Raw genomic sequence first — 68802 nt, 5'->3', positions numbered from 1 at the left:
GACGAGCAGAAGTGCTATTCTTGCGGAGAGTTCGGGCACATTCAGAAAGACTGCACCAAAGTGAAGTGCTATAGGTGAGTTGCTGGCGCGCTGCTGGCGCAGAGCTCGTTGCAGGGGCTCCTGGAGAGTGAGCTGGCTATAAATGGGAGGGCCTTGGGGATAGTACATTCCCTGAGGTGGCTGCGACCGTAGGAGAGGTTTCCGGCTTGCGTAGCCCAACTGTCTCTACCTTGGGCAGTGTCCTGCCGTGATGCCTGGTGGGTTATGGCAGCTGGGCAGCACGCAGCACAACTTTGAAATTTTTAATGTTCTAAAAATAAGAATGTTGGGACTTCCCTGACGGTCCAGTGGTCAAGACTCTGTGCGTGCTTCCACTTCAGGGGGCATGGGTCTGATCCCTGGTCAGGGAACTAAGATCCCGCCTAACTGTGGAGGGTGCCCCCCCCCCCCGCCAAAAATAATGTTTTGTTATAATAATTTGGGGTTTTCAGAGACTTTGTAGAAAACCGTGTAATTCACACACACAAATCTTTTGTCATGAAACCAGAAGTCTCTGCCTGTCTGTGAATGTGACATATAATAATATGTACACGTTAAAGTGTAAAATTTTATAAGTTTTGATATGTATATGCCTGTGAAATCTTAGGGGTTAATTTGTGTGAAACTATAACATTGGCCAGTGTTTTGGTTGTGGTGTTGGTTGGACTCTTACGGCAAAAGTTTTGGTCTTATGCCTTAGGCTGCACAATTGGGTAGCTTCGCTATCAAATTCCTCCTTTTTGCTCTTAGTTTAGGGGATAATAAGACTTACTGTCCTGAAAACAAAGCTGTACTGGTTTATTGTTGCTTTTTGTTCTGCAGTAACTCTTGCTTTAGTCCAGTTTGGCATTTTCTGAGCGCTATTATGAAGTTGTTCTACTTTCCTTTCTTTAGGTGTGGCGAGACTGGTCATGTAGCCATCAACTGCAGCAAGACGAGTGAAGTCAACTGTTACCGCTGTGGCGAGTCAGGGCACCTTGCACGGGAGTGCACGATCGAGGCCACGGCTTAATTACTGTCCTCTGTCGCCCCTCCTTTTCTGATTGAATCCTCTTCACTGGCCAAAGGTTGGCAGATAGAGGCTACTCCCAGGCCAGTGAGCTTTACTTGCCGTGTAAAAGGAGGAAAGGGGTGGAAAAAAACCGACTTCCTGCATTTAACTACAAAAAAAAGTTTATGTTTAGTTTGGTAGAGGTGTTATGTATAATGCTTTGTTAAAGAACCCCCTTTCCGCGCCACTGGTGAATAGGGATTGATGAATGGGAAGAGTTGAGTCAGACCAGTAAGCCCGTTCTGGGTTTCTCGAATATGTTCCCATGTAGGAGGTAAAAACCAATCCTGGAAGTGTCCATGAGCTTCCATAAGTAACTTTAATTTTAGCATAATGACTGCCTTGGATTGTCTGACCTCAGTAGCTGTTAAATAACATCAAGTAACATCTGTATCAGGCCCTACATAGGACATACAGTTGACTGGGAGTAAACAAAATAAAAACCAAACATGCGTGTTAACGGCTATGCGAGAAAACTTGGGATAAAAGCCTGAACAGGAACAACTTCCCCGCAGCGCTGATGCTGGGTAAACAGATGGCGATGGCAAAGGTGTAGAACACATTTTTTCAAAGACTAAATCTAAAACCCAGAGTAAACATCTATGCTCAGAGCTAGCATAATTTGGAGCTATTCAGGAATTGCAGAGAAATGCATTTTCACAGAAATCAAGATGTTATTTTTGTATACTATATCACTTAGACAACTGTGTTTCATTTGCTGTAATCAGTTTTTAAAAGTCAGATGGAAAAAGCAACTGAAGTCCTAGAAAATAGAAATGTAATTTTAAACTATCCAATAAAGCTGGAGGAGGAAGGGGAGTTTGACTAAAGTTCTTTCTGTTTGTTTCAGATTTTCATTAATGTATATAGTGCAAAATGCCATATTAAACAGGGGAATGTGGAGGACTGAAAGCTCAGTTTGGCCTTTTCTTTTTGTACTAAGTCATGTCTTCAGTAATGAAAAATAGCTGTTACAAGGAAGCACAGGCTTCAGATACTTTGGGGTCAATTGTTTTGCAATGATATAGAAAACTTAATTCTTTCTAATCCATTATAATGATGGCCTTTAGCTCCGTGTTCATTCTCAACAGTTCTAATACCATTGCTGTTTTAGCATTTCATATTTTTCCTGGGCTTCACGGGGATCTGAAATGTTGGATTCCTTCTTTTTTCCCTAGGGTCTGAGCTAGAGTTGAGATGGACCTTAGAAGTCATCTGGTTTAATGAACTCACTTTATAGGTGAGTTACTAGAAGCTTAACTTGCTTGAAGGGTGTACAGCTGCCTAGAGCCGGGAACTTGAAGTACGCTTCCTACCCTATGCCCTCTATACTTTTTTGTCATCCCCCCACCCCACCCCAAACTACATACAGTTAGTGGCACATGCTTCCCCAGGCTAGTTCATTTGTTCCGCCTTCACACCGCCATGTGATTTCACCTTGGATGTATCGTGCATTTTTCACCCTCCATGTAAAGTCTGGTCAGTTTGTGTTGGTGTATCACTGCAGTGTTAAGATTTGGTGTTTCAGCTGTGCTGTGCTAATTCCAGCTTGGTCAAATTAATAGTCCAGAGCAGGCAAGAAAATGAAAACACGACATGGGTTCATTTCGTTATGAGTACAAGCTTACTTTCTATTTGATTTTTTTTTAGTTTCTAGCACAAGCATGAGACAGTGCAAGGGAAGCCCTGTTTTCAAAGGCATCACTGTTACATGTAATTAAATTCAGGGTTGGGGGCCAATGCACATGAGGTTATTTTCCCCCAAGGTTTCCAACCTCAAGTGGGAAACATAAAACAGCAAACGAGATATTTAAAACTGCTTTGTTCCAACATAGCACCATCCTTTGTGCTACGTTTGTAGTACCTAGCAGTTGCCTTTTGTTTGAGACCCTTTGATGCACATAATTAAGGACCTATTTGAAACATACCACAAAGTGTGCTTTCATAAGGTAGCATTTGTTTGCATTGACCTTGATGACTGAACAAGTCCAGTGAGAAAATGTGTTTTACAGGGATATTGAGCTAATTGCTAGGAGCCAATGAGCAGTTTGTGTAGGATTAATGCTTTGCTGTCAAACTTGGTTGTAAGGCTACTTTGTCTTTTTTTAAATGCTTCTTTAGATATCTTTTTCTTTTTAATCCTATTTATTTTTTGGCTGCGTTGGGTCTTGGTTGCTGCGTGCGGGCTTTTCTCTAGTTGCGGCGAGAGTGGGGTCTACTCTTCGTTGCGGTGCGTGTGGTTCTCATTGCGGTGGCTTCTCGTTGTGGAGCACGGGCTCTAGGTGTGTGGGCTTCAGTAGTTGCAGCAGACAGGTTCAGTAGTTGCGGTACACGGGCCCTAGAGTGCACGGGCTTCAGTAGTTGCGGCAAGCAGGCTTAGTTGCTCCGTGGCGTGGGATCTTCCCAGACCAGGGCTCAAACCCATGTGCCCTGCATTGGCAGGCGGATTCTTAACCACTGCGCCACCAGGGGAGTCCTTAAGGCTACTTTTTTTTTTTTTTTTTTTTTTTTATTTATTTATTTTTGGCTGTGTTGGGTCTTCGTTTCTGTGCGAGGGCTTTCTCTAGTTGCGGCACGCGGGGACCACTCTTCATCGCGGTGCACGGGCCTTTCACTGTCACGGCCTCTCTTGTTGCGGAGCACAGGCTCCAGACATGCAGGCTCGGTAGTTGTGGCTCACGGGCGTAGTCGCTCCGCAGCATGTGGGATCTTCCCAGACCAGGGCTCGAACCCGTGTTCCCTGCATTGGCAGGCAGATTCTCAACCACTGCGCCACCAGGGAAGCCCCTTAAGGCTACTTTTTAAAAACAGTTTTCAGATAGTAACATTGCCTTGATACATGAATGGTTTTGTCAGAAGTGAGGCTTGTTTGGAGGTAGCATTTTTCACCTGTTAGGGTCTGCCTCCCTTTTGTGTACTTCTAGAATAGCTATTTCTCCTCAGCTTCTTGAAGCTTCTTCATCAGTGACTTCAGTGAGTGGATCAAGAGGAGCTTTTGCCTACAATCGTATTTTGAAGAATTTTGTAAGTGGTGTTTAGAATAATCAGTGCAATGAACACTTATGTATACCCACTCCTAGATTTAACAGCAAACAGTTGTTCAGAGGCGTTTGTGAGTAAGTTGAAGGTGTGACTATTTTGGCATGCATCTTGTGGGAACTAAGATGTCCTCTCTCAGGATCACGGTACCACTGTCACGCTTAAGAAGTCTGAGATTATTTCCCTAGTACCATCTGACCCCTAATACAACTGTTCAGATAGCCCCAGTTGTATCAAAAAAGCCTTATGTAGCCAGTTTTCCCAAACCAGGATCCAGTCAGGGTTTGTAAGTTGCATTTGGTTGGTACGTTTCCTTAGTCTCTCCTAACAGTTACCAACTTTTCCCGCCTCATAAGCTTGATTTTTTTTTTTTTTTTTTTTTTTTTGAGACTGGCACGATTTTCTTGAATGTCCTATATTTACTAATTGATTTTCTTTGTTGTCATTTCACTGGTTTATATCCCCTTTATTTCCTGGTCTACAGGCTTGATTATTAGGGTCAGCTTGAACTTGTGTTGGTGAGAATGTCTTCAAAGTGTGTAATGTTGCATTACATCAGTTTTACTCGATACAGAACTTGATCATTTGAGGCAGCCTCTTTTTTTTGTCGTTGTAGCGATGTGCATTTCCCTTGAATAGTTAGGAATATCTTGGTCTCCATTATCCATTCACTTGATGATTTTAGCATTCATTGTCCCCCATGCAGATATTGATTTGAGTTCATAAACTTGTTACGCAGTTGGGAGAAATGCAGAATGTCGCTCCCTGGTTCCGCAAAACCAGGTCATACTGAGTGATACAGTGCCCTTCATGGTTTTGAGGTTCCCGGTAAATACTGAATATTACCCATTAAGGAAAAGTTGATTTTCTTAATAGAAATAGTCAAATTTCTGTTGAAGTTGTAGGGAAAAGAGTGCCTTGAAGGATTTTGTCTGGGAAGATTGTAGCTGTTGAGCTTCAGCTATTTTGACTATTTTATATGTTAAATTATTCATGGAACAGGCTGTCCTTAGCATGTAGCAGTTCCAGGGACAGGAGGTCAGGTTCCTGGCTTCTAATCATGGCAGTGAGACATTGTCCCCGGGAGATCAAGTCCACCTAGCTGGAGGTGGGTAGCTCATTTAATTCTCTATTCCATCTAATTTAGATATACATAGCAAAGAAAGCCACACTGTTAATAGTTTTTAGCTGTGAGGAACCACAGAGCCTGCATCTTACGGTTTATCTAGCAAAACAAGTTTTAGAAATGCTAATTTGACTGGTCAGTGCATTCTTGCTTTGACACTTTAAAAGCAACTGAGAAGATTCCACCCTTTCCCTGCCTTAGATAAGTCAGGAATTCCAGTCCTCCACGGAGAACCTGTATGCTGTATTGCAGTGAAAGGCCACAGTGCTGGAATGAACTTAGTGACTTGGTAACATCCGAGGCCCCTGTGCACAGTGTTTTGTGTTTTCAGGAGTCCAGTGCAGAACAAAAAACTGCACGTTTACCTTTGATTAGTAGCACAGGGCTTTGGGGTGGTTGACTCTTCCAGAAAACATTCAGATTATGCTGTCTGTTACAAGTACATTTGTAACCTTGTTTACTCTAAGTGTCGGAAGCAAAATCTTGAGAATTTTGGGCTGTCAAAGAAGTTTTTAGCACCTATTTGTCCTTTACCGTCTGTCTCTTATTCCCTGTTTTGGGATGTGTTTGCCTTAATAAGTATTAGTACTGGTTGCGACAGTCTTAAGTTAAACTTCATAATTTTAAAAAAATTTTTATTTATCTTTCCATTTACTTATTTATTTATGGTTGCATTGGGTCTTCTTTGCTGCATGTGGGCTTTCTCTAGCTGTGGTGAGCGAGGGATACTCTTCGTTGCAGTGTGCGGGCTTCTCATTGCAGTGGCTTCTCTTGTTGCGGAGCACAGGCTCTAGAGCACAGGCTCAGTAGTTGTAGCTCACAGGCTTAGTTGCTCCCCGGCATGTGGGATCTTCGCAGACCAAGGCTCGAACCCGTGTCCCCTTCATTGGCAGGCGAATTCTTAACCACTGCGCCACCAGGGAAGTCCCTTAACTCCATAATTTTAAAACTGGAAGAAAGTGTAAGTTCTCCAAAAGATTCTGTGACTACATTGTTTTTGTATTGGACTCTGATATGTAATAATAAGCATTAGGCATTCCATTTGCTGTATGTGACCTGAAGTATCAAGGGCTACATCTCTGACCTTTAAGTGCGTGCTATGCAGAGCATGTAACTGCCAAAGCCGTTTAAAAGCGTCATTCCTAACAACAGTTTTATGGAGTAGGTGTTAAGGAACTTCTTTACTAGAATTATGAGATGTTGGCATTTGGCTTGAACTTCTCAGAGTGGGTCCTGAGCAGTATTTTATAAGCTTCCCGGTGATTCTAGGGTGCCACTGGATTGAAAACTACCGGGATAAGGAAGCAAGGTCATAGCCCCAGTGGCATGGTTGGAAATTGAGAACAGCTCAGTCCAGAGCTTATGCTGTAAATTACAGTGGTTTATGTACATGTAATTATCCTTTCTGCTTGCCATAGAACTGAAAGAGCATTCATTAAACATAACTGCTTCCCATCTATCCATTTCCACCTCCACTACAAACCTTGGCAAGGAGTTTAACTACTTGTAATCTCTTAGTAAAGGTTTTGGTAGCAAGTTGTGGTGTCAAACCTGTCTCCTGAGCTAGCGGATACGTATGTGATGGCAAGGATGGTCATAGTAGTGTCTTCAAAATCATAAACGTATTTTTCACACTTCCATTTCTACTCTTTCGCTTGAAAAGATTCCTAAGTGGGCCTGAGGCGACCAAGGCAGCTGCACTGAGTAGTGTACGTGCACTTCTGTCCGTCCGGGCTCCCCGTTTTCATCATTGCATTTTCCATGGAAGATACTTTGCAACATGAAATGTGAACCATGGCCTGGAACCTGACTACTCTTGTCCTCCCCAGAGGACGTTACTACGTTACCAAGCTTGGGCAAAGGTAATTTGGTGGCAGAGGTAATGAATTCAGTGACTTCTCAGTAGGACTTCCCCCGGTTCACTGAGGTGGACTTCTTTCATAAGCACGGCTACGTGCGCTTGTAATCATCCTCCCTCGTGCCTTTTCCTTCCCACGGTAACCGTCCACTTCCACCAGGTTCAGTGTAGATGTTCCTAGTGGCAGTTAGCTTGCCCTCTTGTGCCCCCTGTCATGATAGTCACTGGAGCGACGTTATCGCAGTCGGGGCCTCCACTTAGGGTGGATGCGTGTGGGGAGGAATGGGGAGCAGTTCCCCAAAAGGAGAATGGGGAACTCGTGTCATTCGACCTACATTTATACTTCCTGGTCAGGCCACAGAGATTCATGCATTAGGCACATTTTCTCAGTACTTGATGCTTAGGTGATGTTCCTACCATTTATGAGGCAGCCTTATTTGATCATTGGAGCTTTGGGGAGCCTTCGAACCAAGAACTGATTAGACCTGGATGAATGTTTCAAGGTCAGGAGAAGATTTCTGTCTGATGTAGAGGGATGGGCATTTCTTTCATTGCCTCCAGGTGGTATTTTTAATTTGGGAGAGTGAAACTGTGCAAATGATATGGTCTGTTTACCACAGATGAGGTGACACTCGTCTCCAAGCTGAGACCATTTGCTTATCCACTGATATTTTGGGTGAAATATTCTACAACATGAACCTGAGCAGATAAGACAGAGGTCAGAGTTTTCAGTCACAGACCCCAGGAGTTACGTGTGACTTCTAAAAACCGGGCTAAGTAATCTCTCACCTCTCCCAAGGGTTATTGGTACCTCTGTACCCAGGCCTCCAAAACCCTTCTGGTTTTAGCAGCAGGGCCTTGCTCGTGTTTGAAGCTATGTAGCATCGTGCAGGCAGCATGGGCTGTGGTTTCGGAACACATTGAAATCTTGGCTCTAGGTCAGTTGTTGGCTCATATTTGAAACTGAGCCAGTAGCTCTAAGCTCATCTGTAAAGTGGGAAAAAAACCTATATTGAAGAATCACTATGATGGATGACGTGAGACGTTGTTGGTAAAGGGCCTAGCACTTGGTAGAATAATCAATGGTACCTCTTGTTTGTTTTCAAACTCTTCCTGCTGTGCCAGCAGATTGCAGGCCACTTGAGAGGATTACCTCTCAGTGTTGGGCAAGTCTGAAATGGGACTGCATGAGCCATCTCTGGAACACTTAGTGTCCAGCCACTGACTCCGGAGGCTGGAAGGCAAAAGCTGATGTGGGTGAAGCTGGTGAGCTGGGAAGTGGAGGAGGTGGTGCTGCAGGGAACTGGAGAAGAGCCCTGTCCCTCCAGGGACGACAGCAGCTCCCTGGCTCTGCTCTGCTGTGGAGAGATTCTCCAGGGCTGGTGTGCGTGGGGGGAGCCGTCTACTGTTTTACAGTGTGTTTAATGCATTCTTGGCTAAACCTGAGCCACATTTTGAAAATCAGTTTTTCTTGGGCATTTAGGTCTTGATTCCCAGTTAGTTCACAATTTAAACTTTGGTTAGAAACGCAATTTGGCTTTGACAATTTGAAACAAACACTACAAATATAATGGATTAAAGTTTTGTTAATAACTAAAATTTTTCTTATAACTTCGGGATGCTCCAGTCATACCCCTTCCTAAGGATTTTACCATACTCCATTTTTATTCTTTTCTTGGGTGTTAATACTCCTAAGAGACCCAAAAGAATGCCATCTTATCATGAGCATGGGAGTTTCTGGTATTTTTGGCTGGTTAACCCTAGGTTGGGGCACAGAAGCCCAAAGTCGATTAAAACCTGAGAGTCTAGAAGTGAGGTTGAATCCTCTTTCAGAACAGTTCCTCTTAATACATTAATACATGGTGAGTCTCTTTTAATTGCTATCTTTCAGACATTTTAAATGTTGGAACCCTTTTTTCAAGAAACGAAGAGTTCTTAGAATATTTTTTTATAGTAGGCCTCAGGTGTTGAGCATGCCTTTTCGTTCTTTGTATAGTTTATAAATTTTCTGGATTGTTTGATATGTTTCTGTTCACTTCTTCACAGGCAAAATAGGTACACACCTGTATAATCAGAAGTATCCATAACTTTTTTGGTAAATGTTTGACTTTTCTTAGGAAAATTACAAACCCATGCCTTCTATGAATTACTTTTTATTATTTTTTTCTCATATTGTCACATCCTTATTTTCCCCTAAGAACAGAATGCTCCAACATCTATTCTGATTACAAGGAATCAACCACTGTATTACTTTCCCATCTACAAAGGTCTTTTGCAATATAAGGTAACGTTCACAGGGTTTGGGGATCAGGACACGTACATAAAAGGGGGAGGGTATGCTACTACCTCAGGCTGCACTGTGTTCCCTCAAGATTCACAGCCATCTCACATGCAAAATGCATTCACCTCATCCCAACATCACTGAGAGTGTCAGCCCACCACAGTCTTTAAGTCTCATCTAAATGTCATCAGCTCCACAGTCCCCAATCTCATTGTCTTAAGTCAGGTATGGGTGAGATCTGGGTATGATCCATCCCAGGGCAAAACTCCTGTCTGCGGTTTTATAACTTGTTTTAAAGTTATCTGCTCCCCAAAATCAATGGGAGGCATAGGACACCAGCAATCGGACAGAGGACACCACCTTTGACAATGGGAGACAGTGGAAGGAAAAGGCATCACTGGTCTCAACCAGTTACAGAATCCAGCAGGGCAAACAGTATTAGGTTTTAAGGCCTGAGCATTTCCTCTGCTTGAGCTGCCTCCCCCGGAGCCATCCATTCTTTCCCATGAAGGGTGGCACCTGTTCACAGTTGCGTACTTTCATCAGTCTGTTTGCTGCCCCTACAATTTCAGGAGTTGAACAGCCTTTCGTTTTTGTCCCCTCTCTGTCCCTCGAAGTCCAAGCTGGCAGTGGTTCTGCTGGTGTAAAATGTTCAGCCTAGGGGGTCTCCTGTGTATGTCATGGGAATTCACTCTGTTACACAAGAGGTTTCTCCACGGATCATTTCTGGATAATCCCATCTCTCTTCCTGGCTTCTGCTGAAATGGTTGAGGGGACCCATGAGTCACACACCTAATCTCTTCCAAAAGCCATCTGTCCTTTTAATCCTTCTGAGACACTAGAAAAGGGCTGCCCACCCACACCCTTGGCTTTTCCTCCAGAGCACATGTCCCTTGATAGTGAATCTCCTAATTTTAGCATCTTTTACAGTTTTACTGTGGATATATAGATAAAATATATAGACGTATAGATGGTTGATACTAGGATATGAGTACAGAGATGCTTACTACAAAAACGCTGTTACAGCACACAGGGTCACTAGGAAGCAGCATCAGCTGGGGCTGTTGGCCCGAACAGAAGGCAGCACAGCCTTGTTGTACGTGCCCTTTATTCGGCCATAAAATCTTCCATGTCAGACCTATGCCTGAGGTGGGTGTGGAGGTGGACATAGAAAACGAGAGAGGATTACAGTAAGGGCAGGCCTGTCGATCTTAAACCTAGTGATTTAAAGGCTAAGAGCTTTTACAAAGCCTTGCAAGCCCCTGAGCCTGGCCAGCTGACGGTACATGGGAGTTAGGTGAGGCCACACACTAGATCTGACTGCAGTGCATGGGGTTTTTGTTTTTGAAATAGTTGAGAACTTTACATAGATCTCTTTTGAGCAGTTTTTGTGTGTAGTGTCTCCTTTAAAACCACAGCTCCTTAAGGCAAATGTCCCAATTCCGTGGATGAGGTAAAATGAGAACAGGAAGGTAAATACTCTTAGGCCAATTTCACAGCAGAGTAAAAATTAAACAGAGAGGTTGAGTATGACATCTGAGGCCACAGAGCTAAGAAGCGTTGGAATCGAGTTATGAATCCAGGCTGTCTGAACTGCCTTAAATGCTAAGCAGGCATGAACAGGGGATTAGGTGGCTGGATGGAGGAGAAGGGTTCTGCAGGCAACAGGGACAGTTGACGTGGACAAGGACAGGATCAGTGTGAGCCTAGAGAGGAAGGACACTTAGCCGACTGTGGCAAGATAAGTGGATCAGGATGCTCTGAGTTTCAAGTACCAGAAAGTCTGACTATTGGCTGCAACACTGAAGGGAATTTATTGGTTCACACAACTGAAGATTGAGTAGTGGGCTCCAGGCAAAGACTCTTTCAGCAACTCAGTGATGTCACCAAATACTAAGGATTATCTGCCTTTGGAGTCTGAAAGTGGCTGTCAGCCTGGAAGGGAACCCCCAATTCTCAAAATACTTCATTTCTTCCTTCAAGGTGGCTGCTCCCATAGTCACCAGTCAGCAGAGAGGGGAAAAGGGCAAGGCACGTCCATACTTTTAAGGGCACCACATAAGTGGCATACATTCCTTTCATTCAATTCCCATTGGCCATTATTTACTGGCAAACCCACACCTAGCCGTCAGGGAGGTGGGAAGATGGAGTCTAGCAGAACGGCCTAAACTTTTAAGGAGAAAACTTGTCATGGTTCAGGCACGAGCTCCTGGTGTCTATCCCAAGTACATCTCTGTCCTGACTGATCCTGAACCACACACGTCAGCTGCTTCTCCCGCTGGCCTGTGCTTCCCGCCTGCAGCCCGAGTTCCCGGCATCGGTTAGGCCCCGTGGCGGAGCAAGTCGCCACGGCGAAGCACCATGCTTGCAAAGGGGGAGCCGCTGGAAATGGCTGAAGTAGCCACCGGCCCCCGCCTGAATGTCACACCACAGCTGGCTCCATCACTGACACCCTGAGGAGGGGCCACCAGGACCATCCCTACCGGTGGCCTCTCCCCTGCCTCCCTGGTCCTGGTCTGTGGCCCTTCTGATCCCCGCAACGTGCCCAGCAGACACCGACTGACCGTCCCTCTCTCACCACTCTCCTTACATAAGTGGACTTTTCTCCCCCGGACCTTACATTTCTTATTTTAAAAGGGTGACCTCAAGCCCTGGTCCAGCTCCGACAGACCACTCGATTCCAGGAGGAGAAAATCTCAGAAAAAGCACAGGCCCCAAGTAAACGCCTGGGAGGCGAGTGGGGGTTGGCGAGGCCGGGCCAGCTCCTGCCCCTGGAGAGCACGCAGGCGGCGGGAGGGCCCAGTCCGGCGGCCCCGTCCACTCAGAGGGATGAGGACGAGTAACTTCCACAGGGCGTGTCTGATCTCGCAGAACCAGACAGGGCAGGAGGGATGCGCACCTACAGTTGCACACACATCTCAGGTAGCCTCACACACAACCGCAGGACCGCGCGTGCAGGACCAACAGCTACCGCGGGACGTCTCGCCGTTGTTATCGCGAGAGCAAAACCAGCGCCCCGCGCCCAGTTAGAGGCACGTCGGTACCACTGCGCAAGCGCGGTTCTGCCAGCGCCCCTATTTTCCGTACGGGCGTGTCGGTGCGAGGTCCAGACGCCGAGGGAGGGCCGCCTACGGGAGCTCGTCTGCGTTTTCTTCCCTTCCCCGGGTCAATTATCAATTTCGCTTCCGGTCCCTCACTTCTGGTCCTTCCCAGTTATCCTTCCGACTCAGAAGCCGGTGGTGCGGTCAGCGAGAACCTTCAGTTCCCGTCCGGGTCGGCCGCGCCTGGGGCGGCGAAGCTCCCTGGGCTGGGGCCGCGCGGCCTGAGGGCGGCGCCCTCCCTCGCACCATGGTGAGCGGGGCGGGGAGTGAGGGAGGCGAGCGGCGGGCCGCGTCCGGGGCGCCCAGGGGACCCCTGCGGGCTACAGGATCCGCGGCCGGGACGCGGGGGTCTTCGCGCCGCGTGAGCCCAGAGGCTGGAGGAAGCTGAGCCTCGGCGCCGCCGCGCCGTCCGCGGCCGTGCTTAGTCCGGACGGCGCGCTGTAGTTCCCCACCGGGAAGCCGAGGCTCCGGGAGGCGCAGGGCCGGCGCCGCGTCCCGTGGGGGGCCCAGCAGCGGTTCCTGCGCTATTTGCCTTGTGTCTGCTCTCCGGCTCCCCGACGGGGAGCTTCCCGAGGGCAGGGTCTTCCCACCTCTGCTTCCTTAACGCCTGACGCGGTGTCTGGCGCGTTGTCGGGGTCCAGGGATGGACGAGTGGCCGGCGTCGTGTGACCGCAGGAGGGTGTGATCGCTGTGGGCGGGCGCGGGTGGTCGGCTGCTTCATTTGTTCTAGAAGCGCTCACGACGGAGCACGCAGAGTGCCGGCACAAGGAGGATACTCTTACATGTTGGTTACCATGATGGTCTCATTAAGCGAAGCACACGACGCCGTAATAAATGGTAGAAGGTGTAATGGATGCCACTGTAGATTGATGAGCCCAAGATCCGGAGGACGAGAGAAACCGGTGGACAAAAAGCAGCCCTTTCTATTCTCCAGCCCTCGGAGGATATGCCCCGTATTACTGCTGCATACTAGCCGGCTCAGCCTCTTGATTCTGCGTCTTGTTTCTGAACTCTGACAAACAGGGAATCGCTGGTCTCCGTTCCCTAGCAGGACAGAAGGATCCCTGGGCCTGGATGTTTCTGGCAAACTGTCACCAACACGCATTCATATTTGTGGGTTTCCATCACCCCTGGTACATGCCCTTATCACAAGATTCATGGGTTTTTTGGGGAAATTCCTATGAGTTCCCTCAAAAGGGAGAACCGTGACCAAATTCCTAGTACCCAGCGTGGTGTTTCAAGCATGGAGTAAGCATTGAGAAACATTAAATTAAATACTTAGAATCTGTAGGCTTTAATGAAATAGGTAGGACACAGCCTCAGCCTTCAAGATGATGGCTTCTCCTGGGAGAACCTCTGTTTTATTCCTTAGTAGATATTGTGTTCATTTATCTACAGACAAACTTGACAAGTTTGTTTCTGTGTCCATTGAAAGGGAGAGTCAAAAAGATTTAAATTGAGCTCGCTTTTGCTGAGCATCTGATGACTTCATGTATTTATCTCATTAAATCATCATGACATCTCTGTGAGATAAAAGGTATGATCCCTGCTGTAAAGGTGGGAGAACTGAGGCTTAGAGAGACAACTTCTCAGGGATGGTAAGTTGGAGAGCCGGGAGTGAAACTCAAGTCCTTGACTCAGCAAGTACTCTTTCTACTTGTACTACAACCCAGAATATGTGTTCCGTGCCTGACACTGTGTTTCAGGGATAATTGACTTGACATTAGTGCAACAGTATTTAGATAAAACTCACTTTGTAAAAGCCAGTCTTTCCTTCCTCAGATTTCACTGGCAGGGAACAGACAGTTGTGATGGTGGGTGGAAGTTGTGTGGTAGGTATAAACCCAGACAAAGGGGGGCAGCCTGGCTGGGATGAAGGGGCCACAGAAGAATTGTCTGGGACGGTGATAACACAGGTAAATTCTGAAGGATGAGTGGCCAGATCCAAGGGGTTTGGGGGGGTGGAGGAGTAAAGACTTTAGGTAGAGAGAGCAGCGTAAGTAAGGCCACAGGATGTGGGCATCTTGTGATTGTTGTTGCGATTGTTACTGTGTTCATGTACTACTTCAGGCATTCTGTTTGTGCCTCTGTCCTTGTGGAACTTTTCTCTACAAAGTAAATGAAACGTTTTTCTAGAAAGTAAAAGAAAAAGCTCTTTAAACGTGGACATTTTTTTCCCCTTCTCTCTCCTTTTAGGCCCGAAATGCGGAAAAGGCCATGTACGTATCAACTCGATTTCGTCTGCAAATTTCTGTTTGGTCTTTTGGTATAGCTTTCTTTCTCTACCTGTGTTGAAATAGTATTCATATAGTATTTGCCCATACATCTGTTTTCCCCATAGTGTTTTCTGACAGCTCCCAGAACTTACTCTGGATGAACATTCGCTCACCTGGGGTGGTTCAGGGGCTGTTAGAGTGACAGCCCATAATATTAGTCTTTTTAGCATCTGGATGTGTTGCTCACCACAGTGGCCTGACGAGTGGTTTCCCACAGTCCAGTCCTTACACGCCGTGTGGGTGAAAGGAACACAAATCCTTATAAGCCCTACTTTTTGGAACATGGAAACCCATAACTTCTCTGTGGTTTCTTGATTGCAATATGTATATATGTTTATGAGTGATGGATGACATTCAGTATGGTCATGAGCAGATTTACCCATCCAGGAACTTGGATGATAAGAGATCTTTGAGCAGGATCTAACGGTGTCTTCTCTGTTCCCGGTAGGACGGCCTTAGCAAGATTTCGCCAAGCTCAGCTGGAAGAGGGAAAAGTAAAGGTTGGTTTAAATCTTTCTCACGAATTTTTAAATTATTGAGAAGAAGTGCAGTAAAACGCCCTCCTGAACAGACTTCAGACTCCAGATCTTCCTCTTCCTCGTCCATGCTTTCCTGTGTCTTATGAGTCTGTACACTTGAATCCCAGGTAGCTGGGGCAGTGTGATGATCTGACTACTTGTGCTTCTGTCTGCTCTGTAATATGATGATTGGGTTTCCGTGTTATCCCAGCCCTGTCTAATACTGAATAGTACAAAGTGGGGTGTGCTGTGAGGAGCAGCTCTAACCTGAAACCAGTAATGACCTTAGCTCATGGAGACTCAGCCAGGTTAGGGGTAATATGTACTGTTCTTTGAATATTTTTGTTTTGTTTTTTAAAATTATACACACACCCGCACACACACCTGTATACACACAGACATGCATGTATGTGTATGTTTGTTCTAAACACTGAGAGCTGTCATTTCCTAAGGTAGTATAAATATGCCATGAAATGGGTATAACCGGGTGTACTTCGCCATCTCTCTGTAACAACTGACCCTGAACAACACGGGTTTGAACTGCATTGGTTCACTTATACACGGATGTTTTTCAACGGTAAATACTACAGAACTACACGGTTTGTGCTTGGTTGAATCTGTGGGTGCGGAGGAAACACGGATACTGAAGCCCGACTGTAAGTTATACTTGGGTTAACCCCCATGTTGCTCAGGGGTCAAGTGTACTGGACTTTTACGTTGTTTCCGGTGGCTGCCTGTACCAGGTACGATGCAGTGAATGTTTTTGCCTGTGTAGTTCTTTCCTGAGGAGAGGCTGCAGCGTGAGCCATAAGGCTTGATGAAGAGCACCTGGAACTGAAGCTGCAGATGTCTTTAGCCTGTTAGACATTTCAGGCTTCAGGCCTGAGTCAGTCATGAATGTTGCACAAAGCTTGTAATTTCATACAGTACAGCGGCAGCATGTGTTTTGCTTTTCCTTAGGAGCGAAGACCCTTCCTTGCCTCGGAGTGTACTGAGCTGCCCAAAGCCGAGAAGTGGAGACGACAGGTATGTGCTGGGTGAATCTGATCTTACAGAAGAACAGGTCTCTGATGGCTTTTGTACCTACATGACTCTTCAACCAGAATTCTAAGAATTTTTAATTACTGATTTTGAATTATATATTTCTTATGCTTTCAGACTTACTCAAAAGTCATAAAAATATATTGCCTTTTATTTTTTTCACAGATCATTGGAGAGATCTCAAAAAAAGTGGCTCAAATTCAGAATGGTAAGCTAGCCTGTCTGTTTAAAGTGCTCGATTCTCAAATCCACAATTAGCCTTGGGGACGTCAGCCCCCTCTCTCAATAATCAATAGAACAAGTAGGTACAAAATGAGTAAGAACATAGAAGAACTGAACAATACTATCGATCAGTTTGACCTAGTTGACCTTTATGGAACACTCCACCTCACAAAAAAGAGTACAATTTCTTTTTTTAAGAGCAAATGGAATATTCACCAAAATAAAGCATATTTTAGGTTATAATATGAATGTTAGCAAACCTAATTAAAATTTTGCGAAGTATGTTCACTGATTATAACACAGTTAACATAGAAATCGGTAACAAAAAGATATCTGGAAAATTCCTAACTATTTAGAAATTAAACATACTTCTAAACAACCCATATATCTAAGAGGAAACCTCAAGGAGATTAGAAAATATTTTGAACTGAATGAGAATGAAAACATAATGTCAGAATTCAGGGGACAAAAAAATTTATGGCATGCAGGTAAAGCAGTGTTTAGGTGAAAATTTATAGCATTAAAATAAAAGAAAATAAGGAAGGTCTCAAGTCAGTGATCTAAGCTTCTACCCTAAGAAACTAAAAAGGAAGAGCAAATTAATTCCAAAGTAAGCAGAGGGAAGGAAATAATAAAGAGAAGAAATCAATGAAATTGAAAACAGAAGATGAATAGAGAAAATTGAACAAAAGCGGGTTCTGTAAAAAGATCAGGACTTACCTGGTGGCGCAGTGGTTAAGAATCCAACAGCCAATGCAGGGGCCCACGTGCCGCACACAGCAGCAACAGAGACCCAGCACAGCCAAAAATAAATAAATTTAAAAAATTAAAAACAAAAACCAAAAAAAAAAACCTCAGCTAACTGGGAATTGAAGGGAACTTTTTTTTTTTCCCTGATAAGGGACTTCTACCAAAAAACCTATAGCCAGCTATAGGTTGAATGCTTTCCTCCTAAGATCAGGAACAAGGTGGAGATATCCATTCTCACCACTTCTATTCAGTATTGTACTGAAATTCCTTTCCAGTACAATAAAGCAAGAAAAGGAAATAAAAGGCCCAAAGATTGGAAGGGAAGAAAAATGCTCTTTTCTGAGATGACATAACTTTCTGTGTAGAAAATCCCAAGGAATCTACAGAAAGATTTCTAAAATGAATAAATGAGTTTAGCAAGATCACAGAATAGAAAGTCAATACACAAAAATCAATTCTATTTCTATGTACTAGCAGTGAACATTTGGAACTAGAACTTTTATTAAAGTGTTATTTACAGAAGCATCAAAACACAAGAAATACTTAGGTATAAATCTAACAAAATATATGTATGATCTGTATGCTGAAAACTATAAAACAGTGATGAAAGAAGTCAAAGAACCAATCAAATGGAGACATAGACAGTGTTTGTGGATGGGAAGCCTCGATATAGGAAAGGTGTCGATTCTTTTTCTTTTCAAAATCTATCACAGTCAAAATCCCAGCAGTGGTTTTTGGTTTATGTTGACGAACTGTTTCTAAAATTTAAATGGAAAGGCAAAGGAACTAGAATAGCCAAAACAGTTTTGAAAAAGAAAAAAATTGGAGTATTCATAACACCTAATTTCATGATTTAATGTAAAGCTAAAGCTATTCAAGACAATTGGGTATTGGTGAAAGATAGACACACAGACCAATTGAACAGAATAAGAAGTCCAGAAATAGGGACACACGTATGTGGTCAGTTGACTTGACAAAGGTACAAAAGCAATTCAGTGGAGAAAGGGAGGGCTTCTCCCTTGGAATATCCCCAACTGCTGCCGGCTCCCAGCCGCCAACGACTACACCTCAGCAAACTCCCTGTCATCATCCCTTTAAATCCATCCCTTAGGGACTTCCCTGGCGGTCCAGTGGTTAAGAACTCGCGCTTCCACTGCAGGGGGCACGGGTTCGATCCCTGGTCGGGGAAGTAAGATACGGTATGCTGCGCGGTGCAGCCAAAAAATAAATAAGTAAAAAATAAAGACTATAAATCTGTCCCTTAGGCTCAGTTCTCAGGCCCTTGTCTTTGTCAAAGATGTTCCCACTGAACAAGGTGTTGCTTTCCTGAAAGGACTAGACTAACACAGACTGCTACCAGCCCTGATGCTGTCGCTGCCTCGCTGCATCTTGGCTGACACTGATTGGACGCTGTGTCCCCACCTCTAAGAGTTTACTGTTTCAGTGGCGGTATAAATGGAGCTGCAGGATTGCTTCAGTTTGTGTTTCTGTGGTTGCTAATGAGGATGAAGCTCTTTCCTCCCAGTGCTGCTGGAACTCTGTGCATGATCGTTGCCCTTCCGTGATTTCGGTGTGGATGGGTTTTCTTATAAATTGAAATAGTATCTTTGTGTTATGCACCTTTTTAGGTGTTGACATTCACTCTTAAGGCTATGACATCGAGTGGTATTTTCAAGAAATGATAGGACATTTTTGTTTTCTAGCTGGTCTAGGTGAATTCCGAATTCGTGACCTGAATGATGAAATTAACAAGCTGCTAAGAGAGAAGGGACACTGGGAGGCCCGGATCAAGGAGCTGGGTGGTCCTGACTATGGGGTAAGCAAGCCGCGGCCCTGGGGGCTGAGCACGGGCGCTGTCTGCCTGCAGGGTGGCTACTGCTGCTCCCGCAGCCCTGCCACAGAGTAGGCACTGGAGAGATGAAAGGAGGCTTGAAAGTGCCTGTTGCACGTGGACAGGAAACGTGAAAGCACGGGCCAGTGGTGCTTAAAGGTCCACAGCGCAGGCCTCAGCACGTGTACTGGCCAGGTGTTCCAGAGTGAGCCACGCGGGCTCCCTGGGCCTCTTGTTTGAAATGACCTTGGCCCCTCACAGTCTTCTCTGAACTCCTTGAGAATTGGGACAACCATTCCATTGTCGGCTTCTGTACTCAAGGGGGCCCTGGGGACATGGCTGTGTTTCCTTTCTCTGGATTCTTTAAATGCAGTATTCTGGAACAGTGACTTTCAAGCTTTTAGGCCCATGACCCACTCTAAAATAAACACACACACACACACACACACACACACTCACTCACTCACTATATCACAACGCAGTACTGAAAAAATACTTGGTATATGTTGCTGCACTTTGATATTTTCTATTCTGTTCTATCTTGATTTTTAAAAAATTGATGATTATGACCCATGTAATGGATTTCACGACACGCCAGTGGGTCTCAGCTTTGAAAAATGCTGCCCCAGGCCCTGCCCCATTTACCCAGGTCATTTGAACCAGTAGTATCTAGTCAGTAGACTGTAGTATGTTATGTAAGAAATATGTGCAGTTTTTCTATGTATTTAATGTAAAACCACAGTTCTCACGTTAGTACCTGGCCTAAAAATGAGGCATTTATTCTTGTTGCAGAAGGAAAGGCACTTCCACTCCTGGAGTACCTGTGCTAGGAACGTTCTCACTGCATCTTCAGTAGTTCTGTGACGGTGATTTTGCTCCCTGTCAGACTGCTTTAGTGCAGAGGTTTATTACCCTTCCTGGAAGGGTTACAGAATTAATATGTACGATATTCTTAAGTTCCACCACCCAGAGTCAACAGTAATGTTTTTATGTATTTCCTTCTAGAGTCTTTTTTTTTTAAATTTATTATTTTTATTTTTGGCTGCGCTGGGTCTTCGTTGCTGCGCGTGGGCTTTCTCTAGTTGCGGTGAGCGGGGGCTACTCTTCATTGCAGTGCACGGGCTTCTCATTGCGGTGGCTTCTCTTGTTGCGGAGCATGGGCTCTAGGCACATGGGCTTCCGTAGTTGTGACTCGCAGGCTCTAGAACGCAGGCTCAGTAGTTGTGGCGCACGGGCTTAGTTGCTCCGTGGCATGTGGGATCTTCCCGGACCAGGCCTCGAACCCGTGGCCCCTGCATTGGCAGGCGGATTCTTAACCACTGCGCCACCAGGGAAGCCCTAGCGTCTTTTTTTTTTTTATTTTTTTTTATTTTTATTTATTTATTTTTGGCTGTGTTGGGTCTTCGTTGCTGCGCGCAGGCTTTCTCTGGTTGCGGCGAGCAGGGGCTACTCTTCATTGCGGTGCGTGGGCTTCTCACTGCGGTGGCTTCTCTTGTTGCGGAGCACGGGCTGTAGGCGCGTGGGCTTCAGTAGTTGCAGCATGCAGGCTCTAGAGCACAGGCTCAGTAGTTGTGGCGCACGGGCTTAGTTGCTCCGCAGCATGTGGGATCTTCCCGGACCAGGGCTCGAACCCGTGTCCCCTGCATTGGCAGGTGGATTCTTAACCACTGCGCCACCAGGGAAGTCCCGCCCTAGCGTCTTTTTAATGCTAAAGAATTTTATTTTCATTTTCTGTGTACAAAAGTAACATTTAGGGAATTCCCTGGTGGTCGAGTGGTTAGGACTCAGCACTTTAACTGCTGTGGCCCAGGTTCTGTCCCTCGTCGGGGAACTAAGATCCTGCAAGCCACGCAGCGCAGCTAAAAAAAAAAGTGACACATTTAGAGTTTGTTTTATAAGATGGTGGTGATGGTTGCATGACACTATGAATGTACTAATACCACTGACCTGGACACTTAAAAATGGTTAAGATGGTAAATTTTATGTTACGTGTATTTTAGTACAATAATAAGAGAAAAAGTAATATATTGTTATTAAGTTCAGAAAAGTATAGAGCAGAACACCATGCAGTCATGATGCTTTTAACTAGGAGCAGCTTCTGGAATGTTTCTGTCCATTGTTTTTCCATGAGTCCTGTAACTGAGGTCATACTCATTGTATGTGCAATTTTGGTTCTAGGTTTTATACTTCTTTTCAAAATGGTAACTTTCATTGTATATAGAGTACCTACTTTTATGTCAAAAAAAATACAAAACAAAAAATATAAAAATTCTAAAATATAAAAAAATTTTATATATTCTATGTGTGATATAGATTACATTATATATTTTCCTACCACCCAGAAATGATTGCTATTAACATTTTCTACTTATCTTTCTAGAATTTCTTCTATGCATATATATATTTATTTTTACAGATAATGGTTCATTATTCTAACTATATGCTTTGTTCACTTAACAGTTTATCAGACGCATATGTTCATGTCAGTAAATAATCATTTATATAATCGTTTATATATAATAAACGATTATATAAATGATTATATATCATTTATATAATCGTTTCAAAAAGCATTTCTGAGCTCACAGAAAGTTCCACAAATTGTATAGAGAAGTCCTATGTACCCTTTATGCAGATTTACCAGTTTTTAACATTTTGCTGTATTTGCTTTATCATTTTCTGTGTGTACCTTGAGATTTATTTTCTCTGAACCGTTTGAGGCTTAAATACATCATGTTCTTTTACCCCTTAATACTTAAGGGGTATTTCCTAAGAAATACTTCTGTGTGTATTTCCTAAGAATAAGAATGTTCTCTTATATAAGCATGGTAGAGTTTAAGACATTTAACTTTGATACAATCATTTGGCTGTTTTATTGAGTTTCATCCTTTAAGGCCTTTCCCCTTACGGTACAGAGCCTTGTCCAGGGTCACATACTGTATGCACTTGTCAGCATCATCATTTTTAGTGGAGAGAATTCCATCTTCTGAATATTTCATTTGTCTTCTACTGCTTGTCATTTAGGTTTTTTGCAATTTTTTAAAAGCTTTTTTCACTTAACATTATATTGTGTTTTTCTAAGTCAATATAAGAGTTTCATATGAACCATCATTTTTAAGCTATAGGATATATTCCATCCTGAATATGCTATAATTTACTTAAATCATCCTCTTACTGTTAGGTATTTAGGTTGATTTTTAAGGGATTAAAAAAAGTACCTAAATATATTTCTGTGTACATTAATATTTTCTACCTTTAGCATTATTATCTTAAATCTATTTGCAAACATGGAAATAGTGGGTTTAAGGATCAGATCCATTTTCTCTTTTTCCTTCCCAATAAGAAAGTTGGCCCTAAAATGCTGGATCATGAAGGGAAAGAAGTCCCAGGAAATCGAGGTTACAAGTACTTCGGAGCAGCGAAAGACTTGCCTGGCGTCAGAGAACTGTTTGAGAGAGAACGTGAGTAACCGGTGTTCGCCGAGGTGTTAGCCTGGAAATCTTGGTCCTGCTTGTAACAGTAGACATGCCGTCTGCAGGGCACTCTTCCTATGCCATTTCTTAGCCGCACAGCAGCCCCGTGTCCTCAGAGGATTATCGTTTTCAGGTGGGCACACAGTTGGGGTGAAAACGGGAACCCAGAACTGACAGGTGTCAGATTGCAGGCTCTGCCCACACCCGTCTGAGTGTGAACGAGGAGTCTCCCTGTTTGCAGTTCAGTCAGCTTCATTTTCAGTTACGTGTTCAGTTGAAAAAACTCTTAACTGAAGGACACATGACACCTTGGGCCGAACCCCGAAATGCACAAGTGGAGGAGAGTGAATCCAAGCCGGGCACCCTCTCCGCTCCTGCCTTTCCCTCCACAGCCCTGGGAGCCTCCAAAATGCAGTTGGAAACTGCTGGTCTGGAATTTCTGTGTATCTTAATTTTGACTTTTCAAAAAGCCGTCCAAGCATTTTATAGAAAGAAGTGTGGAAAGCAGAGAAGGATGAGACCAGGATTCCTCCCACTGCTGGCGTTCTGCTGTTTCCTTCCAGTCGGTTTTCCTGTTTGTTTAAAAATACAATTCTGCTTTCATGAAGCCGTGCTCATTCTTAAATTCATTATGCACACACTGGTTTTGCATGCGTGATTGGCATCACTTAAAATAATTCAGAGTTGAAATATCATGCCGTTTGTTATGAATGCAGTATAATTTTATTATAGACAAGTTGTAAAATACAGAAAATCAGAAGAAACACCCACGTTTTCACAACTTATAGATGATGGTTGTTGACATGTTGGGGTGTATCCCCTTCCAGTTTTTTAAGGCTACTAAACTGAGGGTGTGCTGTGTATGTTACTTTTTTTTTTTTTTTTTGCTTTTACATTGTTTCTAAATTTATTCTTATTTATTCCAGTCATAGAGTTTTTTTTTTTTTTTAACCAAGAAAGTGTGCAACTTAGTCTTAATGCGTATAATGGAAATAGTAGCACAGGGACTTCCCTCGCGGTCCAGTGGTTAAGACTCCGTGCTTCCACTACAGGGGGCACGGGTTTAAACCCTGGTCGGGAAACTAATATCCCGAATGCCGCAAGGCAAAAAAAAATAAAAATAGTAGCACAGTCCCCTTGATCCCCTTGACCCCCATCCCAGTGCCCTGCTAGAGGTGACCCGTCACTGTTATTATCTGTTTGGAATGTTCCCTTCCAGCCTTTTCCATGCACTCCCATGCTTATTTCATCAACTAAATTACATCAGCATAAGTGACAGGTGACTCAACCCCAATTACTTTAGGCAGAAAAGTCTATAAATTTATTGGCTCACATAACTGACAAGTTTGCCTTCAGGAATGGCCGGTTCCAGGTCACATTGCCCCGTGTTGCAGTTTTGGCTTCCATCCTGTGAGCTTTTTTCTCTGTCTCACTCTCCTCTTGTGGTGGCTGGTTGTCCGTTCATCGACTTAAATTTTGTTCTCTCTCAGCAACAGATTTTTTTCCCCCAAACAGTTCAAGCAGAATTCCCAGAATTGAGTCTGGTTGGCTTTGGTTGGATCACAGCTCCATCCTGTGGCCAGAATGCATGCAGTGCTCTGAGGCTGCTAGGTTTCAGCCCTGTCCTGGATGCAGCCCACGTGGTGGAGGGGTGGACAGGGTTGTGTGTGCAGTCCGTCCATGTCCCCTCATGGTTCTCCTTAGAACGCCAAGTGATGTGACGGATTAGAGAGTCTCAGGGATTAACCGTACTTGGTGTGACCATCCCTCCTTTGGTATTTAGTTATTTCTAGATGTTTATAATTATAACATTTTTGCTGATCTGGTGCTTGAAACAATGTATTATTTTTATTTTTTTGTTCCCCCCATTACTAATGAAATTGACAATTGAATTCAGTTACTAAATGAAATTTTCATACATAAGAGTTTTTTCTTCTTCAATTATCAGCTTTTATTCTTTGACTAACCTGTTGGGTTGTCATTTCCCTTTTGATTTTCAAGTATTACTAAATACTCTGAATAGGAATTCTTAGTCTGAAAGTATTTTCTTCAGGAATTTCTCATTTATCTTTTTTGTTTGTAGTTTCTTTTGTTTTATCTGTATTCTTAGTTTTTTCATTAAATATTATGGCATTTCCTGTGTTGTTAAAGCACCCTATGAAGCAGCATTACTGGGGCTTCAGGATCCCCTCCCCTCCGCCATGCTTGAATTGCAGATCATAATCCTTGGGTGTCCAAGTTTTCACTGTTGCATAAATAACGCTGTGACGCACACCTCTGCCCATAAAGCTTTGCCAGGTTTTGTTTCTGTTTTTTAAATTAGGATAGATTCCTTCTAAATGGACTAATTGGGTCAAAGATTTCAACACTGATTTAATTTTATTTATTTATTTTAAATTTATTTTATTTATTTATTTTTGCCTGCATTGGGTCTCCGTTGCTGCACGCAGGCTTTCTCTAGTTGCAGCGAACAGGGGCTACTCTTCATTGCGGTGCACAGGCTTCTCATCATGGTAGCTTCTCTTGTTGCGGAGCACAGGCTCTAGGCGTGCGGGCTTCAGTAGTTGTGGCTCGCGAGCTCAGTAGTTGTGGCTCAGTAGCTGTGGCGCACGGGCTTAGTTGCTATCCGCGGCATGTGGGATCTTCCGGGACCAGGGCTTGAACCCGTGTCCCCTGCATTGGCAGGCGGATTCTTAACCACTGCGCCACCAGGGAAGCCCTCAACACTGATTTTAAAAAGGGTGGTACCACGTATATAATCCCATTACTAGTGTAGAGAAGTGCCTATTTCATGATATTTTCATGAACACACCTACTATATGCCTGCGTAACATTGTATGAGGAGAAGGCTTGAGTGAGATTATGACGGGGAATTCAGCTAAGCTGGTGAATTCTTTCTTTTAGCTCTTCCTCCTCCAAGAAAGACACGCGCTGAGCTCATGAAGGCGATCGATTTTGAATACTACGGTTACCTAGATGAAGACGATGGTGTTATTGTGCCTTTGGAACAGGAATATGAAAAGAAACGTAGGTCTGCGGGCATTTCATTTCATTGCTGCTGGCATCTGGTTTCTTTTCTCTCCCTTGAAAATGGGGTTTTATTTTTAATTTTATAAGGAACGTTGTTTTTTTTAGGGCTGGGCTTTTTTAAAAATTGAAGTAGTTGATGTACAATATTATGTAAGTTACAGGTGTACAGTATAGAGATTCACAATTTTTAAAGGTATATTCCATTAGCAGTTATTATAAAATATTGGCTGTATTCCACATGTTGTATAATATATCCTTGTATAGCTTATTTTATCTTAATAGTTTGTACCTCTTAATCCCCTACCGCTAAATTGCCTCTCCCCCCTTCCCTCTCTCCACTGGTAACCACTAGTTTGTTCTCTATATCTGTGAGTCTGCTGCTTTTTTGTTATATTCACTAGTTTGTTGTATTTTTTAGATTCCACATGTAAGTGATATCATACAGTATTTGTCTTTCTCCATCTGACTTACTTCACTTAGTGTGATAATCTGTAGGTCCATCCATGTTGCTGCAAATGGCATTATTTCATTCTTTTTTATGGCTGAGTAGGATCCCATTGTGCATATGCATGTGTGTGTGTGTGTATACACCACATCTTATTTACCCATCCATCTGTTGATGGGCACTTAGTTTACTTCCATAGCTTGGCAACTGTAAATAATACTGCTATGAACATTGGGGTGTATGTATCTTTTCGAATTAGTGTTTTTGTTTTTTTGGATATATACCCAGGAATGGAATTGCTGGATCACATGGTAGTTCTAGTTTTAGTTTTTTGAGAGCCTCAGGGTGCTGAACTGGGGAAGATCTGGGTGTGTCCCCTAAAAGCTGCCCTCCCGTCTGATTCCTGTCTGATTCCTGCCCACCGGGGCAGGATGAAGGTGACCCTTTCCAGCAGGGAGGCCTTGGCCTCGCCCTGCGTGGTGTTTAACGCTTTCTTAGAGGCCAGAGTGAGTAACGCCTGCTCTCCCTTGTCTGCAGTCAGAGCCGAATTAGTGGACAAGTGGAAAGCAGAGAGAGAGGCCCGGCTGGCAAGAGGGGAGAAGGAGGAGGAGGAGGAAGAGGAGGAGGAGGAGGAGGAGGTCAACATCTATGCTGTCACTGACGAGGAGGTACTGGGCGGGCGGCAGGGGACCCCCTGGCACTCACCGCCTTCTCTGTGCCGTGGAGGATGGGGGGGCGGTAGCAGGAAGCACAGACGAGGGGTCAGGGTCAAGGCCCGGCTCTTGCCCCTGCCGCCATCTGAGGCTTCGGCCTTCTCTCCTAGACGGTGGGGATGAAGGTCACCTCCCGGGTTCACAGGGAGGGTTCCAGAGAGGAACGGCTGTGAGGGCACTTGTTAAACTGCTTTACATCAGGGATGACTTATTTGCATCTCAGAGATAGGCCCTCCTGAACATGCTGGAATTGGATTTATAAACACATTTGAAGCCAGTGTGTTTTAGCCCATGACCTCATTGTTTCTGCTTAAGTGGCAGTGCCAGTAACTCTTCTGTAGTCTTAACCAGCCCAGAGCAGAGAAGGGACTTCCTCAGGGGGTCCCGGTTGGGGATGGAGCTGTGACACCTCAGGCAGAGCCCCCTTGCTCCCAGCACCCCTGCAGGCCTTGCTCCCTGGGCAGGTCCAGGATGGAGCTGATTTGCTGGACTGAGCAAGGGGAGGGGAGGCACCCATGCCTGGACTATGGGTCAGGCCCTGTGTGACGTCACATGGCTTGCCATGATGTCAGTGGCAAGGAAGCAGGCTCAGAGAGGCTTAAGTCACCGTCACACAGGATCTAGCAGACCTGAGGTTCGTGCCCTCAGGCAGGCATTTGAAGCAGGATGGCAGCGTGCCCTAGGAAGATTTTCTCTAGATGCAAATAATCCATTTGCTCTTTCAAGGGATGTTTGTTTAATGGGTGGCTACTGTGAGGCCCACTCGAGGGGCAGGACAGCAAACACGCTTCGCTTGTGGCTTGAAGTCCGGGGGGACAGTCCGGTCAGCAGACACCGTGGGAAATGGCAACTGGGATAGGAGCTCTGGGTAGCGACATGGTGAAGGCAGGGCCAGTGAAGGCTTTGCTGGGGACGTGACCCTTCAGCTGAGATCCGGAAACAAGGGGGAATTAACCACGCGAAGAGGCAGCAGGGAACAGCGTGAGCGGATGACCCCATGGGAGCGCAGGGGACAGAGGACAGGCCGGTGGCTGGAGGGCAGAGTGGGGGCAGAGTGGAGGCTGGGGGAGGGGAGGTGGGCCGAGCAAGGGCCCCGGCTCCCCTGGGGAAGCGTTTTCCTTTACCGTGAGAGCGATGGAAAGCCATCAGAGGATTTAAAAATTGTTTATCCTGAAATGCTTAAGATTTACGGGAAGTTGCAGAGCTGCTGCCGAGGGTCCTGTGTGGTCCTTCACCCAGTGTCCCCAGTGGCTTGCACAGTGACAGTGCAGTGTCCACCGAGGGACCTGACGTGGTATGACGCGTGTGGGCAGTGCTGTGTCTTTCATCACGGGTGTGGATTCTTTGGGGCTACAACAGCCTTCCTTGTTGGAGTCTGCCCTGAGGAGTGGAACTTCCACCCGTGGGCTCGCCTGGGTGGATACAGCCCGACTTTCCCAGAGCCCTGGGACCGGTTTCTCCTACCAGCGGCATCTGAGAGCTTCCACCGCGGCTTTCCTGGCAGCTGGTGACGTGGGGCGGGGGCGGGGGCGGGGTCAGGATCCGGCCCAGAGACCTGCGGGCAGTGCACCTGCCTCTGCACAGGCCTCCTCTCTCCTCACGCCTCCAGGGCTACGTCATTCCTTAGGTTATGAGTAATCTCTGCTGACTCACAGGCAGCCTCTGAGTGATGCTTTCTTCTATATATGCTTTTCTTAAGTTTAATTAAAAAAATAGATAATGTATTCACAAGACTCAAAACGCAAAACCTTTACAGAGATCCCACACAGCTTCTCTTTCGCAGCCCTGTCCTCTGTCCACCGGCTCTCACTGAGATCACTGGCTTCTCTTTTCTTCCTCGTACAAGAGGTCGCGCAATACACAGTGTTCTGTTGCTTCTTGTACTTCACGCTGCGTCTTGGCTGTCTCTCTGAGAACAGAGCTTCCTCGTCGCTGTTTTTCCTTTTAAATGGCTGCAGGCTGGTGCACGTTATGGCGGTGCCGGCACTTGTTAACGGTCTCGTCCGCGCGGCCTCTGGTTGTACTCTTTTGCAGTCTGACGAGGAGGGCGGGCAGGAGAAAGGAGGGGAGGACGGGCAGCAGAAGTTCATCGCTCACGTCCCGGTGCCGTCGCAGCAAGAGGTAGGACGGGCTGGGGGCCGCCTGGCCTCCCAGGGGCCCCACGGGGCGCCGCGTGGTTCTCTTGGTCCTTCCTGCCCCTTGGGGCGGCTCTCGCTCCCGACGCAGGGCGTTGGTCCCTGGGCTCAGGTTAGGGCGGGGCGTCCAGACGAGGCAGCTTTCCGTCTGCCTGGGGGCAGCAGTCGCGCACCGTGTCGCTCACCTGCTCCCCGGCGGAGATCGGGGCCTCGGACGCAGGGTGCTGGGCTCCCGGCCGGGCCCAGGCGGCGTGTTGGCCTCGCGGGCCCCGCGGCCTGAGCCCTCCGCTCTCCCGCCCGCAGATCGAGGAGGCGCTCGTGCGGAGGAAGAAGATGGAGCTGCTGCAGAAGTACACCAGCGAGACGCTGCAGGCCCAGAGCGAGGAGGCCAGGCGGCTCCTGGGCCACTAGCCGAGCCGGGGCGCCGCCCAGCGCCGTGGGGGGCGGGCAGCCCGGGCCACCTGCCGCTTCTCCGCCCTCCTCCCTCCCCTGCTCTCGCCTGCGCGCTGACCGAGGGCCGTTTGCCTGCCGGATGCCCCGGTGTCCCCTCGTCCCGGTGTTTTGCTGACGTGTGAACCCGCTTACTTCTGTCTTGAGTGTGTAGGACGCGCCGCTCCCTGTCAGCCTTTGAGTGTCTTACGTAGCCTCCTCCTGTCGTTTGGTGGGGAGGGCGACCAGTTAGTGACACTCTTAAAAAACGCAGACGTGTTTGTAACTCCTCTTGAAGAATGAGAAGGTGTGTGGGCCCCGAGCCCACATCCCACACGTCGCAGCCGGCGGAGCTCCGCCTTCGGGGAAGCCCTGCCCTCAGTTCAGACCCCTCAGCTGGCCTTGCTCCTTCCTGCTCACGTGGCAGGAGTTTGAGTTTGCTACTGCTGTCCAGGACTGGTTCTGCAGAGAGCTATTTTTATTAAAGATTTTTGTGTGAAAGGCAACCTCCAGGTCTGGGCTGCCTGTCTTGAGGCCGTGCCTGCACTGGGACCTGAGTGAGGTTCACAGTCACCGCAGGGGACGGGGTCCCGAAACACGCAGCCCTGGTGTGGGAGGGCTGGGACCAGCGGCGGCCCGTCTGGGAGCTGAGGAGGTGGCGGGGCTGTCCTCCCGTGGCCCCCGCACCCACGGCTGCGGATCAGGGCTGAAGCGGCAGGGCCGTGGCGCCGGCCTGTGGGGAGCACACAGAGGATGCCCGGGAGTCGGTCCAAACCCGCCATCCCGGCCGAGTCTTTCCCTCCCGGTGGGGAGAACCCACAGCAGAGGCCGCAGCTCCGGGCAGAGTGGGGGGGCTCCCCACCCTCGGGAGGGGTCCTGGGCATGTCGGCAGAGCCGTGTAGCTGCCAAGGTCCCGGCGGGCCTCCCGAAGGAGACTGGGGGCAGCGGAGCAGTGCCAGCCTGAGCGAGGGGGTGACCGTCAGCGTGTAACCTGCCTTAGGATGTTCCCGAGCCAGGGTGGAGGGGGTCAGGCGGAGGCCGGGCAGGGTGGGGAGTGGCCCTGGGGAAGGTGACGTGGGGCTTCAGAGCTGTGAGGGGGAGGGGAGGGGAGGGCACAGGACTGGGCCGGGGGCTTCCCTTCCCTGGAGGCAGGGCTGGAGGGACCCCTCGGCCGAGCCCCTGGGCGAGTGTGTGCCGGGAGCAGAGAGGGTCAGGGCTGGAGCGCTGGGAGCCCGGGGGGCCGGGCAGGGTCAGACTCAGCCCTGGGATCCACACCCAGCCGGGGGCTGGCCCCAGGCAGGGGCTCAGGAGCAAACTCAGTGGGGACTTGGAGCAGGTCCCTCTGGACACCGGCCTTAGGTTCCCTGTCTTAAAGGCCAGGACTGGACCTGCTGCCCTCCGAGTTCTCCCCGGGTCTGGGCAGTCCCATGGGGTGGGCAGAGGCGAGGGGGGGCCTTGGGACAGACTGGCCCTGGGGAGCGTTTGGAAGGCCCAGCTCAGACGGCCCAGTTACAGGGTTTTCGTCCAAGGGTCACATGTGGGTGGGGCTCCTTGCATTCAGTGAGAGCAGGCGGTTCAAACGACAGGTGTTTCTTATCCCTGGAAAGATGGTGGGCAGGTGCATGGAGCTCGGCCCACCTGGACAGTCCCCCAGTCTCCTCCCCACGGCCCCCCAGGGTCTCACGGTGGCTTCCCCGGATGGGATGCGGGTAGCATAGGACTCAGTGTCTGGCGTCTGAGGAAACTGGGGCTCTGCTGATGATGCACAGGTGTCCCTGGCAGAGATGGGCCCAACCCCAGGCTGCTTCCTGTGCTGCAGGCCCCGGTTATCTGTCTGCCAGGGGCTGGAGAGGAGGTCTCTGCAGGGCTCCCCCCAGGCCTGGAACAGCAAGGGAGTGCGGCCACTGGGGGTGTGTGGTCTCCATGGCCCAGCTCCACGGAAACTTCGACAAAATCTGTTTCATGGTTTATACCAGCTTTGGCTCTGCCCACAGTTTCCCAAACAGAGATATACATGTCCATGGACTTCGCTCCCCTTCCCTCTCCCCTCTGCCCCACCGGCCCGGGTAGTGAGTCTGAAACACCAATCTCCTCCTGTCATGCCTTAGACTCCTACACCAGCCCCACCCGGGCCCCGCAGCGCCCTCCTCCCCTGCACCCCAGCCCTCTGCACTCTGCCCCGAGCCCACGTGCTCTGGCTCGGGCAATTTGTAAACCTGGACGAGATTAAAACCTTTTAGGGCGAGGGGTCCCATTTCGTTTCCTCCCAGACCGCCCCATGCCCACCCCATCCTCTGCCACCACCCACATCTCACTGCTTCCTCCCAAAGCCCCTGCTCATACTAACGGAAGCAGTGACAGCAGAATCCAGCCGGGGGGCATCAGGTCCACTAAAGAGCAGACAGGTCCACGGTGGGGGTGGTGGATTTTCACATCTGCTCCCCTCCTGCCTCACCCTCTCGCACTCCCCCACAGAAGAAGGCAGACTGTAGAGGAAGGGTCTCCTGTAGGGCTGCCCCTGGCGCTTTTCTGCGTCACCGAGCCTGCGTTTCGCCCCAGGGAGATGAGCTGGGCCCCAGGTCCCTCTGGTGGGGCCGGGTAGGACTGTGTGAAAACTAGCACGTGTGAGGGGCTGGGAACTAGGGGAGGAGCCTCAGGGCAGGGGGGCAGAGGGGAGCAGAGGCAGTGGGAGAGGTGAGAGGGGCTTCCCAAGGGGCCGGGGCTTGTCCCTGGCGTCTGTCTAGCAGGCGCACTTGGTGCGGGCAGGGGGGCTGGGGGCCAGCGGGAAGCTGCGAGGGGAGGAAGCCAGGGCACCCCTCCAGGGCGGGCACAGCGCCTGGGGTGGGAGGGCACCGCGGGGCTGGCGGAGGTTGGGGCGGAGGTGCTGAGCCCGGTGACCCTGTGTTTCCAGTCAGAGCCTCCTGTGTGCGACTGGTACCTTGGAATGAAGCAGGGCTCCTTTGGCCTCCGTTAGGAGGTTTGGGGGCACTGGGAGGGGAGAGCGGACGTCTGACGTTTCTCTGGCCACCAGGCGGCTGTCCCGAGGAGTCTTCCCAGCCCTCAGCCAGCACCTAAGTCTACAGCTGCTGTGGTGTATTTTTGCATTCTTGCTGCTTTCAGTTCTTTAACATTTTGCAGCAAGCACTCTTCTGTATTAAGAACACAGGGCGTCATGGCTGGTGTCTGGTCTTCGTGGTGTTTTCCACCTTTGTTTCTGACCAGGGGCACGTTTTCATCCCTAGCCTGGGCTCTTCCAAAGAAAGAAAACTCGGATGATATCGTTAGAGGCTATATATTTTAATAATGGTGACTGCAGAAGGAAAGGAAAAGATGAAACAAGGAGGAAGGAAGGGGGAGAAAGTCTCTCTCTCACCACTTGAAGGAGTTCTGATCCACGCATCGCTAGGGTCACAGCAGGTGCTTCCATATGTCAGCTAGGACGGTGCCACCGTGTGGCAATAGCACAAACAGTGAGAATTAGTTCAGCTCACCCCCGTTAGCCTTAAGAATGTTAAATTCTTGACACATTTAAAGGATTTGGGGATGTGCATTATTTAAAATTTTGGGCCTTGGACTTCCCTGGCAGTCCAGTGGTTAAGACTCCGCGCTTCCAGTGCAGGGGGTGCAGATTTGATCCCTGGTTGGTCGGGGAACTAGGATCCCACACGCCATGTGGTGCAACCAAAAAAAAAAAAAAAAATTGGGGGGCACTAAGTGAGACATCATAAACATTTTTTAATTACTCCATTTCAAAGGCGCATAATTCATTTTCAGATAAAATGCCACTGTGCTATCCAAGAATTTACCACCAAAGAGAGGAAATGCAGATATTTTTTAACAGCATTCCTGAGATATACCTGACATACCATAAAAACCTACTGCGAGTGTACAACTTAATGATTTTAATAAACCTCCTGGGTCATGCAGCCCTCACGACAGTCCAGTTTTAGAGCGATTCCATCACCCCACAAATGCAAATGGTGGCTGTGTTTTCTGGCAAAGTCCATACCCAGGCCAACACTTCCCACCCCAAACCAGTTCCAGGCAAGGCCAGTGGAGAGGCCAGTTCAGCTGGCCAGCCACTTGCCCAGTACACCCACAGCTGCCCAAGCCTCCTCCCTCTCCCCGTGCCTGTGGTTGGTGGGACTTTGGCCCCTCCTGGAGCCACCTTTCCCCTCCTCCTCTCCACCTGGTGCTGTGGGTAGCCACTGGGACAGACGTTATTTTCTGGGGTCCTGGGCTTTGGCATGTCCCTGCTTCCCAGAGCCAGCCCAGCATGGGGGAGAGCCTTCCATCCCATGTCCTTCAGCCTACTTCTGCTTTGGATGGAGGCTATGTCCTTGGCTCCAACGTGATGTAACAAAGCTGGGCTCCCACACCTGCTTTCCCTGGCACTTGGGGAGCTCCTGTCTGGTACTGTTGGGTGTTTCTCATGGGAGTGGAGATCAGTAACTCTTCCCCCATCTCCGTGGGTCTGCCTTTGCCTCCTGGTCCAGTCTCTTCCCCACTTGGCCAGTAAAGCTGGTCAGGGTCCTTGGGGGTCCTAGTCCTGGTGAACTTGCTTTCTGTGGTCTCCTTAAGCTACAGGAAGGCCGTCTTCCCTTTTCTACTGGGGAGGATATGGATTTTTCTCTGCTTTGTTCACTGATGGATTCCAAGGCCTTAGAACAGTACCTGACCCATAGCAGGCATTAATCGAATTTTAAAATTACATGGAATTGAAGTTCTGCGGCCCCTTTGTAAGGGTACTGTCTGAAGAGGGCAGGGGTGTTCTCAATTCCCTTCCATCTGGGTAACTGGGGAGACTTTGGGGAATAGGTCCTATGTGATCTATTTTAAGCTCCTGATAGACATTTGGGTCTCACTTCTCTGAGGAGCCCTGGTTCACCAGGCCATCTGGGGAGCGGGTCTGCCCTAACACAGAACTCCCCATGAAGCTTCCTTGTTCCTCAGCTCAGGTGGGTCAGTTCCCCCAACTGGACCCAAATCCCCAACTGAGCCAGCCCATCCTGAGACGGTTGGGCAGCTGCTTCCACCACTGCTAGGCTGCCTTTTGGGCTTTGGAATCCCCCAAACCTAGCCTCCCACCAAACGGGGCTCCCTAATTCCACTCTCCCAGAATCCTGGGGGGGTCACCTTGAGCACACAGCCCCGCAAGGATTCTGGCCTCCTCCCCAGTTCTGTAGCCAGCTTAGTTTTTGGCCTCATGGAAGCCTTCCCTTTTCCTCCTTGCAGTGTGCGCCAGGCCTTTCCCTTCTTCAGTACAGGAAAAATGCTACCGCCTCTCCCACCCTCTGTTAGAGGGATTCTGCAGCCCCTTTGGTGTGAGCACTGAGGTGACCCAGTGGTCTCCCTTCCCCAGAGATCCATTCTAAAGGAGGCCATTCTGGGCCCAAGGGCTGGGTTAACAGGCCACCCTTCCCTCGAGCCCACTCCTTTCTGTGGGTCTGGGAGAGACCAGGTAGGGGAACCCAGGTTGGTAGGAGAGCCCAGGGAGCTGGCTAGGCCTGGGTGAGCGGGAGGAGCGGGAGGTGCGGGGGCGGGGGGAAAGAGGCGGAGGCAGAGGATAAATGGGCGGTGGGGGGCGCGGCGGGTACGGGGCTCGGTGCTGTGGGCGGGCTTAAGGGCGGAGCCGAGGAGTGTTAACGGGCTGAGGGCAGCCCTGAGGGCGCAGTCGGGATGGGGGCGGGGTCGGGAGCCGTGCTGGGGGCGGAGTCTGGCCGGGGCGGGTCTGAAGGTGGATTCTGATTGGGTCAAGTTTGAGGGCGGAGTCTCATTGGAGGCGGGCCAGAGGCAGTGCCGAGGGCCCAGTAGGCCTGGGGGCGGGACTTAGAACAGCGCTGGAAGAGTACGGCCGGGGGCGGGCCCGGGGCGGTGCCCAGCGCGGCCCTGAGGGCCGGACTGGCCTGGCGCGGCGCGGAGGGCCGGGCCAGGCGAGTCCGGGGCGGGGCCGCGGCCGCGGGGTCTGGCCGGCCGGGCTGGCCGGGGCGGGCCGGGGCGGGGCGGCCGGCGGGCGGTGGCGCCCCTTCCCCAGGTGTTGCGGCGCTTCCACGTCGCCAGGCGGCCCGCGGCTTGCGCGAGCCCAGGCCGCCCCAGCGTCCGGAGCGCCGGCCCTTGGGCTCCCGCGGCCATGGCGGGGCCGGGCCCGGGGGACCCAGACGAGCAGTACGATTTCCTGTTCAAGCTGGTGCTGGTGGGCGACGCGAGCGTGGGCAAGACGTGCGTGGTGCAGCGCTTCAAGACAGGCGTCTTCTCCGAGCGCCAGGGCAGCACCATCGGCGTGGACTTCACCATGAAGACGCTGGAGATCCAGGGCCAGCGGGTCAAGGTGGGAGGCCCGGCCCGGGGTCGCCGCGCAGCCGGGCCCCACAGCGCTAGGGGTCGGCCAGGGCCCTGGAGGATCTCCCCGGAGGGGTCGGGGTCGGGGGCCGCGGCGAGCACCCGACTGGTCCGCGGGGGCTGGGGTCCCCTCTGGCCCCCTGTCCGAGCAGGCCTGGGCCTGGGCGTTGGGGCCGGCCTCTGGGCGCAGAGCGCGGGCCTCGGGACGCTAGGGTGCTCGTGCTGGGGGGAGTGCGGAGGAGAGGCCCTGCCCTCCGAGCTACACCCCGGGGGACTTTGCTCCAGAATAGCGTCTCCGGTGCCCGGTGGCTGAGCGCCTCGGGTGCGGGCACGGGGGGCGCCTGGCCGGCCTGCCCCTGCCCCACCGCGGTCGAAGGCCCTAGCTCGGCCCTCGGGTTGGGACCCCAGGCAGAAAGGGACACCCCCACGACTAGGAGGGACCAGGAAGTAGTTGCTTCTAGGACCGGAGGGCCAAAACTTTTTGTCAGAATTTCCGGCCTGGCCACGCCTCCCTGCAGTCTCTTTGTGGACCTGGTGGTGGAACTTTACTCGGCCGGGGCGGCCCAGGTCCCCTCCCCCAGCTGCAGCCCGATAGGAACTGAAAACTTCACGGGCCCCGGAAGGTGGGGGAGAGGACCGAGCTTTGGCAGTGGCTCCGCACTAAACCGGCAGGATGTGGCTGCCACAGAGTCCTGGCAGTGGTCTGATAACTAATATTTGTGATTAGTGAATCAGTTTCTTAACCTGGGTGTCAGCCCTCCCGAACGGAGTGAGAGACCATTGTTCTTGCTCGGGAACTTGACTGAACTGCGCCGGACGGAAATCCTTTCCCCTCTTTGGTGGTTTTGAGTTCCCACCGGCTCCGGGACGGCTCTTAAGAGCCCTGGGCGGGGCAGCACAGGGCCAGGGCATCTCCTGGTATCTCCGTGTTTTCAGGTGGAGCCGGGTGATTGAGTCCTGTGAGCCCCGGTAGTGTGGCGCCCAGCCTCCCTGGGCTGCTGTGGGCCTGCTACCGGTTGCCTTTTGCCAGGGTGCTTAGCTCTTTGTTTCTGCAAAATTGGGATAATTTCTCCCTCCTGCCCCAGCATGGAGAAAAAGTCAGCCAAAAGCCTTTCCATGCACACGGTGCCTCTGGAGTTGATGTGACAGGGGAAGCAGAAACTCCCTGCCAGAAGGGTTGCTTTTTTTTTTCTTTTTTTCTTTTTTTCACAGTCTTTTGGGTTTCTGTGTGTTTTGGGTCTCCTTAGGATAGGAAAAAAGAACAAGATGTGGCAGGAAGCTTTGAGTCATTATTCGGGACCACCCTTTGGAGCAGGTGGCGAGGGAAGGGCTGTGGGATGGGGTCCGCGGATGAGTCTGTGCCCTGAGACACTGCCAGCAGCCACGGGGAAGTGGCGAGTTGAAGGATAGGCGTAAACAAACAGGCGGCCCGCTCCGGCTCCCCCTCCCTCCCCCTCCCCTCCCCCTCCCCTCCCCCTCCCCTCCCCCTCCCTCCCCCTCCCCTCCCCCTCCCCCTCCCCTCCCCCTCCCCCTCCCTCCTCCCCTCCCCTCCCCCTCCCCCTCCCCCTCCCCTCCCCTCCCCCTCCCCTCCCCTCCCCCTCCCCTCCCCTCCCCCTCCCCTCCCCTCCCCCCCTCCCCTCCCCTCCCCTCCCCTCCCCTCCCCCTCCCCTCCCCCTCCCCCTCCCCTCCCCCTCCCCCTCCCCCTCCCCTCCCCCTCCCCCTCCCCTCCCCCTCCCCCTCCCCCTCTCCCTCCCCCTCCCCCTCTCCTCCCCCTCTCCTCTCCCCTCCCCCTCCCCTCCCCTCTCCTCTCCCCTCTCCCCTCCCCTCTCCCCTCTCCCCTCCCCTCCCCTTCCCCCTCCCCTCCCCTTTCCCCTCTCCCGGTACTGACGGTGGTCAAGGAGGGGCTGGGTGTTCCTGTTTACCTGGTGAGATAACCTGTGCAGAGCCCTGGGTGCACTGTGTACCGAGCACAGGTTATGCAATGCAGGGCAGGCACTTCTCGATTTCGTTTCCTGCTGGTCACCTTCAGATTGTTCTACTTGGGAGGCAGCCGGGTGCTTCTGGGATCAGGAGAGCAGTGTAGGCATGGTAACCCCCCTAGGAGTTAACAGCGGCTACCCCTCTCAAGAGTCTGATGTGTGCCAGCTGTTTTACAGATGTGTTCTTGTGATTAACCCCACCTCACACGGGGCAGGCTTCCCCAGGCACACAGCTGGGAAGTGACAGACGTGCAAGTTTTCTTCCAGCTTTTTGGACTCCAGGGCGTTGGGGTCTTTCCCTACACCAGACTGCTTCTTCTGATTGCATGGAGTGGGAAAGCCTGTGCAAGTATTTACTTCCTGATCTTGCAGCCAGAGAATCCTGAGGCCCAGGCACTGAAGAGACTGTGAATTGCAGTTGGGTGGGTGGGGTGAGAGGACAGCCTCCCCGGCCCCGGGTGCTGGGCTCTCGGGACTCAGCGGGGGCAGGTCATTCTTCCTCACCCATAAACTATCTCTGGGGTGTCTTCCAGCAATGTGATTTTTTAAAAAATCAAGTTTATTGAAGTTCAGCTTCCACACAGTAAATGTGCCTCATTTCAGGTGTCGAGTTCTGTGAATCCTGACAAACGTGTGCAGTCCTGTCACCACCACCACATTCAGAGTATAGATTCCTTCCATCAACCCGGAAAGTTCTCCTGTGTCCCTTTGTGTCAGCGTCCTCCCTTCGCCCCAGGCTCTGGCAACCACTGATCTGTTTTCTGTCCCTATAGTTTCAACATTGTGGTTTTTAACTGGAACCTTTGAGGAGCCAGAGTTTATCGTTGTTGTTTCTGGAGAAAGCATGTCCACATCAGGGATTTAGTTTAAAACCTTCCCAGGCCTGTCTAGGGTCCAGCAAGCATCCAGCAGGATCTCAAAGCCGCCTCTCCTGTGCTTGCTGGCTCTCGTTGGCTCTTGAGGAACCTCAGAGAGAGATCACCTAGCGCTTTTCCAGCTGCTCTGTGCTTGGGGAGCTGCGGACTGAAGGGGGGAGGCCGAGAGACCGCAGGGTCAGAAGGGCCTTAACTAGCTTACTTTTATCCGGTTTTATATTGAGGTTCCGCTTGTCTTTGACTGAAGAGTTCTGCTGCCAAAAAAATAAAAAGTTGGGAACATCACAGATTGAATTAAATCCCTTTATTTCTATAGTCACTTCCTCTTGCGACCAGAATGACATCCCAACACCTGACCTGGAGAGCTGGTCCCCTGTCTGCCTCGGCCACTTCATCTCCCTGCCTCTGCCCCACACTCAGTCCCCAGCCTCACTGGCCCTTTCTGTCCTTCCAACATGCCTGCCTCAGGCCCTTTGCATCTGCTGCCCTGCCTGCCACATTCCACCCCCAGATCCCCGTGTAACAGCTGCTTCATCATTCGGCTGCCACTGCACAGGCCACCTCTTCAGAGAGGCCTTCCCTGACCTCCCAGGCCCTCCGTCCCTTTACGGGGTAGGTTCATAGCATTTACCAGGACTTGACATTCCCTTGTTTGTGGGTCTGTCCCGTACAGTGTCCGCTCCTTGAAAGTGGACACCGCCTTGTGTACCTGTGAATCCCCGCACCTACAATAGTGTCAGACACACGGTGCTCACTACCTGTGTGTTCATTGATTTTTATTTATAGGGAGGAAGCTGAGGCCACAATAAAGGAAGTGACTGACACGCCCAAGGCCCCACACAAGTCAGTGGCAAAACCAGGCTTTGAACCCAGGGTCTCCCTGGCTCCTAATTCCAGCGCCTATTTTTACACTTGACTACCCTTCTGAGTCCCTCTCAGTTCGTAACGATGACCCTGAGATTCTGCACGTCAGTGACTCTAGTGAAAAGACAACTGTGGTCACCGCACTTGGAGAGAAGCATATGGACTTGGGCATTTTCTAGACTTTCAGGAATGAGGGTGGAAACCCCAAGGAGTGTCAGGGTGTTGTCAGCTAACAGAGCATCAGGCAGCCCTGGGCAGCTCCCGTAGCAGCCCTGCGGGTGGGACGGCTCTGGCCGTGGCGCGGGCCCCCGGGCGGCCCTGTGTGAGTTCGCTGGGCTCTAGCTGTGCGGGCTGAAGCTGGGGGCAGCTCTGGGAGCTGCTGGCCTCTCAGGGTGACGTCTCTGCAGGAGAACCCTGCACTAGGTGCCCAGAGGTCTGTGCAGCCTCACCCTAGCCCTGGCCTGTCCCTTGTCCCTTCCTGGAGCCCCGGGCTTCCTCCTTTGTGAAATGGAACGAATGATCTTTGCTCTGCCTACTTCTCAGGGTTGTTAGACGGCTATGGACACGCTCAAAATAGTTACAAATTCCCCTTGTATGTTTTTGGATAATTCATCCACATGGTTCAGAATTTCAAAATTTCAAAGACATAAGAGGGCGTACCGTAAAAAAAAAAAAAAAAAAAAAAAACCAACCCTCCTTTCCACTTCTGACGCCCTGTAAGAAAAGGCAGACAATGCTACCCATCTCTTGTCTATCTTGAAAGTGCTATTGTGAATAAAACCGAGGAATTACAAACATAAGGGATTATTTGATTGTTGCTGCTGTTAGCATTTTCCTCCCTAGGGATTATTATTAGGATTATTTCTTAACCTGCCCCTCCCCACCTCACCGTCCGCCAGGAAATCTCAGCCGGTTCTAAATCCTGAACACATCCTCCGAATGCTGCTCACCCACCCTTATCTGGGATGACACAAAGGCCTCTTATGTAAACCGGGCTGTGCACCTCACAGGGGACGCGCACACGGGTCGGCCCTGGACAGCTGCGCCCCTTTATTCGGCCTTCTGTCGGGGTCACTGTCCCCATGCTGGGAAGGCAGCCAGGGTCCTCCCGCACAGAGCTCAGTCTCTGCCCTGGGACCCGGGGCCCCACGTTGCGGGACCTTGCGCTCCATCGCTCTCCTGGTCCAAAAGCGCTTCTTTTTTTTTTTTTTTTTTAAGAAATTCACGTTCTTATTTATTGATTGATTTATTGATTGATTGATTGCTGTGTTGGGTCTTCGTTTCTGTGCGAGGGCTCTCTCCAGTTGCGGCAAGCGGGGACCACTCCTCATCGCGCTGCGCGGGCCTCTCACCATCGCGGCCTCCCCTGTTGCGGAGCACAGGCTCCAGACGCGCAGGCTCAGCAGCTGTGGCTCACGGGCCCAGCCGCTCCGCGGCATGTGGGACCTTCCCAGACCAGGGCTCGAACCCGTGTCCCCTGCATCGGCAGGCAGACTCTCAACCACTGCGCCACCAGGGAAGCCCAGCGCTTCTTTTTAAAGTTTGCATCCTTAGCCTTTCCAACTGGGGGTCTGGCCTTGCTCATGTGCTTTTCCTATTTGGATAAAATTGGTTTGACTCTTCCGGTTTTGATCAGAAATAGCAAAAGGATCGCTAGATAAGAGATAAGTTCTGGGTCACGCTGGTTGTCTGAAGAAATCTGTCCTTGATGCCGGTGACAACCATCCTCGTGGCAAAACGAACCTGCCTCTTGAGGTTTCTGCCAATCCCGAGGCAGCACGTGCTGTGGGAAGATGGTGGAAAGGGGGCCAGTGGTAGAGCCTCGGGCCCCAGGTCACAGTCTTGGCTCTGCCGCCTGGGGCACGTGGCATCACCGCTCCTGATCTGTTCACCTGTCAACCCCAAGCTTAAGGACCTGACGCACAGCCGAGCATCAGCAGGTGGGAGCTGACACGGGCGTGGGTCCCCTGAGAGAGATGGTGGCCTGGGGCTCGGGAGGCTCAGCTTCTCAGCCTGGCTGCCCAGCTGCCCTTGTGCACTGATCTGCTTCCCCAGCGATGAAATGAAGGCAGAATCCCCATGTCCGTGCCGTGGAGGGCCCGCTGTGTATGAAAAGGCGAGCCCGCTGGGGTCACAGGGGGGCGGGATCGCCCAGACCGGGCCTCCTCACAGCTCAGGGCCTCCACCTGCCTCCTTTCTTTGCTTCCATTCCTTTGGTATTTCGGCCCCTTTGTGTTTTCCTTCCTTCCGTCAGCCCCTGTGTGGCCCTTGCAGAGAGGCTTTGGGCGTGAGGGATCGTAAAGCTTAGTAGTAAGGGGGCAGCCCTCCCTCCCTGAGTCCCCCATCTCCCTAGTTCTCACCACTGTTCTCGTGCTCTGTTCTGCCTGGTCCTTGCAGCCGCCTGGTGAGACCCCATTTCACAGACGGGGAGATGAAGGCCATGTGCGGCAGGTCTGAACCAGAACCTTGCCTGCCAGCTCCTCGTGTGGCGCTTTTTCCTCACTGCTGTGCACGCCCTCTACCACTACCAGCCTCCACACGCACGTGTGCGAGCTCATGCGCGTGTGCACACACAGACACACGGGCATGAACACACGCACGGAAAGGTTTGGGACCAGTGTGAAATCTGGGCTGTCGTGTATCACTTGCATTTTACATTTTCTTACATTTTGATTAGCGGTGTCACATCAACATGCTAATGCCATCTGCTTTTTAAACAAATCCTTATTAATTCAGATTAACTGGCAGAAGGGGTGCTTATGGCCAGTGTGAACAAAAGAAAGCGCCTGCCTTCTAGAATGGCCTACATAATGCTGGGTTTTTTTTTTTTTTAATTAATTAATTTATTTCTGGCTGTGTTGGGTCTTTGTTGCTGCGTGCAGGCTTTCTCTAGTTGCGGCGAGCGGGGGCTACTCTTTGTTGCGGTGCGCGGGCTTCTCATTGCGGTGGCTTCTCTTGTTGCGGAGCAGGGGCTCTAGGCGCGCGGGCTTCAGTAGTTGTGGCTTGCGGGCTCTGGAGCACAGGCTCAGTAGCTGTGGCGCACTGGCTTAGTTGCTCTGCGGCATGTGGGATCTTCCTGGACCAGGGCTCGAACCCATGTCTCCTACATTGGCAGGTGGATTCTTAACCACTGCGCCACCAGGGAAGCCCCGTAATGCTGTTTTATTGAACGTGCAGCCAGTGCTGGTAGGTAGAGGCGTCTGCAACCTGCTCTGGGGATGTAGTGAGTCAGGACCGTTAGTCACTAGCAGCGCCCTTCTCCGTGGGTTACGTACGCGTCCCCTCCCTTCTTACCTGCCCTGCTTGGCCTTGCAGGCCTCCCTCTCCTACCCTAGGAAGAGGTCAGAGTAGCCCTAGACCAGGTATGTGACTTTCCACACAGGTTGTTTAAAAGGCAACAACCTGGAGCTTAGATGTGTCGCTAGGACCTGTCCCTCTCAAAGTGGTCTCCTCGGGAAATGGCGTAAGTATTTCCGGATGTTGGATCACAGGGTGGGTTTGATGACTCAGAAGGGTCAGAGGCCACCGGAGCAGAGCCTGCCACGCTGTCAGGAGGCCTTTGGTCCCAGATGAGGTCTGACTGTGAAAGCAGGGTCCAGGCTCACGTCAGGCCGGGCCTTGCCCGAGGGCAGTCGCCATGTGTGGGCGACAAGGTTCATCCTGATCCCAGAGGCCTGCAGAGGTGGCCTCCACCTCACAGCGGACAGTCGGCAGGTCATTTCCCTTCCGCGTGTCAGTTTCCTTGGGTGCCACGTGAGGAGGCTGAACCACGATTACTGAGGGATTCCATTTTCCTTGAGGAAAGTTCCGTGTAGTTTCAAGCCATGCAAAGAGCCCCACCTCTGCCTTTTTTATGTCTGAGAAGTGTAAAAATCAGATTTTTTTTTAATTAAAAATATTCTGTTTATATTTTTCAGTGAAACACTTTGATTTTTTTGGTTTAACTTGTTTTTTACTCTCGGGTTTTAAGTCTGTAGTGGGGACATGAACAGTGGATGATTTCATGATGAAAAAATGGATCACAGGATAAACTTCAGTTTTCCAGCTCTGAATTGTCAGTATCTGCCATGTTTGCATTACAGATGAAATACATGGGAAAAATCAACCTTCATATTGAAATCACAAGGTAAATACCTCAATGTAAACTCCAGCTCTGCAGTTTGCATCGGGTTATTTTCCCCAGAATAAGCCCTTGACCAGTATTGGCTGAATGAAGGAGCGAGTGAGGGAGAGAGAGGGGTGGGCGGGGAGAGGGGGAGGGGCATGTCTGCGCCGGAGGTGGGTCCGGAACCTCAGCTTGCAGAGTGGGGTCCATGCGAGAGCCGGGGGGATGGAAGGCCCCCGTGTGCTAGGATGCGTGGGGCAGTTTGCTCTGTGTGTGTGTACGTGTGTATGTACATCAACACGTCATTGTTTTGCTTTACGTAAGTCAGCCTTACCTGACCATCGTGTCCGAAGTAGTACTCCACCAAGTTCCTTTTAAAAAAAATCTTTATTGACATATAATTCATATACTGTGAATTCCCCCATTTAAAGTGTGCAATTCAGTGTTTTTTCCTGTTGTTTTGAATACTCACCAGGGTCAACTTTAGGATATTTTCATCACCCAGACAGGAACCTGGTAGCCGTCAGCAGTCATGCCTATTCCACTCTCCCCCAGCCCATCTCTGTGGAGCTGCCCCTTCTGGACACACGTGTACATGGAACCACACACTGTCGCGGGGTCCTTGGGTCATGTTTTTGAGGTCTGAGTGACTTTTCATCCCTTCCTCGCCCTGCTTAGTTTTTCTTCCTAGCACTCCACCCACCCCCCAAGTCACGCTCACCGTGTCGTTCGTGCATCTGCACCTGACACTGTGCCTTCCCCGTGTGTCCTGGCAGGTGAGTAAAGCACTCTCTCCAGGTGATGGGATATTCCCATTCATCCTCTCTGAACTCAGTAGGTGTAATCAGTATGAAGAGTCCCGTGCTCCTGAAGCTCTATGGGATTTGCTTGTATTGCTTCGATTCATCCCTTCTTGTCATTCTCCCTGTTCTCCTCTGGAGGTTGCGCAGGGCGGGAGCTGGGCTTAGGGTCTGGCCCGTAGTGACAGCGTGTGCTGCTGTGCTGTGTTCTGGCAGCCCGTGCCCCACCTTCCAGATCCCTGATTTACTTTTCAGCTGCATCTATTCCGATGTTCATTTCATCTTTTAGTTTCTGTATTCTGACAATTACGTTTTTCATTTCCAAGATCTCCAGTTGGTACTTTTTCCTATCAGTAATATTTTCATTCTCAGGATATTATTAATACTTCTATTTTTCCCAATTTTTCACTATGAAAAAGTTAAAAAATATAGAAAAGTTGGAAGAATAACATAGTGAGCCCCATATATGCTCTACATAGATTTAACAGTTGCTCATGTTTTGCTGAATTTGCCTTATCTTTCTGTATGTGTAATATAAATTTTTTTATTTGAAAGTAAGTTGCAGATAGCATGATACTTCACCCCTGGATACCTCGACATACAGCTTTTAAGAATAAGCACAGTGTGTTATCATACCTAAGCAAGTCATTGTTTCTATAAGCATCTACTTAGTCCATTTTTAAGTTTCCCCAACTTCCTCCAAAATGTGTTTTATAGAGTTTTCCCCCTTGAGCTGGAGTCCAGTGTGGGTTTAGTCCAGAACGATGCCTCACTTCTGTTTTGATGACTGATGTTTTTTAAGAGTCGCTTTCTGGATTTGTCTCCCATTTCCCTCGTGGTGTCTTTTCCCTTGTTCCTCTATCCTTTGTATTTTCTGTAAACTGGAGGTTGAGTTTAGAGGTTCAGAGACACTCGGGTGGAAGGGTTTTGGCGAGAATGGCTCACGGGTAATGTTTGCACCCACACTGCCCCACGGCAGGCGGGACGTGATGAAGGTCCCTCGCTGGAGGTGAGGCCAAGTTTGATCTCCACTCACATTTATTGTTAAAGATTCCTTTTTGCTCCATTTTCCTTTGTTTCCTTTGTTTCTTGGGTTATAATTTAAGAGCCAGGGCCTTGAGCTGGCCTCTTCTGTCTGGAGCAACAGACAAGTTAAGTGAGATGAAAAGGGAAAAACACCTGAAACTTAGAAGGTGCTCTGTCGAGCTTAACCGTGGTTGTTGGCTGGAAGTTTCCATGTGACACCCAGGACAGAAATTGCACGTCAGTGGGTTCAGGGTTTGTTCTGTGAGTACCTCCTCTCTCCCAGGTGCTGTTCTGAGCACCTACAAAAGGAAGACACATGAGATGCGTCCCTGTGCCTCGGAGCTCATGTCTGGCTTGGGGGACAGACGTGCAAGCACCTAAGTAGCATGAGTGCCGTCCATACTGCTGCTGCAGGGACTGAACTGCCAAACCAGGAACTGAATCATGCGGCCTTACAAGCACACGTGTGTTTACTGTGGCCATAGCAGGACCAGATATTTGAAATTCGGACTGTTCCTGCTCGGGTGCCATGCTGTCACGGGGCTGCTTGCCTGGTGCCCAGGACACAGACGATGTGCAGTCCTCTTCCCGGGCTTGGAGCTGGACGTTGAAGGAGGACAGTTCCCAGTGAGGAAAGACAGGGGCTGTGCTCCAGGGCCGCGTTCATGTGCAGCCCCGGAAGCAGGAGAGGGCCTGGTGTTCATCCAATCAGGGGAAGTGGGGCCCCGTGGGGCGTGGGAGCCGCCTTCCGGTCATGGTGGAAGGTATGCGCTGGGCCAAGGAGCGAATGGGTTGGCTTTGTCTGATGCTGGGTGGCGGCCCAGCCGCAAGTCCTGGTACAGGCGCTGCGGCCCCTGCTCTTGACCTCCCTGGGGGGCACAGACTGCTGCCTGGCGTCCTGCCTGGGTTTCGTCCCCATGTACCCCATTGTGCCTGAAGGGGCTACAAGCAGGTAAGAGGCCACCGGTGAGTCCCACCTTGGTCGCCAGCACAGGGCCACCAGCTCCCCAGGCCCTCCTCGGGAGCTCAGGCTGCCCACATCCCCCATGGGCGGAGGCTGGGCCTTTCTTCCCGCCAGGATTTAAGGACAGGCTGACTGATTCCTGCAGGAGGAGGGGGTTTCATGAAAAATGCACAGGACACGGTCTGTGGAGGAGCCGTGCACACAGCGAAGGGCACAGGTTTCGGAGTCAGACTGAGCTCTCCTTTCCTGCGCCCTGGGACCCGTCTTGTAAAAGGCTCTAAGATGCACCTGCAGGGCTGCCTGAGGATGGAATGTACCGAGACAGGGAGCTCCGGCAGAGTCAGCCTGGAGGGGCTCACAGCACGTCTGTCACCTTCATCACCCGGGTTCCCACCACTGTTCCCAAGATGCTGGAGGTGAAACGCAGATGCCAGGAAGCCACCTGATCACCCTTGGTCCCCCGGCTGGCGGAGCAGGGCGGGGAACCAGGGGTCCCGCCTCCCTTCTTCCAGTGGTGGTGGCTCTACAGGGAGAGCTGCGTGGTGACAAGGGACACAGAAAGTTGCCTCTGACGCTGGGATCCTGAGCAGTCGTGTTTCGGGGGCGGGAGGAACCTGGGCCCAGGAATCCATCCGCAGCCCTTGTCAGCCGCTGGGAGGCGCGTCTGCATCAGGTCCGCGTGGCCCCCCGTCCGGTGTTGCTGCCCCGGTTCTCCTCACTTAGCCTCCATCCCCTTCAGCCTGTCTCGCCCGCTAACACATTGGAGGTTTTGCAGGGTCTTAACCGTCGCTCCTGGCGGTGCACCTGCCTCTCGGCCGAGGTTTGTTTTCAAGCCCGGGGCTGAGCTCTTCCCTGAAGACTGAGGCAGAAGTGACAGCGGCTGGCCGGGGAGTAGCTTGCAGACCACCTCCTGGTTCAGACTCCCCACATTCCAAGACACGATGAACAGCAGCATGGGGGCTCGTATTTGGGTCTCTCCAACCAGTTTTTGGAGTTTTGTCTTGAGAACTAATTTTTCCAAGGTCCCTTTCTGCTATGAAGAAGCAAGGAACTTCCCACTGCCGGCCTCATCCTGTGGGAGAAAGGCTGTTCAGATAAAATCCTCTTCTGTTTCCATCGGGAGGGATGGTGCTGGACAAAGGTTCTGGGACCTGAATCGCCAACGGTGCAGTTGATTTTATTTATTAGGTTTATTTAACCTACTAAGCAGAATTGACTTCCCACCGGGGCACGTGGGAACCCTCCCTGGAGAGCAGCCCTTGCCCCGCCAGCCTCTTCTCGCTCCCACTGGCCCGACCGCAGGACCTGCCCTCAGGGGGCTTCCTTCCTGGTCAGGCGCCTGCTCTGTGCCAGGTTGCAAAGGAATGAGATGGGGTCTGTCCCCACCAGAGCCCGTTTTTTGTTTTTTTTTTGTTTTATTTGTTTTTTAATTTTTGGCTGCGTTTGGTCTTCGTTTCTGCACGCGGGGTTTTCTCTAGTTGCGGCGAGCGGGGGCTAGTCGTTGTTGCGGTGCGTGGGGTTCTCATTGCGGTGGCTTCTCTTGTTGCAGAGCACGGGCTCTAGGCGCGTGGGCTTCAGTAGTTGTGGCGCGCGGGCTTCAGTAGTTGTGGCGCACGGGCTTCAGTAGTTGTGGGTCACGGGCTGTAGAGCGCAGGCTCAGTAGTTGTGGTACACGGGCTTCAGTAGTTGTGGCTCACGGGCTCTAGAGCGCAGGCTCAGTAGTTGTGGCTCACAGGCTTAGTTGCTCCACGGCATGTGGGATCTTCCCGGACCAGGGATTGAACCCGTGTCCGTGCATTGGCAGGTGGGTTCTTAACCACCGCGCCACCAGGGAAGTCCCCAGAGCCCGTTCTTGATGGCGAGAGGCAGACTTACAAACCAGGAGCCCCGCACATACAGCCCTGGGCCAGTTCCCACCGTGAACCGTTTCGTTTGGCCTGCGCAGTGGTGATTTGCTGGTTTGTTTTTTATTGAATTTGCTTTAGGCAGGATATCCTTTTCTGTCACCCTGCTGCATTTTATGTTCCCTGCCTGGCCCCCAAAGGCACCCAAGTTTGGGACAGTTGACATCCTCTGTGTTGTATGCTGTCATAGAGGCAAGAGTAAAGGGCTGTGGACCACAAAGAAAAGAAAGCTGATTCCGCTTGTTGTGGGGCCCAGGCCTGTGCGTTGGGGAAGCTCCACTGACCAGGTGACCTTGAACTGGGGCCCTGACGGTTAGGTAGGAGTTCACCAAAAGGTCAAGAGGAATGCAGTCTATCCTAGAAAAGGAGATAATGACAAAATGATAACACCCTTCATGGGTGTGGGGACCCAGGGGGACGGTGTGAACTGGGAGTTGTCAGGTGTGGCGCTTAGAAGGGAAAACAGCCTCGTCCCTCACCTTGATACCGTACTTCCCCTTGAAATCCCCACGCCACCTGTTTGAAAGGGGTCACCTGACTGACCCCTGCGGAGCTGGAGGGGGGCAGCTCCCCTCTCCCGAGCATCCGTGCTCTGGGAGCCCTTTTCCATCCTGGCCGGGCCTCAGTCCTACCCTCTGTGCCCCAAAGATGCTTCCGGACTTCATTCTGGGTATCAGCAGCCCAGAGAATTTCCCCCAAAGTCAACTGTCAGATGAGACAGCCTGGCTGGGAAGGTCGGAGAAACTGGCGATGTGCCCGGTGGGAGGTGGGTGGCAGGCGGGCGTCGGGGAGGGGGCTCGGGTGTGATCCGTGAACAAGGCCCCCGTCTGTCTGTCCAGTGAGTGCAGGTGGAGAACTTCCAGGTGGGGAAGGAGGTGGGCGGGGGTGGCGGCTTCAATTTGGCAGGCAGGTGCTCACCCAGCCGACGGACCGTGTATTCATCGAGCGCCTTCTACCTGCCAGGGGCTGTGCTGGCTGGTGGGCTTATGCAGAAAGCCAGCCAGACACAGCCCCTGCCCTCAAGAGTCCCACGTGAGGGAGGGACAGTAAACATTTAAGAAGTGTGCGTGCGTGCCTGTGTCCAGCCAGGCGGTGGAGAGGCTGAGGAGGGGCCGTGGGGTGCGGGGCTGGGATGGCGAGGGTCTGGGACAAGAGCGTTTCAGGCAGGGGCCTTGATGCGGCCTCCCAGGAGCTGGACACGCGGGGTGGGCGACGGCAGAAAGTCGGGTCCTGTGGGGCCTGCAGGCGATGCGGAGGGCTCGGGGGACGCACTTGAGGGTGGGGGCTGGAGAGCGGAGGGGCTGCAGGATCTCAGCCGGGTTCTGGCGGCTCCACAGTGGCTGCTGTGCGGGGCGTGGACCGGGCGCTGGGCGGGTGGAGGCCGTCCGCAGGGAGCCTGGTGCCAGCTTGGCGATGATGTGTGTGAAGGAGCGGGAGCCGCAGAGCAGAGGGGCCTCCACACCCATGATTTCCTGGGCGCTGGGCCCCTGCCGAGGTCTGTGGCGGGGAGCAGGCAGGCACACGGGCTTGGACCCAGCACGATGCCGAGACACCTTCCTCGGCCAGTCACGGCACCTCCAGAGCCGGCTTTCTCCTCTGTGACGTGGGGCTCACGGCACCTGCCCACTGCGTCCACGCGGCGCTCCTGCTCTGGTTTCTAAGGCAGAGCCCGGGCCTGTGCTGCCCAGGAGATGGCTCAGGACGATGCTGCCCTGCTCGCCTGCTTCTCCGGTAGCTCAGGTGGCCGATCAGCCTCGTTAACCTTCTCAGCAGCCTCCCCGGGGCCCTGCCTGGTGGAGGAGCCGTGCTTGGCTGCCGGAAAGCGGGGCCGCTCCCAGCCTGCCTTCTCCCAGCTCTTGGAACACAGGGGGCATTCGGGCCAAGCCATAGGGCCGCCTCTGTAGGACCGTCCTCCACCCAGCAGCCGGCAGCTTTACAGACATAAGTCGGGGCACGTCCCGGCTTTGCCTGGGCTCCCTGAGGACAGCCGTAGGCAAGAGCGTGCGCGGAGCTCATCTGTTTCTAGAACAGAGGAGGGAGGAAAGGCTGTGGAGGCTGCATTCTCATGTGGGTCCCTCTGTGGGCAAGTGGGGCTTGATGGGGCCCGGCATCCCCTGCCCTGCACTGGCTGAGTGTCAATCCATAGGCGGGTGGGTCCCTGTCATCAGGGTCACGAGTCCCGAGTGCTCGGTGGTTTCCAGCCGGCCTCCCGGGCTGGGATCAGGGAGGCTCGAAGGCTGTTTCTGTGCGAGGCTGGTTGCTGCGGCAATGGCTGGAGCACAGGGTGCTGCTGAGACACGCGAAGCGGAATGAGAGGCGTCTGATACACATCCCCTGCTTCGGACGATCTGCCGCCATCTCCCACCACAGTGAAGTAACACCCACCCTCAGGCTCTGGCTCCGGCACCGCCGACGGCCTCGCCTTCCGGGGTGCTGCTTTGCTGCCATCTGGCCACACTGCCCTTGCTGTGTTTCCAGCGTGGCAGGCTCTGTCCTGCCTCTGGGCCTTTGTCCCCTGCGCCGGAACACTGTCCCCACGACCGGCAGGAGCCTCAGCCCAGGTGCCACCTTCTGTGACCACCCTCGGAGGTGCCATGCGGGGAGGCCCTCCCGTTACCTTTGCTTTCTTCAGGGTGCTCGTCCCCCCTCTCTGCAAGTATCCCACTGGCCTTCTTCTCGTCTGCCTCCTTTTTACTGGAAAGGGAATTCTGTTCCTGTTTCACCCCCTGCAACATTGCCAGTCCTTCCAACAGGGGCTGGGACATGGCCGACGCTCAGTTCGTGCTGAATGAACAAATGTGTGGTCGTGCACACAGCCCGGTGTGCCTTTCTTTGAGCGCTTTACGTGTTCTACTTTGCATTAAAGCTCCTCGGCGTGTATTAAAAACGCCAGCCCATATGATGCCAGCTCAGTAACACTGTTAAGTGGACGTGTTTATCCAGCCCCTTCTCTGCGCTCGGCTCTCAGCACACTGAGTCTATCATTCACCCTTACGGCACCTTTTTTGACAGATGAAAACTGAATTAGGTTTTAGCCTGCAGACACCAAGGTGGGAAGTGGCGGGATTGGTTCAGGATCTCAGGCTGCCGGGCCCGAGCACTGACCCTGCTCTTCCTCTTCCCCTGGCTCTGATGTGGGGAAGTAGGATGAGAATATTACCGGTCATGAGAAGGACCTACTTTCCAAAAATATTTCCTCCATTACTGCCCAGATTTCACGAGTTGGTTGACCCACATACTGTAATCTGTAGCTGTTGTGTTGGGTTTTTAATTTATTTTTAATTGTTATCAGTTACACTTGTGTATGATGGTTCAACAAGGCTTGTTACGAAACGGTCCCCTGATACTCCCCTCTGCCCCCAACCTCTAGGGGCAATCGCTTCCGGCTCTTCTCTGATTCTCCTTCTCTTGCTTGTCTTGCTAGCCCTCCTCCCCCAGGTACACACATCATCTATTGACTTCCTGCTTTGGAAGATGAGGGTTTAACTCTCAGCACTACCCTAGCCCCCATCACAGACATGCATGCATGCGTGCACGCGCACACACACACACACACACACACACACACACACACACACTTTGCATCCTCCCAGTAGAGGTGTGTGGTAATGTTGATTAGATCAGCATTCAGTTCCTTTCAGTTCTATTCGCAAAACATAGCCCCAGTTTGATCACTTCTCCCTAACTTCACTGCTACGACTGTGGTCTTTTACCTGGATTATGGCCACAACCGTCTAACTGGGCTCCCCGTTTCTGTCCTTCCTCTTTTTTTTTGGCTGCACGGCTTGCGAGATCCTAGCTCCCCGACCAGGGATTGAACCCGCGCCCTCAGCAGGGAACCCATGGAATCCTAACTCCTGGATCACCAGGGAGTTCCCTGGCCTTGCTCTCTTTTGACCTGTTCTCCATACGGTAGTCAGACTGATCCTGTTGAAAAGTAAATTTGATTGGCTCAAAACTCCCTGGCTTCCCCTTCACTCACAGTGAAGGACAAAGTTCTTGCTGTGGTCTCCAGGGCACTGCATGATCTGGCCCAATTCCTCGGTCATCCCTCATTTCTCTCTCCCTTTTCGCTCTGCTCCCAGCACACTGATCTTCGTGCACCCGTCATGTCTCTGCCTCAGGGCCTTTGCACTTGCCCTCTCTCTCCCTGGAATGCTTGTCTCGCAGGCATCTGCACAGCTAGCTAACTTTCTTCAGATCTTTACCCAACTGTTATCTCAATGAGGCCTTCCTATCTAAAACGTCATTCCTCACCATACTTGATAACTTCTTCCCCTGCTTGTTTTTTCCATCTTATCACTATCTAGCATACCGATTATTGTATTACTTATTTTATGATAAATATTTTATTTATAGTCTGTATTTCCATACATATAAACAAATATATATCCGTATTACGTATTATTATCTTACTTAGCATCTGTCTCCTGCACTAGACTGTAAGCTTGAGCCCAGGAATTTGTGTCTGTTTCCTCTGCTGTTTCTGGTACCTAGAACGTAGAGCAGGTGTCCAGTAAGCGCTGTTGAAATGGCTGAATGAACACGTTTTGGTTAGTAAGAGCTGTTCACGGCTGAGCCATGTAGCACTATCTTTCATTCCCCGTGCTCCCTAGTTTTTCCTGGTGGTAGTGATCATCTTGTTTCCGCGTGGGGTCTATGTATTTACCATTAACTCAGCTCCAGATTCTCCCCTAATTGGCACACTCACCCTCTCCATCTACCCCACATACTGTGTAATTGTCCCCGCAACGTCTTGCTGCCTCTCAGTTCCACCTTCTTGAAGAAGTCTCTCCCAGAGCGTTCTTAATTTCTGTTTTAGATTTTCTGTGGCTAGAGGAATATTCTGTAAGAATACAATCTTTTGAGATTTACTGAGGCTTATCTTAAGATTTAAGATCTTATTTAATCAAAGATTAAATACTTGGTATTGATTTTTCTTCAAGTTCACCGATTCTTTTTTTCTGTCTCCATTCTGCTGTTTAAGCTCATCAAACGAATTTTCCACTTCACTTACTGTACTTTTAAGTTCTAGAATTTTGACCCTTTTAAAATATGTTTTTAGAAATAATTTCCATTTCTCTAACTGAAATTCCCTATTTGCCCACTTAAGAGTGATATTTTGCTTCAGTTCTTTGAACATATTTTCCTTTAATTCTCTGATCATATTTAAAATAACTGCTTTAAAGTCTTTGTCTACTAAATCCAATATTTGGGCCATTTTGGCATCATTTTCTATTGACTGCTTTTCTCTCTTGGGGTCAAATTGCCTTTTTTTTTTTTTTTTTTTCTTTTTTTGCATGTTTAGCAGTTTTTTAATTGTATACTGGAAATACTGGTTGATACTGGGTAGTGACTCTGGATCGTGTTTGAAGGGCACTGATTCATGTCCTAGTAGTCAATTCAGTGACTGGCTGATCACCTTGAACCTGTGTGGCTTGTCTTCATGTTCTGTTAGGGCAGAGAGGTGCAAGTCTGACAGTGTTTCTCTAGCCTTTTACCTTGACAGAACGTGGCCTCCAAACCTGAGAGCTTGGTTTAGGGTTTCTTGGGCAGGTGTCGGGAGGCCCGCCTCTTGCCGTGGTCCTCACTCGTAGGGCACAGCCTTCCTGATGTCTCAGCTCAGTATCTGGGTCCTTCGCAAGGTGCTGAGGCGGCCTCTTCCCCGTGGCTGGGTTGGAATATCCCCCAGCACTACTCAACCTCCACCTCTGGTGTGTCCTCACCCCCGGAGGAGCCCCTCTCTGGTTAGAACCTGGGAGCCTCACCCTGTGCGCGGAGCCCGCGGGCTAGGACCCACCAGGGCCCCCCCCACATCACTCCTCATCTCAGTCACACCAGCTGCTCCAGGCCCCGTGCCCTGCTTGGAGTCTAGCCCCCTGTCCTGTGGTCAGGAAACCGTCCCCAGTAGACTGCTGGCAATTCTGAGGCGCCTTCCACGAGTCTTGCTTCTTTCAAGGATTAGGGTCTCGTGCTGTGTTGTTTACATCCTGAAAACAGTAGCCTCCCATGTTTTTCTCAGTCTCCCGGTTGTTTAAGGAGGGCGGTCTCGACGGCCACTGAATACTCTGCCAGAACTGGAGGCTCCCGACCGGCCCACATCCTGGCTCGCAGCTTGGCTGCTGTCTTGGGATCTCCCTACCACCCCGGGGTTTCTCTTCGCCTCTCTTTTGAGTTGAATTCTCTTTCTGGATCCCCCATTTTCTTCGTGTTGGTTGATTTCAGCAGCTTCCTTAGAAAGGGTGGCAGGAAGGTAAATTTTTTGAGGCCCCTATGTCTGAAAATGCCTTTGTTAAACCATCACACTTGACTCATAGTGATTAGGTGGAGAATTCTAGGCTGGAAATTATTTTCCCTTGTAATTTTAGGCATCGTTTCATTGAATGTCTAATGCGATATGGATCTTTTCTGTGAAGGCTTCAAACCCGTTTTTCCTTTCTCTCTTTTTTTTTCCCTGCAACTTTTTAGGGTCCTTTCTTCTTCCTCACTGTTCTGGAGTTCCCACGGCCAAGTGTCTTGTGTGGGTCTGTTTTCCTCCATTGTGTACTTAATGGGCCTTTTCAATCAGTTCTGGGGAATTTTCTTGAAGCATTTCTTTGATTTTACTATTCTTTTTTTCCAAAACTCTTACTATCCTGATGGTGGACCTTCTAGGCTGGTTCCACAATTCCTTTTCTCTCTTTTCCATCTCTTTGCATTTTTTTCGCCTACTTGGAAATTCTTCAAGTTTATCTTCCAACCCTTATGTTGCATTTTTCATTTATGTTATCTTTTTAATTTTCAAGAGCTCGTTTTTCCTTTCCGAATGTTCCCTCTACTTAAAATAAGAGTGTTCTTTTATCATTTCATGGACCTTTTCTTATCTCTGAAAACACTGATGATTATTTTGGAGATTGTTTTGAGAAACTCTGCCTAGTTTCTGTTTCCGCCAAGTTGCCTTTTCCCGTGTCTGCTTGGCCTCTGTGTTTGATGCTCCCCTCTGGGGTGTGGATGGGAGTCCTAGGTCGTCTGGATCCCAGGCTGGTGTGGTGCCGAGGTCCCGCCTTTCACGTCACCCCTGCGTGAGCTGTGCCCCGGGGCCTGCTTCCTGGAGCCTCTCACCCTGCGGAGCAAATGGGACGTCTCAGGCCGGGGGTTTGGTTTGGCGAGTCGTGGCTCAGAGCGCCTCAACCGGTGGACCCCTCTTGTGAGGCCCAGGAAGAGGTGGTCACCTCCACAGTGCCAGGGCCAGAAGCCCTGCCTACAGGAACTGTCTGAGGCCTCTGGGTCTGTCCCCACCCTGGACGCCCCTTGAGAACAGGATAAAGAGGCACCCAGAGTGCTTGTGCCAGCAGAGGAGGCTGGATGGCCTGCGGCTCAGGATGTCATCTTCAGGGCCCCGAGGACCTGTGGTCTGTGGAGCGGAGAAGGCAGGCCCTGAGCCGCCGAGAGCCCTGGACCCGCCCATCTGGTGCCCGCCGCGGCGCAGCCTCCTGGCCGGGGCACAGTGACCGTCCAGGTCGGCCCCGGCCCAGCCTCCGCTGCCCTACCTGGGGTCTCTGCCGCCATCCTGCTGATGCTTCTGGAAGCCAGGGATGCTCCCGCCCCCCGGGCGCCCGTCCAGGCAGGCCCAGCAGCGGCCCTGATGGGTGCTGGTGAAGTGAGGACCTGGGCGGGAGGAGGGTTGGGACCGGGGTTAGGGTTAGCAGGCTGTGTCAGCTGATGGCAGAGGCCGCATGAGAGGAGCCTCTCCGGGCCGTCCCTGCCCAGCGTGAACATCTTCCCCGGCGCCGCTGAGGCAGAACAGAGAGCCCGAGTGCTGGGGGCCTCCCGACGGCGGGGGCAGCGGGCACTCAAGGCCCAGAGGGGCAGACACTGGACACGGCACCAGCAGCGAGCCTGGTGTCCAGGGCAGAGAGGATTCGGGGTCCACTGTGCTTCCCGCCACGGTGCAGAACCCACCCCCTTGTCCCGGGACTCTGGAGGTGGAAACGGGGCTGCCCGCCTCCCGTTTGCTCCCCCCGTCCTGCTCAGGCCGCTGAGTTGCCTTCCAAGGGCTCAGAAGGCCTCTCTGCTCTGTCCACCTTCTGGCCCGTCCTACGTGGTGCCTGCCGAGGTGTGGCCGGTGGCCTGCCCCCGGAAGCAGCGCTTTGGGGGTGGGTCTGGGGGCTCGGCCTCCCCGTCCCCTGCGCTCGGCTGCACCCCCGGGTTCACGGGACCCCTGTTTCTTTAGCTGCAGATCTGGGACACGGCTGGCCAGGAGCGCTTCCGCACCATCACCCAGAGCTACTACCGCAGCGCCAACGGGGCCATCCTGGCGTACGACATCACCAAGAGGAGCTCCTTCCTGTCGGTGCCTCACTGGATCGAGGACGTGAGGAAGTACGCGGGTGCCAACATCGTGCAGCTGCTCATCGGTGAGCGCGGGCCCCTGCGGTCCACCCGTCCGTCTGTCTGTCTGTCTCAGTCTCTCTCTCCTTTTTAAACGAAGGGCAAGCAGAGCACAGAGAGGGCTGAGCTTGGCCAGGTAGGAGCGGAGCCAGGACCATGATCTAGAAAATTCGGGGACTTCCCTGGCGGTCCAGTGGTTAAGACTCTGAGCTGCCACTGCAGGGGGCACGGATTCGATCCCTGGCCAGGGAACTAAGATCCCACATGCCACGAGGCGCCGCCAAAAAAAAAAGAAAATTCGGATCATGCTAATCACTTGTAAAGTTACAGTCAGAGTGGAAATGAGACGATGCAGGCCACGAAGCGGTCGCCACGTGGCCGCACCTTGGTCCAGGCTAGTTCAGTCTTCATCATGTGTGTCCTCATAACCCTGCCTGCTCCTCGTGTGTCAGGGACGGGGCCGAGGGTCAGAAAAGTGAAGTCATTTATCCTGGTCCACATAGCCTGTGAGCACGTAAACGTGGCCGATCGTAATTCAGTGACCTGCTCTGTCGGCCACCCTGCAGGGGGCGCTTCTCAGGTGTCCACGCTCCTCCCCGTCACTCTGAAGTCTTGGTGGAGGGCAGACGTTGGCACCACCCGCAGAGCATCTGATTCGGGAGCACTGGGTGGGCCCATGAATGTGCATTCCTAACAAGTTCCCAGGTGACACAGTGATCCCACTTCGAGAACCGACACTGCAGTGGGTGCCGTGACCTCCATTTCACTTTTTCCTCCTGCATAAACTTCCCGGGCTTGGATTCAAGAAGCTTTGGACCATGTGTGTGGTCCCTGGGGTCCTCGTCCCAACAGTCAGGCTGATTCCTCTAAGGTGAGCAAGTGCTGATGGGCCTGGACCGGGGTGTGGGTGCTCTAGGCGGGCTGGACGCCCCGGGCAGGAAGGGAGTTCTCCCCACCTGGCCTGATGCTCCCCTTTCATCCAGGACTTTTATTTTTTTTTTAGTTTTTTATTTTTTTTGGCCACGCCGCTCGGCTTGCAGGATCTTAGTTCCCTGACCAGGGATCGAACCGGGGCCCCCTGCAGTGGAAGTGCAAAGTCCTAACCACTGGACCACCATGGAATTCCCAATCCAGGACTTTTAAAATAAAACATTCTATCATAGAGCATTCTATACAAGGACATAAAAGGAATAGCGTAACAAACCCCAGATTCAGAAGAGACGGCAAGTCCTGTCCACGTTCATTTCAGCCCTCGGCCCCTCCCCCGACGGCATATTATTTTGAGGCAAATCCCAACACCAAATGATTTCATTTGCAAATGTTCCAGCATGAATCTATAAAAGATACAAACACTTAAAAATATATAATAACAGTACGTTTTTCACATTTGAAACATACTGACATCTCCTAATACAATCAAGTTAGCTGATCTGTGGTCAGATTTATAATTGCTCATAAATATCACATGTGCTTTTCTTTTCAGTTTGTTGAAATCAGGATCCAAATAAGTTCCAAACATTGAAATTGGTTGCTGCATTGTTTAAGGTTACCAAAGAAATTTCAGATATTTTTTTTCCTTTTTTTTGGCCATTCCGCGTGGCTTGCAGGATCTTAGTTCCCCGAGCAGGGATTGAACCTGGGCCCCGGCAGTGAAAGCAACAAGCCATAACCACTAGAACGCCAGGGAAGTCCCTAGATCTTCATAGATGCTTATCTATTGTTTTTGTCCCTATAATCACATTATAAAAGTCAATCACTTAGAGACTTAAAAAAAATTCTTGTAGAAATTGGACCAAGGAGCAATTGACCAGATTATTTAAAACATAATGAAACATCTCATACCTCATGGGAGAAGCAAAGGTGTGCTCTCAGGGGCAGCTGTAGTCTGTGCTCTTATTATCAGAAAAGCAAAATAATCAAAACCCATAATCTTACAGAGAATTTAAAAATTCCAAAGGAAAATAGGAGAGCATAAATAATCAGAATAATGACAAAATTTTAGCCAAAAAAAATAGCAAGGCCAGATTTCTTTAACTTCAGCATTGGTGGAGTGCCCGCTAGGTGCTAGCTCGTGTCCACTGTGTCATTTAATCCCTACTCTGCGGAAGGTGGCATCGTAGATGGGGAGGCTGAGACTCAGAGATGGAGTGAGTTACCCGGGCGTCACACAGCAGGTGACAGCAAGCTGGCGTCTCTACCCAGGTCTTCTTCCAGCTCTAAGCGCCCTGTTCTTTTCACCAAACCTTCCCGCTTCTATTTCTTAGGAAAAAGCAATAAAATGCACAAGCCCCTGGCAAAGATAAGGAAGAGATGAGATGAGAGACTAAAGGATGGGATAAGAGCATTAAAGATAGACTCTGGGGCTCTCTGCCTTTAGCTGTAGCCGCGCCCGCCTGGGCCCTGGGCCTCACCACTGCCCCACCTCCCCGCAGGGAACAAGTCAGACCTCAGGGAGCTGAGGGAGGTGCCGCTGGCCGAGGCGCAGAGCCTGGCGGAGCACCACGACATCCTGTGCGCCATCGAGACGTCGGCCAAGGACTCGAGCAACGTGGAGGAGGCCTTCGTGAGGGTGGCCACAGAGCTGGTCATGCGGCACGGGGGCCCCCTGCTCAGCGAGAAGGGCACTGACCACATCCAGCTGGACAGCAAGGACGTCGGAGAGAGCTGGGGCTGCGGGTGCTGACCGGGGTGCAGGGCAGGCAGGCGGGGCTGCCCCACCTCCTCCAGCCCTCTGGCCGCCTCGCCCAGCCCTCCAGAGCTGGCCTCCAGGGTGCCAGCCAGATAAAGGCCTGGAATTACCCCGCCTGTGGCCTGGATGCTTGATGGGAGCACTGCCCTCCAGGAAGGAAGAAGCAGGATTCCTCCCGCGGGAGGCCCTGTTGGCACAGGGTAGGGTGTGGGGCCCTTCCTGCCAGCCAGCCGCTGTCCCCGCCACACGTGGCGCGTCCCAGGACTGGCCCGAGCCCAGCGGTGTGGACCTTGGCCCAGGGGCTGGGAGTGGGCCTCCCGGGCTACACACTGCCTGGTTGGGACCGTTTCACACCCGAGGCCGCAGCAGGGTGTTGCTTTCCAGGGATGTGGCCGGAGCTCCGGGTCCTCCCAGGGCATTCCAGGGCCTCCTGTGCAGGAGCAACGGCCCAGCAGACTCAGTCCTGAGCTCCGTCCCGGGGTCCCTGCCTCCCTCCTTCCTTCACGGCCAGCTCTCAGCTCACGGGCGCCCGGGGCCGGCTCCTGCCTCAGCGGGGCCTCCCTCTCCCATTTCCATGGAGCTTCTCGTTCTCACCGGGACGACGGTGGGTCACAGCCCACAGCGCTCGTCTGCTGGCTTGGGGCCCAAAGTTTTGCCACTCAGGTTGCAAAAGCAGCGAATCCTTTAGCTCTGGCTCTCAGAAGCTGGGGGGTAGTGGGAATGAGATAGGAGTGTGGACATTTAAGGGAAAAGTAAACGCTCGCACCCTTGAGCCCCCCCTGTCCCACCCCACTTGCAGAGATCCTTCCTGCCACGTTCAGAGCGCCAGCTCCCCCGCCGCCGCTCCCAGTCTAGCTTAGAGAGTTTCCCACACAGAAAAGGCGCGGCCCCGGCACGCCTGGGGCTGGGCCTACCCACGCTAATGGCCTGTGCGTACGCTGGGCACTGAGGTTAGACAGCAGGGGACCAGCATCACTGGGGCCCTTGGAAGCAGCACCGTTCTCTGGGTGCAGCTCAGACGAGCGCAGGGACCGAACTGGGGGAGCAGGTGGTCTTCCCAAGCCAACCTCAGTCCCTCCCATCAGCCCAGTTCAGCCCTGCAGCCCCCCCCCCACCCAGTGTGGGGCCCCAGGAAATCAGCTGCTCTCAGAGCCGTGGGCGAGGCCACATCAGGGAGACACAGCCCAGGGCCCCTGAGAGCCCAGAGGTGCTGCACAGCTGCACTCGGGCTCCCTGCCTGCCATCCCAGCACCTGGTCTGCGTCGAACCCTCCCAGGCAGGCCTGGACGCAGAGCAGGAAGTCGGACCTTGCCAGGCAGCCCCAGGAGGTGGGTCGGGCAGGGCTGCTGGCCCTTCCAGCCGCGAAGGCTGAGCCTGGTCCTGGAGGGGAAGGACACTGGTCTGGACGGGCCAGGAGCTGCTGAGCAGGGGTCAGCCCGCTGTCGGCCGCGTGGGGTGGGAACTGGGAGCAAGAAGGCTGCCTGGCTTCCCTCCCCCGTCCCTGCTGATGGGATGGGGCCCAGCCCCTCCACCTGCACAGTAGAAAGTGCCTGCACTGAGGGGTTCCCCAGAGAGGGGCCCCCTTCAGGCCAAGGGCAGAGGTCCTCCAGCCCCATGACCTCTCTGCTGGGGGCTGATGTTTGGGCAGAGCTGGGCATTCAGTCCAGGCCCAGCTGGGGGAGAAGTCTCACAGAGACCGCCTTGCACAGACCTGCTGCTCTGGGGGGTGGGGTGCACGCAAGGAGCAGCGGCCGGGACTGCCCCCCAGTTCCAGCGAGCACAGGTACTGACCCCGGGCCCAGGGCTGCCTCACAGGGCTTAGGGAAGGAGGGAGGCCCCCAGCTCACCTCCTCCAGAAGGAGCCCTGCCGGGCTGCTGGGAGCATCCAGCAGCCCGCATCCGGGAGCATCCAGGGTACACAGGTACGGGAAACACCAGTGACAGGGGCTCATCTGCCACCTTGGGCTGTCAGCCATCCCCCTACTCCTGTGCCCGGAACCCTGCACAGGGGAGGTGGCCTCACGGTGGCCCTTCCTCACCCAGAAACAAGGAAGCAGCACTTCACTCTCTCCTTTCACAATCCCAGGGCCCAGTGGGTCTCCTGCCACCCATCCTCCGCATGAAGCAGCCTCACTCCAGGGCTGTAGCCTAGAACTCAGGGGTCATTTCGGGCTCCCCACTTTCTCCCCCACCCTACAACCGTGCCCCCGGCCCCTCTGCCCACATGGGCCCCATCCCCTCCCCTGGATGCCTCCCTGACCTCCTTGGCCTGGGCTTCCACCACCCCAAGCACCATCCCGCTGCTGTGAGGGGGGCAGCTATGAAAGGTCCCTCCCCCATCCTGACACCTTCCAGTCGTCCCCGGGCCCTCGGGATGCAGTCCATCCTCACGCGGGTGTCCAAGGCCTCACACAGCTCCGTTCCTTCTCCCCTGCACCATCTTGCCCACAGGAGCAGCTTCTGTCCAGGCAGACCCCTTCCTGCCCTCCCCCCCTTACCAACCCTGCCCTTGAATACGTGCCACTTAGAATCCCACAGATGACCAGCTGGACACCTCTGAGGACAGGCCCCAGCTGGTCCCTTGCTCATCGTACCCCCTGGCAAGAATGCGTTCCTTCCCTACCCACCCTTGGCCTGCGAGGTTCCCGTCCTGGGCTGAAGCCATTTCCTAGAGGCTTCCCGTCCTCCGTCTCAGACCCAAATGCCAGTGCTCAGGGCCTCCCGGGGCCTGCTGCTGGCTGCCTGCTCTGGGGTGCCCTGGCAGGTGGGGGCCTCACTACCTCTCTGGGCCTAAGTCCTCTGTCAGATGGGCCCGGACGGATGGACTTGGCCAAGGGACAACGGGGAAGTGTGTAAGACAGCACGGCCCCGCCTCTTCCCTCTCCCAGCGCCTCTTCCTTTGTTTATAAGTTACCCAAGAACAGGAGCAGGTGAGGTCAGGGGCCAGGGGCCAGGAGAGGAAGCTGGGCAGGAGGGCCAGGAAGTGTCCCAGCCACTGGGCAGAGGAGGGCGGTCTGTGGCCTGGGCTGAAGGAGGACCAGAGGAAGGCTGGTGGTTTATGCTCCCGGGAGGGGGGGCAGGCAAGCGACAGGGATCCGGACTCCTGAGCCAGAGACGTGGGCCTGGCCCAGAGGGCGGGGTGGGTGTCCGGGTGGAGCTCAAGGACACGGGCCGCAGCAGGCGTGAAGCTGGAGGAAGTTCCTAATTCACATTGAATGCAGTTACTTCTCCCCGGAGGGCTGCCGAGGCTGGGGCCTCAGAGACCTCTGAGCCTGCACCTGGGCTGGGGTGGGGAGGGCCTCAGCCCAAGGATGCCATTGCATTTGGGGATTTTTCACGTTGCCTATTTATGAATATATAAATCTTTATAGCGAATCTATTTTTTAAAACATGGAAAAGTTGCCTTTATGGAGACTTAGCAGAGCCAGAGTGTACGCATTCCTAAACCATTAAACGTTTCTGTAACGAGCCGGCAGCGCCCAGACTGGTTCTCTTGGCTTGGAGCTCGGAGCTGGCTCCAGTGGCCACGGATCCACAGATGTCCCACCTGCCTGGCCGGCTCCCCTGACTGGCCTCCAGGCCCACACACTGCCCCCTGCCCGTCTGTTGCCCAGAGCCCTGTTAAGACCATCGGGACCCCTGGACGGAGGAGCAGACAGTGCCTCAGGGGCAGGGAGGAGCTGGGGTCAGGTCCCATCTCTGCCAGGGATACCTTGGGCAAGTCACTGCACCTCTCTGGGCCCCAGGATCCCTCATCTGGTTTCGTGTTGGGGAGGCAGGTTGGGAAGTGCTACTTGGTGATCGCCAGGGGCGCCCAGCCCTCCACCCTTGACATTCAGATGAGCCGACATGCTCAGGGTAGGGAGTTCCTCGCCTGAGTCCTGCAGCCACGAGGAAGTACAGCTGTTCTTCCAAGTCAGGGTCTGCGAGGTCCCGGAGGGCGGGATGGGTCTTGCTCGTCACCGTTCCCCAGCGCCGTGCCCGGATCCGTGCACACAGTAGGCGCTCAGAGAGCTGCTGAGCATCCGGATCATGCCTTGACCCCAGGGACCCCATGAATCCATAGCCCCCCGAGATCAGCGGAGTCCGTCCCTGGTCCCTGACAGAGGGGACCCCTGCTGACGGGAGGGCACAGCCGCTCGGGGCACCAGGTGTGCTGCGCCCACCTGCCCCGCCTCCCCCAAGACAGGCTGACAGGCTGGGGGTCACACCAGCCTCCACTCAAACCCCAGGTCTGCCCAGGCTGGTTTGTGACCTTGGACGAGGCATTCCTCCACCAGAGCCTGGTTTCCTCAGGACACTGATTCCTGCACCGCCTGCATCCCATCCCGGGAAGCCACTGCGAGGCCCGGGGAGCCGGGGGTGGGGTGGGGTGGGGTGGGGTGGGTGGGTGGGTGGGAAGGAGAGGGATGGTCCAGGTGGGCCGAGCTCCGTGCACCTGCCCACCATCTTTCCAGGGAAAAGAAACGCCTGTCGTTTGAACCGCCTGCTCTCACTGAATGCGAGGAGCCCCACCTGTGTGACCCTTGGACGAAAACCCTGTAACTGGGCCGTCTGAGCTGGGCCTTCCAAACGCTCCCCAGGGCCAGTCTGTCCCAAGGCCCCCCCCTTGCCTCTGCCCACCCCATGGGACTGCCCAGACCCGGGGGGAACTCGGAGGGCAGCAGGTCCAGTCCTGGCCTTTAAGACAGGGAACCTGAGGCCGGTGTCCAGAGGGACCTGCTCCAAGTCCCCACTGAGTTCGCTCTTGAGCCCCTGCCTGGGGCCAGCCCCCAGCTGGGTGTGGATCCCAGGGCTGAGTCTGACCCTGCCCGGCCCCCCTGGGCTCCCAGCGCTCCAGCCCTGACCCTCTCTGCTCCCGGCACACACTCGCCCAGGGGCTCGGCCGAGGGGTCCCTCCAGCCCTGCCTCCAGGGAAGGGAAGCCCCCGGCCCAGTCCTGTGCCCTCCCCTCCCCCTCACAGCTCTGAAGCCCCACGTCACCTTCCCCAGGACCACTCCCCGCCCTGCCCGGCCTCCGCCTGACCCCCTCCATCCTGGCTCGGGAACATCCTAAGGCAGGTCACACGCTGACGGTCACCCCCTCGCTCAGGCTGGCACTGCTCCGCTGCCCCCAGTCTCCTTTGGGAGGCCCGCCGGGACCGCGGCAGCTACACGGTTCTGCCGACACGCCCAGGACCCCTCCCGAGGGTGGGGAGCCCCCCCAACTCTGCCCGGAGCTGCGGCCTCTGCTGTGGGTTCTCCCCACCGGGAGGGAAAGACTCGGCCGGGATGGCGGGTTTGGACCGACTCCCGGGCATCCTCTGTGTGCTCCCCACAGGCCGGTGCCGTGGCCCTGCCGCTTCAGCCCTGATCCGCAGCCGTAGGCGCAGGGGCCACGGGGGCCTGGGGAGGACAGCCCCCCAGGAAGGAGCAAGGCAGAATTTAGGGGCACCCCACTTGGGGACTTGAGGCTGAAGGGGCTCAGTTCTGGGGGTCCAGGGCCAGAAATCTTCCGAGGGGGCGCTTCTCAGGTCTGATGGGGGACGTGTCTGGTCTGTGCCTGTGAAGTGACCACGGGCCTGGGCCTGAGTCCCCCTCCACGTGGTGCAGGAGGACAGCACCTCCTCACAGGGTTCACAGGGTACAGGAGAAAGGCCCGTGTGGGGGGCTTTATGCAGAGCCTCCTACATACTAAGTGCCCAGCGAGTGGATGCCAGCTGATTCCTAATGCAGAAACCAAACTCTCAGCCTCTGGACTATTCGTGTTGATTAATATGTTTTATTTGTCCCGTTGATGGATATTTAAAAAAATTTAAATTTAGTCGCCAATGCTTGAATAATTCAGAGTTTAACATAAAAATCCAGATGCCCAACCTCTCTGGAAGAACAGAAGAATGGGCACCTGGCCACCTTTCCACGTGGCAACATTCCACTGGGCCTCTGGATGGAGCGTGGGCTCCCCGGTTTGCCACAGTCCCCACCACTCCCTATTGTACACCGGCCCCGAGTTTGGGGCTCCTCGTCCAGCCTCACCTCTGTGGGTCAGTGCCCTCCAGTGGCGCCTGGTGCCCACTTGGTCCTCCTCGTGGCACCCTCTGACCCACAGCCCCACCACCTGGACCTCCTTGCGGGGGGGATTTTGGTATAATTGTATTGGATTTGGGTTGGCCAGTAATAGATCTGTAATTATTATCTCATATGGTGGAAGAAAGTTTAATATTTTAACTGCTGGCACCAGAAACCCACTGAGGGAGAGAAGCATCTTGTTTGAAGACTTTGGTGACCGTTGCTTAGGATAGAGGTGGGAGCCCAGAGTTTGCAGGTGTCTGATGCCAGCATCAGGAGGGGAGTTGCTTCCATGAGAAAGGGGGGAATTGGTTGTTTTGTTTCTGAAGAAGAGGCATAGAGAGGAGGAAAAGGAGAGAGAGCGAGAGAGAGAAGAAGATGACAAAGGACGGGGCGGGGTGAGCCCAGGTGGCCTCATGGCCAGGTCAGGGTGGCCAAAGCCCATTTTGGGAACAGTGATGTGCCTTGCGAGGTCTGTCACAGGTATGTCTCCTCTCCTCCCACCCGGGGTCTGTTCGCTGCTGCGTTGTTAGGACAAGGTTTTTTGTGGAACTTAGAACATTGATGTGAGGGTGGCCTGGGCTGTCTGGCGGCCCGTGTGGGAAGGAGGTGCCAGCAGCCAGGAGGGTGTGAGAACGGGACTCCTGGGACCTGGGGAAGTGCCTGGGGTGTCCAGAGATGGTGGCATTGGGGGTGGCTGGAGGAGGTGTGGAGGTGGGATAAACCATTTTGCTAGGAACTTGGAGAACAGAGAAGCCCCAGTCAATATCTGTCAAAACAAACATGGTCGCAGGTTTCCAGGATGAGACAGACTCGGGTGCTAAGAGGGAAACATCTCCGAGCCTGGGTAAAGGCTGAGCCGCTGGTTTATTTTGAGCTACAGGTGGCTGGAGTGCCCAGGATCGGGGCCGGGATGACCCGGGGGGCCCCGGCTCAGGCCCGGGGCACGGAGACGGTGCACAGCAGGCCCGCCAGGAGAGCCAGGCCCAGCGCGGCCACGACGGCCAGCGCCGCGTCCCACCAAGGCCCCGGGTCGGCCCAGGACGCCCTCAGGCTCCAGCCGCAGCTGCCCAGCTCGGAGCCGCTGAGCTGGCCGAGCGCGCGGCCGGAGGCGGGGCCGGGGCCGGCACAGCGCACGCGCAGCAGCTCTCCGGGCGCGCGGTCCTCCAGCCAGAGGCGCAGGTACGTGACGCCGCAGTCGCAGCGCCAGGGGTTGTGCGCCACGTCGAGGCTCTGCAGCTGCGGCAGGTGGTCGAAGGCGCCCGGGGGCACTGAGCGCAGGCTGTTGTTGGCCAGCAGGAGGTGGCGCGTGTGGACCGGGAGGGCGGGCAGCGCCGCGAGTCCCCGGCCCCCGCAGTCCACCAGCAGCCCCATGGTGTCCAGGGCGCGGCAGGCGCACGCGGCGGGGCAGTCCTCGGAGGCCTCGGCGGCCGCCCAGAGCAGGAGCAGGGCAGCCCAGACGGACATCGGGCAGGACGGGCTGCGGGGACAGTGGCCGTGAGGTCCTGGCGGCCTGCACCCGACCCAAGGGCTGATGGGACCCGACCGGACAAGGGACCACTCACCTCCCTCTCTGGCCCGTCTGTCTCCTCCGTGAAATGGGTGCTGGGATCAAGGAAGTGAAGCGTGCGGGATTCAGGCCGGCTGACCCTCCCCGGATGGTCAGCAGGCAGGACCGTGACGGCCGCTGCGGTGGGAGCACGGAGCGGGCTTAGTCCTTCCTTGGGAAGAGGAAGGACCCTCCGGTCCTCTGGCAGAGACCCAGCCTCTGCTCCGCGGTTGGGGGGGAGATGCCTGCTAAAGGATCCCAGGCCTGGCCCCGCCCCCGCCCCGAGGCCGGGGAGGGCCTCCCAGGCTGCTCCCAACATCGACCCCCAAGCCTTGGTCTGGCAGATGGTGTGCAAGCCACAGACCACACCTCGGCCCACGGATTCCAAGTAGCTTGGCCCTGGCGGAGTGAACTCTCACAAGTGGTCCCTGGTGTGGAAGGCAGCTGGCTGAGGATGCTGACGGGGGAATAGGGAAGGGGACCCAGAAGGGGCTGCGCCTGGAAAGCTGTTGATCGAGGCTCATGCTTGGAGTTGGGAAATTGAGGCCCAGAGAGGGAGAGTGACTTGTGCAGGGCTGCCCAGCGCTCCACATCAGAGACCACATTGGCACTCAAGTCTCTGCTTTCTGCCTGGTTCACTGCCCCTCCAGGACTCGGTGCAGGCTGTTTCCCCTCGTGAAGACAAGCTTCCAATGAACATTTGTTGAATAAACCAATGAATCTTGACTCAGCCAAGGACCTGGTGTCTCAGGGTGAACGCCTGCCCGTGCCCCCCACCCCCCAGGAGGGACAGAAGCTGGACTTGCCTGCCAGCCTCCTCTCTCCCTGCCCAGCCTGGTCCCACCACCTCCCCTGCCAGGGGCCCACACGGCGGGAGGTGGTGCTGGGGTGGTGAGGGCCGCTTACCTTTCAGGCCTGCTGGCAGGGCGCCCCTTTCCCGTCCTGAGCTGTCCTGCCTGAGGCCACAGTGATCGCTCTGTGTGGGGCAGCCGATGGCAGCCCCTGCCCGAGTGGGAGGAAGGAAATGGTGAAAACAGCCTGGCTTATCCCTGTGTGCAGCTCCCAGAGGGCCTATCTCCAGAGGTGGGGGCCCTAGGGGTCCCAGGGACTTGCGCACAGAACCGCAGGTCAAGCCCAGTTTACGGAAGGGTACAGTGCATCTCACTGCACCGCCAGTGCCCCATGATCCTCAGTCCAGGGCGTGCGGGAGAACCAAGGGGGGCCCCGGTCCCAGAAGGTGGGCAAGGCTTCCAGGAGGAGGGTGCCGTTGCATCTTCACCACCTTTTAACAAAGAGCTGCATCAGTCTCAGGCTAGAAGTCAAGACTATAGTCGTATGTGCATTGTATTTATTTCTATAGCGACATTCTACTCTGGGGAGTGACATCAGCTTCCCATCTATGTTAGTGATATAAAGTTCTCTATAAAAGATAAATGTATCTTTAATTTAATTATATTTTAACGTTATAAAATATGAATTAAAATCAAGCTGAACAGTGAAATATTACAAAGACTTATATCGGAAAATTAAAACATTAATGTATGCCTTTTATTATAAGTTATAAAAATGTCAGCAATATGAAATATTAACTTAGTTAATAAGGGATTTGCAGAGATGGCCAAAGTTGCACCCGTGGCGGGGTGGGGGGACTGAGGTGTGGGAACCCCTGGGGTATAGCAGTGCTTTGGGAACAGGGAGAAGTTCTAGCAACCAGAGGGGCCCAGGAGAGGAGCCCAGAGTGGGGAGCTGCTGAGGAGAGGGACCCCTGGCCATCCCTCATGGCTGTGGCCAGTGTCAGCCAAGGACTTCAGTCTCGGGCCCCCAGTCCGGACGGTAGTAAACCCTCTAAAACTCAGAGGGTTCCGGCTGGAGAGCGAAACTGAGGCCCAGAGCTGCCATGCTGCCAGCCGAGGAGACACCGGAAGGTGAGCAG

At 52.5% G+C, this 68802-nt stretch overlaps 4 protein-coding genes across 8 annotated transcripts in view; 3 read left to right on the top strand and 1 right to left on the bottom strand.

Annotated features, from left to right (window-relative positions):
* Positions 1 to 2002, top strand: part of CNBP (CCHC-type zinc finger nucleic acid binding protein) — a 10040-nt gene extending 8038 nt beyond the window's left edge. For all 5 annotated transcript variants that reach the window (XM_061195617.1, XM_061195614.1, XM_061195618.1 and 2 more), the window contains exons 4-5: positions 1 to 74; positions 934 to 2002. The exon at positions 1 to 74 is cut by the window's left edge. In XM_061195617.1, the coding sequence (XP_061051600.1) occupies positions 1 to 74; positions 934 to 1051 (192 nt within the window). In that variant the 3' untranslated portion in view covers positions 1052 to 2002. The remainder of the gene's footprint in view (positions 75 to 933) is intronic.
* Positions 2003 to 12435: 10433 nt separating this feature from the next.
* ISY1 (ISY1 splicing factor homolog) lies at positions 12436 to 29864 on the top strand. The gene is made up of 11 exons (XM_061197352.1): positions 12436 to 12745; positions 14692 to 14714; positions 15220 to 15271; positions 16250 to 16315; positions 16496 to 16538; positions 19006 to 19118; positions 22477 to 22594; positions 25511 to 25633; positions 26619 to 26749; positions 28829 to 28915; positions 29233 to 29864. The coding sequence occupies exons 1-11, from the start codon at positions 12743 to 12745 to the stop codon at positions 29338 to 29340; spliced, it is 867 nt and encodes a 288-aa protein (XP_061053335.1). The 5' UTR covers positions 12436 to 12742; the 3' UTR covers positions 29341 to 29864.
* A 5505-nt stretch (positions 29865 to 35369) lies between these two features.
* RAB43 (RAB43, member RAS oncogene family) lies at positions 35370 to 59383 on the top strand. Its single transcript, XM_061197351.1, has 3 exons — positions 35370 to 35686; positions 56427 to 56610; positions 59017 to 59383. The coding sequence occupies exons 1-3, from the start codon at positions 35489 to 35491 to the stop codon at positions 59265 to 59267; spliced, it is 633 nt and encodes a 210-aa protein (XP_061053334.1). The 5' UTR covers positions 35370 to 35488; the 3' UTR covers positions 59268 to 59383.
* Positions 59384 to 66150: 6767 nt separating this feature from the next.
* On the bottom strand, positions 66151 to 66907 carry GP9 (glycoprotein IX platelet). Its single transcript, XM_061195613.1, has 2 exons — positions 66886 to 66907; positions 66151 to 66800 (listed from the first exon to the last, which is right to left on the bottom strand). Exon 2 carries the CDS (start codon positions 66785 to 66787, stop codon positions 66254 to 66256), a length of 534 nt encoding a protein of 177 aa, XP_061051596.1. The 5' UTR covers positions 66788 to 66800; positions 66886 to 66907; the 3' UTR covers positions 66151 to 66253.
* Positions 66908 to 68802: the final 1895 nt, after the last annotated feature.

The sequence above is a fragment of the Eubalaena glacialis genome, chromosome 7, assembly GCF_028564815.1.
Source record: "Eubalaena glacialis isolate mEubGla1 chromosome 7, mEubGla1.1.hap2.+ XY, whole genome shotgun sequence".
Classification (NCBI taxonomy): Eukaryota; Metazoa; Chordata; class Mammalia; order Artiodactyla; family Balaenidae; genus Eubalaena; species Eubalaena glacialis.
This window is presented reverse-complemented; position numbering and strand designations above follow the sequence as displayed.

What these genes read in the sequence shown, in the direction of transcription:
- GP9 (XM_061195613.1), bottom strand. Translation starts at nt 66,787, where the DNA reads ATGTCCGTCTGGGCTGCCCTGCTCCTGCTCTGGGCGGCCGCCGAGGCC.
- RAB43 (XM_061197351.1), top strand. Translation starts at nt 35,489, where the DNA reads ATGGCGGGGCCGGGCCCGGGGGACCCAGACGAGCAGTACGATTTCCTG. An exon ending in TCCAGGGCCAGCGGGTCAAG is followed by an intron (nt 35,687 to 56,426) that starts GTGGGAGGCCCG and finishes CTGTTTCTTTAG; the next exon opens with CTGCAGATCTGGGACACGGC. An exon ending in CATCGTGCAGCTGCTCATCG is followed by an intron (nt 56,611 to 59,016) that starts GTGAGCGCGGGC and finishes ACCTCCCCGCAG; the next exon opens with GGAACAAGTCAGACCTCAGG.
- ISY1 (XM_061197352.1), top strand. An exon ending in AGAACTGTTTGAGAGAGAAC is followed by an intron (nt 22,595 to 25,510) that starts GTGAGTAACCGG and finishes TCTTTCTTTTAG; the next exon opens with CTCTTCCTCCTCCAAGAAAG. An exon ending in ATGCTGTCACTGACGAGGAG is followed by an intron (nt 26,750 to 28,828) that starts GTACTGGGCGGG and finishes ACTCTTTTGCAG; the next exon opens with TCTGACGAGGAGGGCGGGCA.